At 43.1% G+C, this 72,089-nt stretch overlaps 3 protein-coding genes across 6 annotated transcripts in view; 2 read left to right on the forward strand and 1 right to left on the reverse strand.

Moving 5' to 3' along the window:
- Positions 1–31,205, forward strand: part of srgap1a (SLIT-ROBO Rho GTPase activating protein 1a) — a 167,571-nt gene extending 136,366 nt beyond the window's left edge. For 3 of the 4 annotated variants that reach the window (XM_023970963.2, XM_023970964.2, XM_023970967.2), the window contains 10 exons: positions 1,176–1,236; positions 2,349–2,426; positions 3,224–3,358; positions 6,080–6,188; positions 7,018–7,242; positions 9,074–9,153; positions 21,946–22,126; positions 23,912–24,049; positions 26,848–27,232; positions 28,226–31,205. In XM_023970963.2, coding sequence (XP_023826731.1) covers positions 1,176–1,236; positions 2,349–2,426; positions 3,224–3,358; positions 6,080–6,188; positions 7,018–7,242; positions 9,074–9,153; positions 21,946–22,126; positions 23,912–24,049; positions 26,848–27,232; positions 28,226–28,627 — 1,794 coding nt within the window. In that variant the 3' untranslated portion in view covers positions 28,628–31,205. The remainder of the gene's footprint in view (positions 1–1,175; positions 1,237–2,348; positions 2,427–3,223; positions 3,359–6,079; positions 6,189–7,017; positions 7,243–9,073; positions 9,154–21,945; positions 22,127–23,911; positions 24,050–26,847; positions 27,233–28,225) is intronic. The other variant, XM_023970968.2, reaches the window with a different exon arrangement.
- A 2,582-nt stretch (positions 31,206–33,787) lies between these two features.
- On the forward strand, positions 33,788–60,413 carry parp12a (poly (ADP-ribose) polymerase family, member 12a). The gene is made up of 12 exons (XM_023970942.3): positions 33,788–34,171; positions 35,051–35,186; positions 53,589–53,853; positions 53,929–54,066; positions 54,161–54,293; positions 56,479–56,647; positions 57,206–57,335; positions 57,505–57,601; positions 58,360–58,444; positions 58,555–58,685; positions 58,939–59,090; positions 59,195–60,413. The coding sequence occupies exons 1-12, from the start codon at positions 33,855–33,857 to the stop codon at positions 59,449–59,451; spliced, it is 2,010 nt and encodes a 669-aa protein (XP_023826710.1). The 5' UTR covers positions 33,788–33,854; the 3' UTR covers positions 59,452–60,413.
- Positions 60,414–66,174: 5,761 nt separating this feature from the next.
- Positions 66,175–72,089, reverse strand: part of LOC111952359 (thromboxane-A synthase-like) — a 113,340-nt gene continuing 107,425 nt past the window's right edge. Inside the window, 4 exon segments of the mRNA XM_023970943.3 lie at positions 66,175–67,126; positions 67,476–67,638; positions 67,931–68,068; positions 68,549–68,637. Coding sequence (XP_023826711.1) covers positions 67,010–67,126; positions 67,476–67,638; positions 67,931–68,068; positions 68,549–68,637 — 507 coding nt within the window. The 3' untranslated portion in view covers positions 66,175–67,009.

Genomic DNA, 72,089 nt, shown 5'->3' on the forward strand with positions numbered 1-72,089 from the left:
AAACCGCAGACCACGTGTAACCACGCCAGCCCAGGACCTCCACATCTGACTTCTTCACCTGCGGGCTCGTCTGAGACCAGCCACCCGGACAGCTTCGTATTTTAGAGTGGCGTTTTATTGTCCGCAGCACAAGATGCAGCTGTATAATGGTAATTCTGTTTAACGAATTATATATGGATTATCTTGGCAAAGGACACATTTTGACTAACAGGGATGTTCACATATTTGTGCAATTTTTGTTGCTGTTGAGGAATTCGCTTTTTGTGCATATGGAAAATGTCTGTTCTTTTATTTCAGCTTATGAAACATGGGACCAACGCTGTACATGTTGTGTTTTATATTTTTGTAAAATCCCCAGGAAATCAACTCAAGGTTATTTTAATTTAGAAAATCTGTTCCCAACTATTCCCACGCATAAATAAAGACTCATCCCAATGTAATTAAGGATTTAAATTATTATATTTTTGTCAAATAATAAATCTGTTTGGGATTCTTGAGGTCAATTTGCACTGTACAAATTATTTATAACTATGTTCAAGTCCCCCGACCATCCGGCCAAGGAAGAATCTGTCCACGGATGAATGTAATTGGGGACCCCTGCTGTAAAGGGACAGTTCCTCCTCTTTCCCTTTCTTACTCTCCACTCCATAGGAGTGCGTTAGTAGGGCCGTTACATAACCTCACATAACTTATCACTCCCAAGTGTGCTCAAGTGTTGACTTAACACGATAAAGAGGCCATTTTTTTGTACCACTGGAGCCCCGTAGAGTTGTATTGGGTAAGAGGAACACTTGCACAGGCTTGTCGTTGTGGTCAGTGAGTCACTACTGTAGATTTAGTGATCTATTAAAATCATGGAGACGTTGTGAGTGGCGTGAATGGTTCTGCAGCTGCAAAACTCCAGTCTGTCTCTGTAAACTTTCTATATGATCATTGGTAACACTACCGTAGTCCCTCTCATGCCTATGGCAGATGGTATAATGTCTTATATAGTTGTTATAAAGGCTTTATAAATGCATACATAAGGGGGGCTTCAGTAAAATGTTACCGATCATTATCAGTCTAATGGTGGACATGCATGTAGATAAAAATGTGTGTGTAAAGTCTGTATAATATATTGCGTTTGAGGATGATCCATCTATCACTAATGACATGCCATTCCTCTTGTTGTGAAGGACTCTGGACAAGCTATCCCCCGCGTTGTTGAGAGCTGTATTCGATTCATCAATCTGTATGGTGAGTTAATCATCCATGATTTACTAATATTTCGCAATGCAACAGCTATGGTTTTCTTTCATTTTCACACCATTTGCAGGCCAACCAAGTGTAACAGTCAAATTGCTATTTGGTGCATTTTTTTTTTTTTTTTTTTAAGCTCCTAAATTGTGTTCAACCTGTTCAATATTTGACCTTTCCAAGTTTGGTCAAATGTAACATTCCGGCAATTTCAGTGTTCATTGTTTGCGTGGGTCCATTCTTCCCGTGTCAGTGTTAGAATCCGTTTCATTTTAGTCAGTCATGGGAAAGACTACGCAGATACCATCTTGTTTACTGCAACCATCCATACAGCCAATGGGATGCAACCGTAGAGAGATCGCAACATTGTATCTGTCCCTTTTATTGGCGTCTGTGAGCACGCAGGAAGCTCCATTGAGGCCATCTCCATTATGAGATGTTTGCTCACGAGTATAATGAATTGGCTGATCCCTCCTGATGACCTGGATGGAATTGTGTGATCCTTCCTTCACCCATAGGAAGTCCCACCCAGACTACTTCAAAATGGTGAAAGTCCTCAGTGGTGCTGGCCATGCTAAAACAGGCTTTTGGGCACCTGAGTTCTCTAAACATCTCTAATGATGCAACACACACACACACACACACACTTCCTTCACACACGCTGTGAAATAGGTTAGTTAGGCTATTACTGTAATAAAACTCTTACAGAACATGTCAGCTTAATCATTTGACGCTAATGACCTCTTTCCGCGTTTTGCGGACACCGGCGACGTCTTACAGTACTGGGCGGCCGTCTTGTGACGGGGCAGACATCGGCTAATTAAGCTCTGCACTAACCTCTGACCTATCTCCTTATTAAATCCCGGCTGGAGGACACTTTAGTGAGACTTGATTGCGGTCTCTCTCGCTCATTAATTATCTTTAATTGGAAAAGTGAAGGGCTGGAGGAACGGGATGTGGCCTTTTAGTTGGGATTTAAACTGGCTTTTTGCACTGGTGTTTTTTGTAATGGCTGCCTGTCACCATGAACTAAATGTGTGTGTGTCTCTCTCTCTCTATTTCTATCTCCTCTCTTTCTTTCTCTTTCTCGCTCTGTTCTTTGTTCTCTTCAGGCCTTCAACATCAAGGAATATTCCGTGTGTCCGGGTCTCAGATGGAAATCAATGACATCAAGAACTCATTTGAGAGAGGTGGGATGTTATTAACATGTTACAGTCAATTGACACTTCACACATTTGAAATAAGTGGATATGAGTGGACTTGAATTGATTATATAATACTTTGTAGCTACAGACTTTGACTTGGTCTAGTTGCCACTTCATGTACTATTTTAAAATAATTTGTTTACACTGGTAGGAACTTATCAAATGTATTTATAAAGCCCTTCTTACATCAGCAGATGTCACAAAGTGCTTATACAGAAACCCAGCCTGAAACCCCAAACAGCAAGCAATGCAGATGTAGAAGCACGGTGGCCAGTGCTCTTCTGGCTCTGCTGGTTGGAGATTATACGAGTACATGGCCATTATTAAAGCATAATCGTTCTTCAAGATGTTCAAACATTCATAGATGACTAGCAGGGTCAAATAATAATCACAGTGTTTGTAGACGGTGCAACAGGTCAGTACCTCAGGAGTAAATGTCAGTTGGCTTTTCATAGCTGACCATTCAGAGGTTGAGACAGCAGGTGCAGTAAAGAGAGCGAGCGACGAGGGAGAGAGGGAGAGAGAGAGAGAGAGGGTTGAGAACAGCAGGTCCGGGACAAGGTAGTATGTCCGGTGAACAGGTCAGGGTTCCATAGCCGCAGGCAGAACAGTTGAAACTGGAGCAGCAGCACGACCAGGTGGACTGGGGCCAGCAAGAAGTCATCAGGCCAGGTAGTCCTGAGGCGTTGCCAGTGTGTAAGTTTAACTTCCTTCTAGTGAGGGGAAATCACATCATTGCCTGCATACAACATATCCCTCACATACACTTATCGGTCTCCCAGGTAACGACCCGTTGACAGATGACGAGAACAACCACGACATCAACTCAGTGGCCGGTGTTCTCAAACTCTACTTTCGGGGCCTGGAAAAGTCCCTCTTGCCCAAGGAAAGATTTAACGACCTCCTCTCCAGTATCAGTAAGTAGCTTTAGTTACCAGTCGTCTCCACACAGCTGGGTGTACTACAGTATAATACACACTCAAACTGAGACACACACACACACATTATGGGTATACATATGATGTTCAATGTAGTGTGTGTTGATATTCAATGGGAGTGCATTGTGACTCATTGTGTGTCAGCCAGACCAGGGGCGTTCTATGAGCCATGTAGGTCCTAAGTGGCCTTGTTCATGGCATTGATGGGACGTGTAGCAGATGAAACGGCGTCATTAGTTAGACCGTATTCACATGCTCTTTGCAGGCCAACTCGTAATGTCCCACTTTGGGGAAATCATCACAAACAGCCTTGGGACTAGACATTATAGTTACTTGCTCGTCTGGGTTGTTTTCGTCAATAGCATGCTGCTGTGTTACCCCGTCTTTGTGCCCGGGTGTGAATAGTACCACTTTGTGTTGTTCGGTCTTCTGCGCTGACTGGAGCATTCATGGGATGAGCTGGGACACGAAGCTCACCGTACAGCCTGGTGTTGGGTGATGAAATGTAGAAAGGCAGAAGTACAGTAGTGTTTACATCAAACCAAACAGTGGTGACTTCGCTTCTCTCACACAGACGGCCGTTTTGTTCTCTTACCGTAACGGCAGTGTGACACGGTCTGACGTAGTTCAGTCAGCCCTTTGTGGGATTCGCTCTGACCTTATAAGATGTCATGTGGGGGCTTTGAGGGTGGACTAGTGGAGTAGCCACTGTTGTTCAAGAACAATAAACTGGCTAGTGTGAGTCACATGTACTGTACTCGACGTGTGCTGTAATGCCTTTGGTGCGGCGGTGGGGTGTGTGTGTGTGTGTGTGTGTGTGTGTGTGTGTGTGTGTGTGTGTGTGTGTGAGCGAGATATGGCATTGGCTTACACTTGTGAGGGATGGGGATTCCCTGTTGTTTACATTCTCTAAGGCCTAACATACCAGCGCTTGGAGAGTGGGCCTCGTGCCCAGCCAGCAGTCTCCATATGAATAAAACCCTGTATCCAGCACAGTGTCAAGTTTGCTTTAAATGGATGCCTTACTGGGTTTTGGACAAACACACGTGTCTGTACATGAGGTTGTATAGTTGCAAGTTTCTGCCTTGTCTGTCTACTGTCTTCCACAGCGAGTGAGGTGGGGTGATCGTGAGGAAAGAGGGAGGGAGGGGATGTGACTTCTTTAAATAGCATCCTTCTGAAGTGTTCAGGAACCATGCAGAAGAGAACTCACGTAAGATGAATAACATCACAAGTATTCCCTAAAGCCCATCTCCCAGATGGCCCAAACTCTTTTCACGGTGACAGCGCTATTTCAGGAAGCCATCGTCGTGGCCAATGGAAAAACATGAAATGGGCTGCTTTGGAACAGAGGAGATGGGCGAGTTAAAGCGTAATTGAGCAGCGCGCAACGCTTTGTATGATCGTTCTGACACAAGACTAAAGTTTTGTGAGATGCTTTGTCATAATTATTGCAGCAGTGACAACAAATGGATCAATACGGTAGAGTTTATTTTTAAAAAAATCCTCTCGCTGACAAGAGAGAATTGAGAGGGAGATGATAACAGAGAGAGATACGAAGAGGTAGAGAAACAGTGCGAGGTACATTTGTACTTTAGTCCTTTAGTAGACACTCTTGCCCAAGCACTTACAATCAGTGCTTTTTTTAACTAAAGTAGGCACGCATGCACGTGCGCGCACGCTCCCTTTCCCATCTGTTAGAGTGTCACTTTCTTGTGATATTTAGGGCAGCAACTGAACTGGAAGCGGCAGCATTTATTCCAGTGTGATTTATAACTGTGGAATTGTCCTCAATGATATTTATAACGGTTTTAAGAACAGTGTGAGTATCCTTACTGGTATTTGGAGCTGCTCGGAGCTTCATCTATGGTTAGTAAGTCTTTGTGAGGGCCCATGAGATTGTAGCCTGATTAAACCGGAGTGAATGTGGCGCTCACCATTGAGCGTAGCATTCAATCTGGTTCAACCAGGCTATAGAGCAGGGGCCGGCAACAGGTGTGCCAAATCCAGCCCACAAGTGATTTAATTGGGGGGGGTTGTATTTTAGTTTTTGGTTTAAAAAAAGAAAAAAGACCAAGAATAATTTAGAAAATCTGTTCCCAAGTACCCCCCCCCCCCCCCCCCCCCAAATAAAGAGACATGTGATCGTGTCTCAATGTAATCAAGGTATGAAATTATTGTTATTTTCAAATACGCAGTGCACAAATGATTATAATTGTGTTCCGGCCCCCCTGCTATAGAGAGTTGGGCCTTATCCTAATGGCCTCGCCCTTAATATGCTGCTTACAGCTGCAGGCACACTGGGTATCAATGAGTGAGTGGGCACATTCAGATGGATATCCGCCATTAAATATGCAGCCCTGCAAAGTGGCATGTCAGGCACATTTTAGAGAAGATCAGGGACGACGCACAGACAGAGATTGTCCCTGAATGTCACCCGATTCACTGTGACAGGAAGACTTTAATCAGCTTAATGGCTGATACGTTAGCGTGTGTGACACACACACACACACACCACCTCGGATACATGTATTTTAAATAGCTTCATGCATACTAATAAGAAATATAGATCAAGCAAAAAATTGTTCAACCTAAATCATTGTAGCCTAAATGGCTCCGGTCTGTATTTCCAAGATTTACATGATGTGCAATAGTGAATGATTTAATACATCTCTCTCTCCCGCTCGCTCGCTCTCTCAGGAATAGAGAACCTGTATGAAAGATCCCTGTACATCCGTAAGATCCTCCTGACCGCCGTGCCCAGGTCTGTCCTCATCGTGATGCGCTACCTCTTCGCCTTTCTCAACCAGTAAGTCCTCAACAACCAGTAAGTCCTCAACAACCAGTCCAGGGTCATATTCATTAGGCATCAAATGGAAGAAAATGGACTGAAAGGGACTTGTCCAATAGGAAACTCCAAATGTTTGTTTTCCATTGTGTGCCATAATGAATAATATGACCCAGGCTTATTTGATATACCATTAGTAAGTACAAAACACACATTGACTGTACTACTGTGTGGGGGACATGTTAGTCAATCACCAAATAGCCCTAAACTTGAACCTTTTAAGATCAGTGTACAGTACACTCTGGTTTGTTACTGTATGCAGAGAGAGGGAGAGACAATGATGAGCTAGTGTTAAGTTAGACGTGTACACTAATAAGAAGTGACTGGAGAGATGTATTCCTGAGTAATTTACTCTACCTGAAAGGCTGTCATTGTTTATTTACTGTTTAGGTGATACAGAGAGGAGCATCATGACGGCGTGAACTGTGTTAGGTTATTACAAGGTTTGAGAATCGATCACTACCCAGACAGTGAGAGGATACGCAGGCTGTCTGGTGCCTCGGCTGAAAATACAGCTGTACCACGCTGAACTCATTCCTGTTTGTACACAAACTAATGAAAATACAGCTGTACCACGCTGAACTCATTCCTGTTTGTACACAAACTAATGAAAATACAGCTGTACCACGCTGAACTCATTCCTGTTTGTACACAAACTAATGAAAATGCTGTGTTTTGTGAAGGGCAAAGTTGATCCACTATTTTGTTGAAGAGATTACGCCAACTTATCTTAACGTAAAGTCGATTGTTGTGTGTAAACCCTGTATCTCTCTATTTTTCCCCCCCACAGCCTGTCACAGTACAGTGATGAGAACATGATGGACCCCTATAACCTGGCCATCTGCTTCGGCCCCACCCTCATGCCCACGCCCAACATCGAGGACCAGGTGTCGTGCCAGGCGCACGTCAACGAGATCATCAAGACCGTCATCATCCACCACGAGACCATCTTCCCCGACGCCAAGGAGCTGGACGGTCCCGTATACGAGAAGTGCATGGCCGGGGGAGACTACTGGTGAGCTGAACATAGAAATGTAATTACTAGAACATAGACCTGAGCTTCGAAATATAACTACTAGAATGGACCTGGATGAGCCCGTTTATGTGAAGTGCATAGCCGGCGGAGACTACTGGTCAGGTCCGGGTTCCCACTGTTCGACACTAAGAATTCCATGACTTTCAATGAAATGTGTTAAATTACCTGGCTTTCCCTGTCTGAAATCAACTTTTCCCTGATATTCCACAAGTTCCCTGACCTGTGGGACCCTGTGAGATGATTGAGTGAGCAGGGTCACCCGTTTATGGGGTCAGGGGTCATTCATTAGTGATTCTCGATACGGGCAACTTGCGATGATGTAATTTTGACGAGCTTCACAGATGTGCAAGGTGAGGTGTTGGCCGGGGAGCTCTTCACAAAGTCGTGGGTGTTTTTCTCATTCCCGTCCTGTGATTGTAGTCTAACTCCGGGCTCGCAGCCAAATGACCCCTTCATAAGGGACATAATGCTCCATGCTGCAGGTATGTATGCACGCGGTGTGGAGTCCGTCCAAGGGCCACAGCTGTCTCAATACATCAGGAGCGAGAGTTAATGCAGCTAATTAGGCTAACTGATGAGGTGTCTTTGGTGAGAAAATATGACAAGGGGGAGAGCTTATTTTCCTGCGTTTGAGATTTTGAATCTTTAGATATCTGCCTCGACGAGGTGAGACAGACTAAACGATCACCGTAAAGACCCTTCATCAGGGTAGAGGAAAGGAGACAAGTCACTTGGCAAGGAAACCGTCATCATTATAATGTCAAGTAGTGGAGCACGTAGAACTATGTTAAAACAGAGCAGAGTAAAGTTCCCAAGCCAACTAGCTCCACAGTTGAGCAGCGAGAGGTTATCTACCCCCGAAGAGCACTAGCCTTGTCCCAGATCTGTTAGTGCTGTATTGCCAACTCCTTAGCTTTACATATCGGCCTTGACGAGGTTAGTAAGGAAACTCTAACCTAAAGTGCAGCACATAGAAGTACAGTACATTAAAACAGACCAGAGTCAAGACTCTGGGCCAGCTAGCTCCTCAGCTGTGAGGATGACAGCCTATCACTTGCTTCCTCTGAAGAGCACGGCTCTCTCTCTGTCTCTCTCTCCGTTTCTCTGTCTCTCTCTCTCTGTTTCTCTACCTCTGTCTCTCTCTCTCTCTGTTCCTTGGCGGAGTGTTAGCGTTAGCTCCGCCAGAGCTAATCACCCGTCACAGCCGTCAGGACGCCGTCCCTGACCGAGGCACATCAAACCCGTGGAGATTTTCTGTCTTCGCTTTCTCCCTCCCTCCTACCCCAGTGGGTGATGCGAGGCGGGTGGTGGTGGTGTACCCTGGGAAATGGTGCTAAGTGCCAGCCGGGGGTAATCTGTGGAAGATGTGAGGGGCGTTAGTGCCAGGTTCATGCCCCAGGGTTCCCGGGGACAACGCCTGAAAACAGATCATTCAAACCCAGGCTGTGTCATGGGAATACTGACGATGCCCTCGATTTGTGGCTGCCTCTTAATTTGGCTGTAGATGCATCTCAGCCGTATAAAGTCCACTGCTTGCCTGCTCCCCTTCATCTACACTAAAAGTATTAGACGGACGAGATCTATATGAGGGTGTACCACTTACCAGGTATTTGCTTTCACCAATCCAGTCCAGTGTCACATCATTGCCCGAAGAAGGAAAGGAGACGAGGACGGGAATCCACTTCACACTATTAAGATACACCCATAGGCTGAAATGAAATTGAGTAGCTGGTACGGTTGTATCCATGGTAGCCGGACCCTGACCCTAACCTATAAACCCTGACCTCTGATCCCGCCCCCCCCCCCACAGTGAGAGTCCCTACAGTGAGCATGGGGCCATTGAGGAGGTGGACAACGAGGGAGGGACAGAGACACATACCAGCGAGGACGGTGAGTACCCTTCAAACAGGCACCCTCGTAAGCCTATGATGTAATGACATACCAGATGTGAACATCATGGGAAAAGCATAAACTTTCTTAAACTCAGCCTGCTAAATGGAATGACCTTAAAGGGGCAGGGAACTGGACTCCAGAGATGTGGGTGTCTATTGATATTCAAATGATTTTTGCATCACCATCTCCCCATGGGACCTGGGTCACACGCTGGCAGCAGCACCCCCCTTCCAGGCACCTGGCGGGCTCTTCTGGACCACCTCGGGTGATGTGATGAGGGCTCTATCATTTTTTGGGGTCAGAAAGAACTCGAATTCGAAAGAACTCCTAATTCTATGGGTTGGCCACTCAAGTATACCAAGAATATTTAGCTACTTTTTGGAGAGTTCTCAATCGGTTCCCTCTTGAACTCCAAACTGGAATGAGGAGGATGAATGATTGTTTCGATGTCAGATTTGGTCTATACAACTTCAGACTTTCCAGACTAGCTTAATAATACCATCTCTGGTGTCCCTGCTTTTTACATTACTTCACCATGTGTTCATATGATAGGCCTCACTCACACCAGCCTCAGACACAAGCAGGCCAGGGAACTATATACTGTACTTTTCAGACAAAGTCCACCCCCCCCCCCCCCCCCAAAAAAAATCTAGATGTCTGCCTGCTCTTCCATCTGGTCTGTTGGACCCGGTCTCAGACGGGGGGGGGGGGGTGCGATGAAGTTGCTCTGTTCCAAATCAAACACACTGACTCACCCCCTCAGTGGACTACAAAAGGTTCAGGTGGCCTGAGTAGAAGTCCAGAAACCGGTCGTTTCTCAGGCAGACAGTGCGGGCAGCAACACTTTCGACCCCCCCCACTTAAGTCCACAAGTGACATTCTCCAAACTTCCAAACCCGTTTAGTTTCCATGGTAATAATAAACAGACACATTAGTAGCCTAATCATAATAATGGCCATTTATCATCATTCTGTAGACAGAATGTATACAAGAGCTCCAGGATGGAAATGTAGGCCATAGTTCTCATTACATATCTTTACTAGCACACCATCTTTCAGTCGGACACGTTCATCCACATGTCCATTCCAACTAATGAAGACACCTGGGTCGTGTTCATTCGGCTTCTAATGGACATGTTCAATGAGAACCACTATTTTCCGCTGCAAAACGTTTCAAAAAGCGTTTTCCGTTAAATGCCTTAATGAATGAAACCGGATAGTACAGACTAGGGCACGTAGGCTACATCATAGTTTTCCATTCTAAAATGAGAACACACATTTGTAGCTATCCATTGCAAAGCTATTAATTAAGGACAAGCAAGCCTTAGAAATCATATGAACCTAACTCGGGCTACCATGGTTTTTGTCCAAATATTGTCTCCCTGTCCGTTTGAGCGGAAGGCCTTTCTGACCCCTATGTTATTGTCATTCCCGGTGGGCTCTTCAAGCCCGTTCACAGGCCTATTGTCAGTTAGTGGTTGAAAATACTTTAGGATCTTACTCAGATTTACAGCCTCATTGTGAATGGTTTGTTTCTTTAGTGTTACCGTATGAAAATGTACAGTTCTACTGTATGACGTCAATGTTAGATCCTAGCTGTGTTCAGGGATTGAACGTTTTTGTAAGCTCTTGTTGAATCAGCCACCTCTGTAACCAACCAATAAGGGAGAAGGGGGTAGCTGCAGCCCAATATGGCGACCAGAGTGTGGGTGTGTCTAAAGGAAAGTAGTGGGTGTGTCTAAAGGAAAGTAGTGGGTGTGTCTAAAGGAAAGTAGTGGGTGTGTCTAAAGGAAAGTAGTGGGTGTGTCTAAAGCACTCTGTTCTATGTTAGATGGTTTCGATTGAGCTGTGTTAAAAAAACTTCTTTTTTTAAATTATACCACGGACATCTGTTTCAAATCCAGAGGATGTCTGAATCGTATTTCACTTTTTTACACAAATAGTTGTACAATTTCAGTTTTAAAATGGACACATTTTTGTACTTTTTCGTGATATCCAATTGGTAGTTAGTCTTGTCCCACTGCTTAACCCGGAAGCCAGCCGCACCAATGTGTCGGAGGAAACACAGTACACCTGGCGACCGTGTCAGCATGCATTGCGCCCGGCCCACTACATGAGTCGCAAGAGCTCAATGGGACAAGGACATCCCGGCCAGCCAAACCCTCCCCTAACCCGGACGACGCTGGGCCAATTGTGCGCCGCCTCATGGGTCTCCCGGTCGCGACACCGTGATACAGCTGCCCAGTGGGAAGCACCTCAGGCAGGCACATCGGTACAACACTGGTGCACTAGTCATTCGCACCGGCTTATCGACCCGGTCTGCAGCCAAAAGTCTTCAGTGGCAACAAATGTGCTCAATTAGCTGATTCGCTTTCCATACACCCACTCGCCCATACTTCGTTCACCGTATTGGGCTGCAGCTACCAATACTTGAAATAAGGCCAAGCTCTCTCCTCTTCCCTCCCTCTCCCTCTTTTCCCTTCTTCCCCTCCCCCTCAATCCCTTCTCCTCTTCAACGCAAATGTGTCTGTCCTCTTTACTCAGGATAGAGAGTGAGAGAGAAACTGAATAAGAAAAATAGGGAAAGTCATTCCACGTGTTGGTCTAAGTAGCTGTCCGGAAATTCCTTTGGCTGGGAGGCTCAGCCCCCGCTGGCGTGTGTCAGAGCCCATTTATTCTGATGGACTATACCTGAAGAGGCCACATTTACAGACCTGACACCAGCAACAACCCTCTGTCTGTGTGGTCATGTAAGGCAGAAGAAAATCGTTTACAACCTACTACGTCCCAGACATAGTAGATTGTAATTTCCTCGTGTCTGGTAACTCTTTCACATGCTACAGACAGAACTCATTCTTCATGAACCGCATCCCGTCAGCTCCCGCAACACGTTTCTGGCCGGCAATGACATGCATGACAACGCTGCATAATCTTTATTTAGACGGCCATTTCTCCCTCCCTGTCAATACATTGGTGTACCCTCTTCTGGTAAAACACTATAGGGTCAAAGGTGATTTTTATCTCCGTGGGCTGTTTCATTGGGACAGCTGAATGTTGGGACAGCCGTGGTTGGAGTAGTGCATTTTCTCTACCCAGTGTATTATACACTGAAAAGGTCATTACCTTTCCCCTAAGAGAGACACACACACACACACACACACACATCTGTCTCTGATCAGCATGGTGTGTCCTGTTCTGTAGCCATGCTGTAGCCATGAATAAACAGGACCTTAGATTTATGTTTGTCTGGAGCGCGAGGGAACGAGAGAGAGTGGATTCATTGGGGCCTGCCTGGCTGCTGTTTTTCTGTCTCTTGCGTTATTGATTGTAGCCATATCTCACTCCCAAGGTTGCAGTCGCTATTCGCATGCATGGCCATGAACACTGAGCAGAGCGAGCCATGGGACTGGCTCCACCTGGGGTGTAACGGCATCCTACCCTGTACGGCTGTTCATCTCAGTGTGTAAACATATCTGGAGTACTGCTGTCAAACGATTCAAATAATTGACTTGATGGCATTAGTTAATTGCGATGAATCACCATTTTTGAATTTGCTCAAATTTGGCCCTAAAAGATTTTTCCATTTAAAAAGCAGTGCATTGAGTTACAGGCATACTATGGGACGGAAACACAATGATCTACATCAGAATGGTTTAATAGCATTTTCACCATAAACAACACAAAATTCACTAACATAGCTACAGCTATAAATGCTCCCAATGTTTCAGCAGGCCTACTCCCTCTTATCAATGTTTCAGCAGGCCTACTCCCTCTTATCAATGTTTCAGCAGGCCTACTCCCTCTTATCAATGCTTTCACAAGGCTCTCTCCTCTTATCAATGTTTCAGCAGGCTACTCCCTCTTATCAATGTTTCAGCATCCTACTCCCTCTTATCAATGTTTTCAGCAGGCCCTACCCTCTTATCAGTGTTTCAGCAGGCCTCCTCCCCTCTTATCAATGTTTTAGCAGTCCTATCTCCCCTACTTATCAATGTTTCAGCAGTCCTACTCAGTCCTAATGTTTCAGCAGGCCTTCTCCCTTTTCTCTCCCCTCCACCCCTCTTTCCTTCCCACACCCTCTTTTCTCTCCCCCACACCCTCTCTTTCTCTCCCCCACACCCTCTCTTCTCCCCCCACCCTCTCTTCTCTCCCCCACACCTCTCTTTCTCTCCCCCACACCCTCTCTTTCTCTCCCCCACACCCTCTTTCTCCTCCCCCCACCCTCTCTTCCTCCCATCCCCCCCTTTTCCCCACACCCTCTCCTTTCTTCTCACACCCTCTTTCTCCCCCACACCTACCTCTCTTTCTCCCCCCCACACCTCTTTTCTCTTCCCCCACCCATCTTTCTTCTCTTGTCTCCTCCCCACACACTCTCTTTCTCTCCCCCCATCCACCTCTCTTTCTCTCCCCCCCACATTCTTCTCTCCTCTTTCTCTCCCCCACACCTCCTCGCTTTCTCTCCCCCCACACCCTCTTCTTCTTTCTCTCCCCCACATTCTACCCTCTTCTTTCTCTCCCCCACAACCCTCTCTTTCTCTCCCCCACACCCTCTCTTTTCTCTCCCCCCCACACCCTCTCTTTCTCTCCCCCACACCCCGGCCATCTCTTTCTCTCCCCCCACACCCCTCTTTTCTCCCCACACACCCTCTCTTTCTCCCCCACCTCTCTTTCCTCCCTCCACTACCCTCTCTTTCTCCCTCCCACCCTCCTCTTTCTCCCCACCCCTCTCTTTCTCCCCCCCACACCCTCTCTTTCTCCCCCCCACACCCTCTCTCTCCCCCCAACCCCTCTCTCTCCCACACCCTCTCCTCCCCCACACTCTCTCCTCCCCCCCAACTCTCTCCCCCCACACCCTCTCCCTCCCCTCCCTTACCCTCTCCCTCTCTATCCCTCCCACACCCTCTCCCTCTATCCCTCACTCACTCCCACACCCTCCCTCCCACACCCTCTCTTATCTCTCCCTCTCTCTCTCCCTCGCACACCCTCTGTCCTCCCTCCCTCCTCGCACACCCTCCTCCTTCCCTCCTTCCACACTCCTCTTTCTCTCCTTCCACACCCTCTTTCTCTCCCCCACACCCTCCTTTTCTCCCCCACACCCTCTCTTTCTCCCCCACACCCTCTTTTCTCCCCCACACCCTCTCTCTTCTCTCCCCACACCACCCTCTTTTCTCTCCCCACACCCTTCTTTCTCCCCCCACACCCTCTCTTCTCCCCCCACACCCTCTCTTTCTTCCCCAACTCCCTTCTCTCCTCCCCCACACTCTCTCCTCCCCCCACCCTCTCTCCTCCCTCCCTTACCCTTACCCTCTCCCTCTATTCCCTCCCACACCCTCTCTCCTCACTCACTCCCACACCCTCCCTCCACACCCTCTTCTTATCTCTCCTCCTCTCTCGCCGCACACCTCTGCCTCCTCCCTCCCTCCTCCCTCCCTCCCTTACACCCTCTTTCTCGCACACCCTCTTTCTCGCACACCCTCTCTCTCCCCCCTCTCTCTTCTCGCACACCCTCTCTCTCCCAATCTCTCTCTCTCCTTCTCGCCTCTCTCTCTCTCCCACTCTCTCTCCCACTCCCATTGACTATGATATTGATTACTGCATTGTTGGGAAAGAGCAAGCAAGAAGGGCATTTCACTGTACTAGTGCTTGTGACAATAAAAACGTGAAACTTGAAACACACATCCTCTCTCACACACACACATATACCTATGGAGAAAGAGACGTCCCGTATTGATCTCAGAGCTGTCACCTTTATTAAATCCGACAGACTAAATTCCTGCTTGTCACATCTCATTGACTCCACAACACGCCTGTCATTCCCCAGGAGGGAGAGGGGGGGGGGGGGAGAAACGAGATACATGTGGAATCACTGTCCTCGCTCCACTGCTTCCCTCCCCAGGATGCTCACCAGGGAATGGTACTGAGTTGTTCCTGTTAAAAGAATATCATGGTGTCTTTTCACACATGCTCAGGTTCCTGCTATCTCAGCTCTATGGTGCTTCTCCAGTGACATTCTTCCTATTGAGGAAGCTGTGCAGAGGAGCAGCAAAAGTGAACGTCAGTGTCCAGGGACCCCCTGTCTGGTTTAATGGGTTCTGGTGGTTGGATGTTCTGGGGGGTGGATGGTGGATGGCATTACTTAATGGGGGGATAAAAGAATATGAGCTATTTTTAGCTCCGTTTGTTTCATTGCTGTGTTGTCATTGGAGAGATATTTATAACTTGTAAGAAATGTCCAGATCAAATAGGCGATGTCAGCCAACATTTTTTAGCTAGGTTTTTTAGCCCATAGATTGTTGTAATGTTTGAATCACTCAAATATGACATGAATACACATTAGACATGACAACAAGTATAGAATTGCAGGAAATGGGCTAGAAAACTCCTTTGCTATTCATAAATCATACATAAATCAAACCAATACTTTTGGTCCCGTAAAATTTTGGGGGGGCTATGTACAAAAAGTGCTGTAATTTCTAAACTGTCCACTGAATATGGATGAAAATACCCTCAATTAAAGTAGAAAGTCTGCACTTTAACCTCCTACTCATTGTTTGATTTCAAATCCAGACTTTTGGAGCAGAGAGCCAAAATAATAAAAAATGCTTCACTGTCCCAATAATTGTGGAGGGCTCTGTATATGGCATTATTAAAGATATTGAAATAGGCCTACTGATTCAATTCAATGGAGTAGTCAACTGTTGTTTTCTGTGTAGCAAAGCCCATGTTTAACACCTGCTTCGTTCTTCAATCATACCTGTATGTCTATTCATGGGAGCTTGACTTTGTATAAAAATGGTGGTGCACAATCTAGCGGGGGGTCCGGGGATCCTCCCCCTGTACATTTTAAAATACATTTTCCTGCAATTCTATATTGTTTCTCAACAGGGAATCCATGTTTACTTGTCAGAACACAACCTTTTTCTTAGGTTTTTGCCACAATAAACAAATGACAAAGTAACACATTTGTTTCCTTATAGCAGCAGAGACCATAAAATACAGAATTTGAAGAACAATTCAAATCGTGCAGTAAAACTGTAAATATGACTTGAATCTAGATCTGTCCCCGACAAAAAAAGAAAAATAATAATTGTGGTCACCCGTGAGTCGAAAATCTTTCATGTGTATTTTTCCATATATAGACAAATCCTATGTGTTTTAATCAACTACATGCACTGAACTTGTCTGATGCTTTAAGTGCACTGAATGATTAAATAAGACACACAAATGACTAGAAGGAGCCCGACTGCAATTCATTTGATTGTGCCGGGCTGTGGAAAAAGAAAAATGACAGCGAGTGACTGTGAGTAACACCCATTGTCTCTCTCTCTCCTCCCTGTTACAGCGACCACCACAGAACATCAGCAGTGTTTATCGCGCTGTCTGTGTGTTGCTGAAGCTGCAACATAATTATCCGTTTCTGACTGAAAAGTTCTGTTACCGAAATCCCTAATTAGTTCAGGAAAAACATTCCCTCTTCCCTTAACTCTTTACGTGACACATGTATGCATCGCATGTATGCATCGCATGTGACCAATAAGGCCTGACCTATAGCATATCATAAACACACCAATAAATGAGTTATAACAAACTCCAAACACCATAACACATGTGACCGCAAAATGGATGCAGAGAACGTGACAAATGAACTCGAAACGGGAACTGGTTGCTCAGGCTTTAAAGGGGAAGTCAAATCGGTGGAATAAATTTGACTGATTGTGGAAAATACTGGAGATAAAGAAGGGGTGGTAAGGACCAAGCTCTGCATGCGTATTATGTGTGCCAAACAGGTACTGTTTTTCTGACTGTTTGGAACAATGTAAACAACCCAAAATAAATGATAAGCGTACCAGAGAGTCTGTTGTAATGTTGTTTTTTTGTGTGTATTTTTTGGAACGCCTTTCTTACAGCAAACACTACAAACTGCTGCATGCATTCGTGAATACAATTGCTGAAATGGAACGATTTATTATGCTAATTTTTCAAGGGACGCTTTATTTTATTTTACAACTAAAATGCTTGATTGTTTTTTAAATTAGGAATGACTCGTATTCTGTGTGATGACATGAATGCATCGAATGAATGATACAGTAGCCTATATAAGTATTAAAACATAGGCCTAACTAAGACTAAACAGGATGCTCTCTTAAGCCTACAGCTCGACGGTGGTTAGACAAGGCTGCTATACTAAGCTGATGATGATGACATTACTTATTATTATAATGATGGTCATTATAGTAATAATAACAATAAGAAGGAGATCAATAATAATAATTTGTTATTATTATTATAAATGTAATTTTCCTGACAATTTGGAACAGTGTAAACAACACTAAATCAATTATAAGTAATACCAGAGAGGCTGTTCAAACGAAGAAAAACAAGTGTGAAGCCTTAATTACAGCATAGCAAAGATTTAAAAACAGCCTAATTTGTGAAATTGTTTATCCGACATGTTGTGGTTGCGTGAGGCTTGGTGATTTCGGAATCATTAGGCTATTAAACAAACACTTATATAGGCAACAGAAGCAGTATGTCTTATTTCTGTTTATGTGCCCGACCGGCTTGATTTGGTCTTATGTAGCAAAATTTGAAATTGTGTTTTTTACATTGGATAAAAGTAGAGACTCTAGAAAATGGTAGATCATACACTACAGTTGAGGAGTAATGGGGAAGTAATTCTGCTTTGAAAGTTAATAAACTTGTATCCTCACTTTTGAGAAAATGGCCTTTGAATGTTTTGGTATCTAGTGAAGAGCTCTTTGTCTACACTCATACACGTAACGTTAGCTAGCTAACAGTACACTTTAACTTGAAATAAACGACTTTCTGACAAAATTAGAAATGTGTAATAACTGAAAATGTAGCTAGCTAGACTATCTTATACATGGATAGACCGTATACATGGATGGACCATGCTCCCTCTGTCATGGATGCCGTGGTTGCCCTTATTTTGAAGATTTAATCCGGAGACAGGTGTTTTCTCCATCTCTTTAGCTATTATACTCTAATTCCACTGATTTAAAAACTCGGTCCACTTATGCAGTTCTACTACGCAAAAAAAAAATACCTACATATACTGATCAGCTCAAATAGACAGAAGCGACTACATGGCAGACCAATCCGAACTCATCTCTCGGCATGTCCAGCCCACTCATTATCTCAGCCAATCATGGCTAGCAGGAAGGTTGCTACCTTTTTCTGTGGCTAAATCACCTAGGCTCGTAATTTAACAATTTTATTCATATTTACAGATGGCATACACGTTTGTTTTTAAGGCACATGAAAGTTCACATGTTCCAGAAGGCATTTCTGCCAAAAAACAAATTTCGAGGTTTTTTTTCAAGTTTACGTTCAATTGGCTCTCCTGTGAAGTAGTGATGCTTGACATACGCCTAGTTTCCGGAAACGAGTCACCATATATGTATGTTTTATAAAGCCAGCCACATTTAATAGTTAGGCAATTGTTATAGACCTAATTACGTTGACGTTTCCTCACTTTTTATAGACAATTGAGGCAAGGGCTGTTTTCTCATCTCCTAACCCCGCTGCTGCCTCCGCTGTATTGTTCTCAACACCAATCTGCTGGTTAACCTCTCTAGGGTACGTGGGACGGTAGCGTCCCACCTCGTCAACAGCCAGTGAAACTGCAGGGCGCCAAATTCAAAACAAAAGAAATCCCATAATTAAAATTCCTCAAACATACATGTATTTTACACCGTTTTAAAGATACACTTGTTGTAAATCCAGCCACAGTGTCCGATTTCAAAAAGGCTTTACGACGAAAGCAAACGATTATGTTAGGTGAGTGCCTATTCACAGAATAACACAGCCATTTTTCCAGCCAAAGAGAGGATTCACAAAAAGCAGAAATATAGATAAAATGAATCACTAACCTTTGATGATTTTCATCAGATGACACTCATAGGACTTCATGTTACACAATACATGTATGTTTTGTTCGGTAAAGTTCATATTTATATCCAAAAATCTGAGTTTACATTGGCACGTTACGTTCAGAAGTTCCAAAACATCCGGTGATTTTGCAGAGAGCCACATCAATTTACAGAAATACTCATTATAAATGTTGATGAAAATACAAGGGTTATGCATGGAACTTTATATGCACTTCACCTTAATGCAACCGCTGTGTCAGATTTCAAAAAAGCTTTACGGAAAAAGCAAACCATGTAATAATCTGAGGTCGGTGCTCAGAGCTCAATCAAGACAAAAAGATATCCGCCATATTGTGCAGTCAACAGAAGTCAGAAATAACATTATAAACATTCACTTACCTTTGATGATCTTCGTCAGAATGCACTCCCAGGAATCCCAGTTCCACAATAAATGTTTGTTTTGTTCGATAATGTCCATCATTTATGTCCAAATTCCTCCTTGTTGTTCTAGCGTTCAGTACACTTTCCAAACTCACGARMSGCGTGCAAGTCCAGCGGAAAGTACGGACGAAAAGTTTAAAAAGTTATATTACAGTCCGTAGAAACATGACAAACGAAGTATTGAATCAATCTTTAGGATGTTTTAACATAATTCTTCAATKATGTTCCAACCGGAGAATTCCTTTGTCTTCAGAAGTGCGATGAAACAGAGCTCGCTCTCACATGAACGCGCATGGTCAGCTCATGGTAGACCTTACTCAATCCCCTCTCATTCGGCCCCACTTCACAGTAGAAGCATCAGACAAGGCTCTAAAGACTGTTAACATCTAGTGGAAGCCTTAGGAAGTGCAAACTGACCAATATCCCACTGTATCTTCAATAGGGAATGAGTTGAAAAACGACCAACCTCAGATTTCCCACTTCCTGGTTCGATTTTTTTCTCATGTTTTTGCCTGCCATATGAGTTCTGTTATACTCAGACATCATTCAAACAGTTTTATAAACTTCAGAGTGTTTTCTATCCAAATCTAGCTTTCATGGTTGAGTAGCAGGCAGTTTACTGTGGGCACGCTTTTCATCCGGACGTGAAAATACTGCACCCTACCCCAAAGAAGTTAACTTTGCTATTATGCGCACAGCAACATGGTCTAGGGAAAGGCACCAATTCAACAGCGCACTGATGTTTCAGAACCGCGGACAGCGACCGCTATCAAACATGGGAGGAAGCGTGTTTGTTATCAAATAATGTGTTATTAGTGTTGCACCATTGGCCTTAACCATATACAATTTCAGTAGCACATGTCTTAGTGATGGACTGTTCCATCCCCACGGCCTCCAGAATGGATGAGTCCACTCAGACAGTCGGGAATCAGACAGGTGTCTTGTGACATCATGATTTTTTTTTAAATTGCTACTGCTCAACAGCCTTTTGACCAAACAATCGACCAGTCGACTAAATGAGGTCAGCCCTACTTGAATCTCAAGAGAAGACAGGTTTAATATTAAGGGTTATCGTACTCAGAAAATAATCCCGATCATATAGGCCTAGACGATATCCAAAACATCTAACATACTGAATTGATACATTTTCTGTTATTTTATGTCTCGACTAAATTTTACCGCTAGTCAATGCCACAGCTGACTTTACCAATCTGTGAGGTAAAGTCGTTAAAGTATTCAATCATTTAGCTGTGTATTTCGGATGGAATTTACGCATTAGAATGTACCAGAGAATGCCACCAAAATAGAGCTCGTTCTGCATTTTATTTGATCAGTGTTTCTATTGGGTTGATCTTAAAATTGACATCTTGGACATCCCATGCCAAATCTCCATAGATATCTGTGATAGCTTGTAGTTTGGAAACATACTCTCTGGTGTGTAGTAGTTTAACCTCAGTACTGAGTAGAGTAGATGTCCCTGCACTAAGCACTATAAATATCCCTGTTCAGGGCCTTTAGGGCCTGTTGTCCTGGGTCCTCTGTGTTTAGCTCGGTTGTTATTGACACTGACTAAAATAGGCTAACTGATTGCTACCTTCAATCATAGATCAACAATACCATACCAATTTGTGACATAATTCAGACATACATAACCGTGACATACATACTACATAATACTGACATACACTGAGCGTACAAAACATATCTAATATTGAGTTGCACCCCCCCTTTTGCCCTCAGAACAGCCTCAATTCGTCAGAGCGTGGACTCTGAAAGGGGTGAAAAGCGTTCGACAGGGATTCTGGCCCATGTTGACTCCGATGCTTCCCACAGTTGTGACAAGTTGGCTGGATGTCCTTTGGGTGATGGACCTTTCCTGACATACACACAGAAAGCTGTTGAGCGTGAAAAACCCAGCAGCATTGCAGTTCTTCACACACTCAAAACGCTGTGCCTTGCGAGTGGCGCAGCGGTCTAAGGCACTGCATCTCAGTGCAAGAGGCGTCACTACAGTCCCTGGTTCGAATCCAGGCTGTATCACAATCGGCCGTGATTGGGAGTCCCATAGGGCGGCGCGCAATTGGCCCAGCGTCGTCCGGGTTTGGCCGGGGAAGGCCGTCATTGTAAATAAGAATTTGTTCTTAACTGACTTAGTGAAATAAAGGTTCAATAAATAAATACAAAAATACTACCATACCCCGTTCAAAGGCACTGAAGTATTTTGTCACCCATGTCTCAAGGCTTAAAAATGATTCTTTAACCTGTCTCCTCCCCTTCATTAACACTGATTTTAGGTGACATGGAAAGCGCAGCTATTCCTAAAGTTTTGTACACTCATTGTATAATTGCCAGAATGATTGACAATCTCTGTGATGACAAAGTTTCCTCATGTACTTTATCAGCCGTTAGTTTGACACACCTGATCGTGTGCTCCTCCTCCTCCTCGTCTCCTGCAGAAGGTGAGCCCATCGAAGCAATCGCCAAGTTTGACTACGTGGGACGCTCGGCCCGCGAGCTGTCCTTCAAGAAGGGCGCCTCCCTGCTGCTGTACCAGCGGGCATCAGATGACTGGTGGGAGGGACGGCACAACGGCATCGACGGCCTGGTGCCTCACCAGTACATTGTGGTGCAGGACATGTGAGTATGCAGCCCATAGAGACAAACGCACAGCTTCTAGAGCTACTATCACATACAGTGTTTTATGCTCATGTTCTTATTCCATTTCAGATATCAATGGACTGGTATTATCCATCAATCTGGTCACTTGACAATATGTTGAATTAAATCTATTATTTTTCCAAAGACGGTACAATCCAGACAAGCAGTTTTGCACAGGAATTGTTAGTGGGGCAGGATTTGTAGTTGCACAACAGTACGATATATCACCATCCTTGAAGTCTAGACTCCTACTCCCTTACCAATACGTTACACTGTCGATTAGCGACTCTTGCATGCAGTATATGTGTCTACATTCTTGAAGAGGACTCCTCAGTACAGCAGTACAACCGCTCTCCTGCGTAACTGACCAATCAGTTACAAAATGCAGTACAACGTGATTGATTTATTATTGTATTTTCACTCTTAAAACAGAGGAAACCCAACCTCCCTTAATCCCATTTAGGGTCCTTTTTCATAGTGAAAGTGCCGTCACCCGTCCATATTTAATGTTCTCCCTCTGGATTAATCACTGCGCTGTCCCCGTCAAGTCAAGTCCTCCCTGACTTGGTCAAGTCCTCCCTGACACTGACTTTGAGGGGCCTTGGCCAAGGCTCTGGGGCTGTGTAAAGCAGGGCCCTGGGCTGCAGGCTGGGGGCCTCCGTCCGTCTTTCCCAGGTGTCCTCTAGAGGTCCTTAACTACGCCGTCTGTCATCCTCATCCCCCCCCCCCCCTGGAGCACCTCTCCGCCCCGGGAACCGTCCCTCCCCCCCAGCAACAGTCGCTGGCTAATGGGATGGATCTAAATCCTCATTAAGAGGGCGAGATGGACAGAAAAACAGCTGTTTTAAAACTCCCCTCCCTCAGTGCTGTGGGTCCTTTTCCAGCTGTCCCTCTGATGGCTGTTTTCTTAGTTAATGGAACGGCCCAGAGAACTTACTGCCATGTGTCCCGTAACATAGCATAATGTACTAGAGTGGAGCGGGGGGTAGGGGGGCTCTCAGGGCTCCGAGACACACGGCCACATCTAAGGGCCCAGAATAAAGTGATGTCTGGGACATATCTCGCCCTTTCTCAGTCTCTGTTTGGCAGCCAGGGTATCCTCTTTCAGAGCTGCGCTGTGGGGCCAGGGGAACTCTTAGGCACGACTGAGCAAATTTACAGCATGGTGTGTACTGTCTGAGCACTTGGTTGAAATACAGTAAGATGTAGCTTTGCGTATCAGATGGCTGGGCCACGGTCATCCTTCTTGTGATACGTGCACTGCAGCGTGCGTGGTTTATCAGCCAGTCCATTAGTCACCGCTCCACCAGACTCTGTGGCTGGTAAGCAGGTCTGATTGCTGCCACCTGACAGGAACGGGCACCAATTGCAGTGTCTGCAGCTAGCGCTCCGCTCAGTCACACAGGCAGCCCACTGAGATAAACCAGACAGCTGGCACTGGTCAAGCTGCCTGGCAGTCCTGGACACACCATGACTAATGGCATGCTAATAGATGCAGGCCGATGAGTCAACATGAACCTGGAGGAGAGGCTAGTTAGGAATGATTGACTGAGCTCCTTTGTAGATCAGTTTGGTGGAGCATGGCACTTGTAACGCCAGGGTTAAGTCGCTTTGGATGAAAGTGTCTGCCAAATGGGTTTTATTATTATTATTATTATTAACCCAATACACTGTGGTCAAAAGCTTTACACTTCTAAGCTTTTGTTGCATTAAAAAAATATATATATTGTCTTTTTTTTTGTCTTTTGTGTGTGTGTGTTACAGGGACGATCATTTCTCGGACACACTAAGTCAGAAGGCTGACAGTGAGGCCAGCAGCGGTCATGGAGCTGAGGACGAAGGCATGTGTTCAGGCAAAGACACGGGCTCCCCTACAGACACCAGGATCTCTGATGCCTACAGGTGAGTTCCACCACACCTCACCTCTACCTCATGTTCAAAACGTTTTAAAATGTTTTATGCTGCTTGCCCGCCTGCCACACACACACTAGCCTACCGGGGACGGCAACCCTTGTGTGACCCCCAGCACACGTTGACGTCTCACTGTGGTATCCTCTCAAGCATTTAGCTAATGAAAGATGGCCAAGCCAATAACTGCCTGACTGATGGGACAGTCTGTCTGCCAGGGCTCTGGCTCGGACTACCACCAGCACCACCACACCCTCTCCTGACTCCACTGTACTGCCTGTGGGCAACTAGAGTTTAAAAGGCAAAAGTGGCACATAAAATGTAAAAATATAAACTTTCTGTGGAAAGTAAACATTTTGTATGGAGATGAATCTATGAGTTCCAATGAAGGAAAAGACATTCTGCATACCTGCCTTTACCTCTGGTTACGACTGAGGGGGTATTGGAGTAAGTCATTGCATCTAGATCAGAATGACCAGATGCTTCCACACTTCTAAACCTGGGCCCGTGTTCACAAATGGTCTAGGAAAGTAGAGCTTACCTTTTTAGAAAGATATTATGTGGACAGAGGGACCTGATTCTAGATCAGCACTCCTACTGCTCTAAGAGAATGCTTGAATACGGGCCCCGTTTCCCTGTCCTGTCCCGCTCCCACCTACTCTCTCAGCGTAATGGCCAATAGAGTTCTCGTTAATGATGAGTTGTCCCAGTCAGTGGGTCATTTCAGTTTTCAAATGAGTCGGCTTTAGGGAGTATGTTGTAAATACATTAGAAGGTTTTTTTAATAGTGGTGCTTGGTCATTCTCAGAGCAGTCCAGGGCTGATACACACTCACTCTCCTGGTGTATCTTTTTGGCAGGGACTATGTTGGCTTCTGGGAGAGCTCTAGTATTTCGTATTTGTTCTTCCATTCATTGCTGCATTCTAATTTGTGTGGCGGTGTAGGCGACCTTGGACAATCTACCACTGGCATCAGCCCAAATACAAGTTAAGATACTGTTTTATTAAAGGGCTTGCTCACTTGTCTCTCTGCTGGAGAGAATGTTGATGAATCACACTGTGTTTTGTAGTATCTTAGCTATGTGTTCCATTCTGCAGATTCAGAGCCTCAGTCACCTTCTCCAATCATGTTCCATAGTCATTTCCTGTCACTGTCCCCCCCCCCCCCCKCKCCCCCSCCCCACTCCCAATTCCCAATTCCCATGCCGTGTCCAAGTTGTTATCCCCTCTCTCGCTCCTCCTGGCAGCCCTCCATTTTCTCTCGCTCCCCTCTCTCTTTCGCTCTCTCCACTGTTCTATGCAGACATGGCTCGGCACTGTTGAATCATTCATATCTTTGGCTTTATTTAGACATCTACTCCCACTGTTCGCGATCAACAACGAGGCACTCACTAGCTAGTCAAAAGCCCTGAAGTGCCTGGTATGTTGTCAGGCGATTTACATCATTTCTGTTATACAACTGTATTAATTACAGCATAGAATTGTAGTCAGTCAGCCAGACAACATTATTGTATTATCTGGTTTGCGTTTGTATGACATCATCAAAAGCATGGTAAAGAATGCCGTGATGTCAGTGAACCGTTGTCTCTGTATTGTGTTGATAGACAGGAATGCATATCATTTACTCTAGAATCTTGGATGAATAGCTAGTGTATAATATGGTTTAAAAGTACACAATGACTGTCTATGGGTTGTACTGTAGCAGTTATCTTCCTTCCTATAAGCCTGTTCATAGATTAAGTTGTGTGATTTTACTCCCCCCTGCTGGTCATGACGAGTCCCTGCACTTGTTTACCCCCTGCAGTAACACACTCCTCTCCCAACCCCCAGTCAGTCCTCCATACTGTATCAGAACACATCATGGCCCATATTTAGCTCCATGATGAAGGTCCCTCAGGCTCTTAATGGCGGTGGCTGAGACAGTGTTCATTAGGCAGGAATTAGACTGGGACTTGAAACACTCTGAAAAGCCTGGGAGGGATGATTAAGGAATGAATAGCTGCTAGACTCATGAATGACAATTCATGGAGATAAACGTTTTGTCACAACACTGATATGAGACAGGAAGTGCTGTGCAGCTAGCCTGGTCCCACATCTGTTTTGTGCTGTCTTGCCAACTACTATGGTCTTGTAACGATACCAGTTTGGATACTACAGCAAGCCAACCTGCAGTGTTTAGTGCTGATCAGGTTGTGTGATGTAACATTATGACTCACACACACACTTGGCTGTCTCCTGCTAGGCTGGCTGGGTGTTATAAATATGCAGATCAGAGCAGTGTCTTTTTAGAGCCCCGGTAGAAATGACGTGTGTGTGTGTGCGTGCGCATGTGTGTGTATATCTATGTTCAGGAGGGTGTGTTGAGACAGACAGGTTCAGATGGAGGACAGCTCTAATGCTGAGCCAGCTGTACCTTCTCCCAGGCAGGGGGCCTGCTGTGGCTGGAGGTGCTGATAAAGACCCAGCCTGCAGGCCTCTCAGTGTTGCAGCGTGAGCCCTGCCAGCCCTCACTATACCTGGGCTCTGAACAAGCTACTAGGAGCACTTTGGGACTACCATATAGGTTTACATCTGAACACTAAATTCAGACAGAATGCTTCAACAACTCTGCCTGGTGTCTCGATCCACATAGTGACAAAGAATCTGTGAGGGACTGTAGCTACATTACCACGGCCCGTCTGCAAGACAAAGCAACATTTATAACGTATAACGCCATAGACCTGCCTAGTTTAAATAAAGGTTAAATAAAATAACCTGACCTCTGTGTCTTTGCACCACCCCTCCCACGGCAGGCACAGAAAGAGGACGGAGCCCCCATCGCGCCGCCCCCCTGTCCGCCCCAGTGACGTCCACTGCATAGTACACTCCCAACAGATCCACGGGGGCCAGGGTCACACCCCTGAGATGGGTTCCCCGGTGCTGGGTCACTCCTTCAGCCCCCGGGATCTGCTGCGGAGCCGCAACCACGGCCAGCTGCCCATGGACAGTCCAGAGCGCCGGCGGCGCACCGGCCACGGCAGCCTGACCAACATCAGCCGCCACGAGTCGCTGAAGAAGATGGAGAGCCCGCCCATCCGACGCTCCACGAGTTCTGGCCAGTACACGGCCGTGTTCCAGGAGCCCCACCCACACCCGCACGGCGGCGGCAAGCCCCTGGACCCGGAGACCATCGCACAGGTCAGCATCAGCAACGAGGGACGAGCACAGCTCACTCCAGCACCACAGCCCTGCACCGCCCTGTAAACCTAGTCAGTGCTAATTCTGTATTCTGCTCCTGAACACCTCTGTCACATCACTCCCAAACACATTCACATTGACAATCTAGTTGTCTTGTTATCAAGACGCTCCTATACAGAGTGACTTACAATAAGTGACGTCAACAAATGTAGGTGAGACGAGACAACCACATGTCACCATCATTGCAAGTAAAACTTTCTTTAAAGAATTTCTGCTAGCAGCAACCCCAGCGCTAGTAAGAATATCACAAAAAAATATGTGTTTTTGTTGCTTCATATAGCTTCTGGGACATTGACGTTGAGTTAAATCGCTTTTGAGACCCGAGTATCTATTTTTGTAATGTTCCACACCGTCACACAAGCTGTTAATTTGGTCCGAGTGCCGCGTGTCAGAACAGAAAATAGAAAGTCATTATTTCAAAGCGGCATCAGTGTCTGCATGGTAATACTTTGTGTCGTTACAGGCCACAATTACCTTATCAGAGCTCTGATAACAATGCGATGCGTCTTGGCGGTAGCAGTGTGAAGAGACTTCTAATTAGGAAGCTGATGGTCAAAAAGAGGATGATGTCTCTCTCCATTGGGTTGTCTGTCTCTGTCTAGTAGGGAGATGCTCTGATGAATGTCTTGTCATCTCTGCATCTTGTCTTTGGTATTCGAAGTCGGGCACATGCCCAGGGATTTCAGTCTCAAGCAGCACTTTTGGCCTGACTGAGCTCGCATTCATGCATGGGCTCCCGAGTGGCGCAGCGGTTTAAGGCACTGCATCTCAGTGCAAGAGGCGTCACTACAGTCCCTGTTTCGGATCCAGGCTGTATCACATCCGGCTGTGATTGGGAGTCCCATAGGGATGTCACTGTTTTTTTATTAACTTCTGTCTTTTTTCTCTCTTTTCCCTCTCTGTTTACCTACCGCTCGCTCTCTCTCCCTGCAGGACATAGAGGAGACGATGAACACGGCGCTGAACGAGCTGCGGGAGCTGGAGAGGCAGAGTTCGGCCAAGCACGCCCCCGACGTGGTGCTGGACACCCTGGAGCAGAGGCAGTCGACCGTGGGCCCCACCCCAGCTAGTTCCAGCGAGTCCCTCAGCCCCCTCCACAACATCCTGCTGAGGGCCCAGACCGGCGAGGCCGGGGGGGCGCCTATGCGCCGCAGCACCAGCTCCTCCAGCGATACCATGAGCACCTTCAAGCCGGTGGTGATGCCCCGCATGGGGGTGCAGCTCAAGCCACCTGCCCTGAGGCCTAAGCCCCTGGTGCTGCCCAAGACGGGCCCGGCCCACCTCCCCGCCGCACCCCCTCCCCAGGACCCCCTGGACAAGTCGTGCACCATGTGAACGCTGAACTCTGGGATGGGAGCAGAGGCCAATGGGACAATGGGAGAAGGGCTCTGATTCTAGATACAGTAGCAACATGTTATCGATGTCTATAGATTCTAATAATAATTATAACATTGTGAGGACAGTAGAAGAACAGTCCATTGCCTGGACATTGATTAAAGAGATCTGAGACATTCAAGTAAACAAGGATACTGTAGTTTGCTTTGTGAGATGGATTTGTTTTCTTGCAGTGTCTAGAAGTTAACCAGTGTCAAGTAAGTTAACCACATTTATTGACAATGACAACATAGGGATATTCTCGGGTCTGCTAAACAGACTGAACTACCACAAGGAAAAGGGCATGTTTCAGTGTGAATATTTTCAACAGACAAATAGTTTGTCATGATCATATAGAAAATACTGTAGAATCTGCTGAAATGCCTAGCATCGCTAGATAAGTCAACTTTTTCTTCTTGATCATTACTATATACAGTAACAAATCACAAAGGCTTTCTTCGAGGTTACAGAAACAAGAGAACTACAAAAGAATGAACGCTAAAGAAACAGTGGTGCCACGTTTTGTTTCCTACTCCGCCAGGGGAACTATGGGAAATGTAGTCCGTGTCAGCTGAGCCCGACTGGAGTTCGCTTCTCACTTAGATGTAAAACGCTTAGGTTTAGAGTACTGATCGTAAGGCCTTACTGCCACTCAGAAATATAAGCTGTCAATAGTGTTCAGACCACCAATCGAAAGCTGCTGGTAGTATGGGTGTAGCTAACTAATGTTTATAGCTGAGATTGAAACAGAGACTGAAGCAGGGAGTGGAAGAGTCCAGATATGTGTGTGATCATAAGGGTACACTCATATATATGAGTTATGAAACATTGTACAAGATTGCCTACATGTTGATTTCACATGGCTTTATTTTAACACAGCAGCATCGTTCTAAACAAAGTCTGGAGGGAGACGAGGATACAACCACTATGTGAAATATTACCCGCTATGGAAATTCTGTGAAAATTGTTATATACTCTTAAAGACCTGTGTCGAACCTTCGTTGGCCTTCTGTCTTTAGAATCAAGGGGCCGGTTGAGAATGGTTTGCTGTACTGTAGACGCCCCACAATGCATATGACCAATGGTATACACAACACACGAGCTTGTTTTACTGTACACACAATGCCTGGCTTTCTCTGTCCAAATGAATCATAGTTTTAGAGCATGGATGTTACTCTCTCTTTCTCTGCTTGTGCAAGACTCTAGAAACATGTGGAAAGACTCACGGCAGTCAACTCTCCCAACGACGGAGTGCTGCCAGTAGCCATGGACTAACTGACTGTTACTGTAAAATACTACCTTGTTCATCATACTGCTTCTTGTGTTTCTTGTCAATGTTAGTGTGTGAGGAGCTTTCTATCCCAATAGCCCCCCCTCTGACCATGTAGGCTAATCCTTGTGTTGTGGATAGGGAGATGGGCTGGTCCATTACTCTGTGGGAGAGATGTGACTGATGTTTAGATTCTCCATCAGGAATCTGTCATTACATGTAGGCGATAAACCCCCTCTTGAATGATTGATTTGGTCCTGGGGAATACATACTCGCATGTTCACTGAAGACCATGTCACATGATGTGGGTGTATGTGACAACTGACCACCAAGGGAACTGGCCTACTCATACTGGAACTGTATGTCCCCCTGTTTTCCAATTCTGTGACCGTGCCCTCTAGAAGTCTGTCTGTGTAGCTGAAGAAAGAAGACTGATAGGTGCATGTGTGGGGAAGCTTGCATCTGGTTAAAGAGCAAGGACAAAAAAAAACAGTCTCAAATTTGCAATAAGCAATGTTTTCCTTGAAATACAAACTGCAACAGGTTTATTTTTGTCTGTTGCAAAACATTTATGTATATTAAAAGTGAATATGATCTGAATTCTGGATTACAACCCTTTTTTCTGAATTCTGTAATGTTCATTTGTTTAAGATTTTAGTTTTGTTAGAATTGAATAGGATTTTTTGAACAAAGGATGTAGAAATTCAAAAGTCCAATGCAGAGTCTTGAAAGTTGCAGGTGTCCTACCCAAACCCGGATCGTATTCATTCGACACCAAATGGAAGAAAACTGACAAACGGAGGGAGTACCAAGAAGAAACACTCATTTAGTTTTCCGTTTTGCTACAGTGTCTCCTAATGAACATGAGCCTGTTGTATTCTGTGTTTTCTCTCTATGCCAATCATACACAGTTAGCAGTAGCGTCCTGCCTGTTGACTAACTTTGTGTCCTTGTACATCTGTAGTATGTACACGTGAAAGTGCCTTTGAAAATGTTTTAGAGGAACTTGAACTATGTTCTGTACTGTTGCGTTCTCATTTCAGACCCTGTGTTATGAGCAGTAGGAAGCAAGATGAATGAATTAATAATGATGATGCCATTTTAGAAAAAGTTATTAATTAATGAATAATAAAGATACTGCTTATACATTGTGACAATGCACTTTTATGTATAGAACTGTATATTTGGCATGAAATATCTTAACTTTTAGAGCTATTTGAGGGTTGTTCCTCAAAGGTTTTTCTTTCTAATAAAGGCAATTGTTCAGTCTGAAGTGGTCTTGTCCTCTTGTAATAAAATTAGCACTGCGCATGTTGTCAGCAGCACTATAAACCTCTGGTCATTGTGTTAAAGGATATACTTCACTATTTACAACTATACAACTAATTATATCTTACTCTGAAGAAAACGGGTGCAGTTGAAGTCGGAAGTTTACATACACTTAGAATACTTAGTCATTAAAACTAGTTTTTCAACCAATCCACACATTTCTTGTTAACAAGCTATAGTTTTGGCAAGTCGGTTAGGACATCTACTGTGTGCATGACACAAGTGATTTTTCCAAAAATTGTTTACAGACAAATTATTTAACTTATAATTCACTGTATCACAATTCCAGTGGGTCAGAAGTTTACATACACTAAGTTGACTGTGCCTTTAAACAGCTTGGAAAATTCCAGATAATGTCATGGCTTTAGAAACTTCTGATAGGCTAATTGACATAATTTGAGTCAATTGGAGGTGTACCTGTGGATGTATTTCAAGGCCTACCTTCAAACTCTGTGCCTCTGCTTGACATCATGGGAAAAGAAATCAGCCAAGACCTCAGAAAAAGTCTGGTTCATCCTTAGGAACAATTTCCAAACACCTGAAGGTACCATGTTCATCTATACAAACAATAGTACGCAAGTATAAACACCATGGGAACACGCAGCTGTCATACCGCTCAGGAAGGAGACGCGTTCTTTCTCCTAGAGATGAACGTACTTTGGTGCGAAAAGTGCCAATCAATCCCAGAACAACAACAAAGGACCTTGTGAAGATGCTGGAGGAAACAGGTACAAAACTATCTATATTTACAGTAAAACAAGTCCTATATTGACATAACCTGAAAGGCCGGTCAACAAGGAAGAAGTCACTGCTCCAAAACTGCCATAAAAATGCCAGATTGCGGTTTGCAACTGCACATGGGGAAAAAGTTGTACTTTTTGGAGAAATGTCCTCTGGTCTGATGAAACAAAAATAGATCTGTTTGGCCATAATGACCATCGTTATGTTTGGAGGAGAAAGGGGGAGGCTGGCAAGCCGAAGAACACCATCCCAGCAGTGAAGCACGGGGTTGTCAGCATCATGTTGTGGGGGTGCATTGCTGCAGGAGGGACTGGTGCACTTCACAAAATAGATGGCATCATGAGGCAGGAAAATTATGTGGATATATTGAAGCAACATCTCAAGACATCAGTCAGGAAGTTAAAGCTTGGTCACAAATGTGTCTTCCAAATGGACAATGACCCCAAGCATACTTCCAAAGTTGTGGCAAAATGGCTTAAGGACAACAAAGTCAAGGTATTGGAGTGGCAGCACAAAGCCTTGACCTCAATCCTATAGAAAATGTGTGGGCAGAACTGAAAAAGTGTGTGCAAGCAAGGAGGCCTACAAACATGACTCAGTTACACCAGCTCTGTCAGGAGGAATGGGCAAAAATTCACCCAACTTATTGTGGGAAGCTTGTGGAAGGCCACCGGAAACGTTTGAACCAAGTTTAACAATTTAAAGGCAATGCTACCAAATACTAATTGAGTGTATGTAAACTTCGGACCCACTGGGAATGTGATGAAAGAAATAAAAGCTGAAATAAATCATTCTCTCTACTATTATACTGACATTTCACATTCTTAAAATAAAGTGGTGATCCTAACTGGGAATTTTTACTAGGATTAAATGTTAGGAATTGTGAAACTGAGTTTAAATGTATTTGCATAAGGTGTATGTAAACTTCCGACTTCAACTGTATAAGACCTAAACTGATATGTTTGAAAGTCCATAAGAATAAACCGCACCATTCAATTCACACAAATTAAGGGGTTACATATAGTAAATGCCATTGAGTTCCTTATTCTCTAGCGGCTAGCCCATATTTAAGTCTGACGTAGAGTTAGTGCTGCTGCATATGGTGCCTTCAGAAAGTGTTCATGCCCCTTGACTTATTCCATTTTTCTGTATTACAGCTTGAATTCAAAATGGATTAAATATGTATTTTTTTCTCCACCACCTACACACGATACCCCATATTGACAAAGTGAAAACATGTTTTTACAAATGTTTAGTAATTTATTAGAGATTTCTCATTTACATAAGTATTCACACCCCTGAGTCAATACTTTGTAGAAGCAACTTGACAGGTAACAAAAGTTGCCTGCGAGTTCTATTGTTCATTGCTATACTGTAATGCCATCGTGTGACCATTAGGTATTATTACATGAATTTATGTATTTCATGTTTTACATAACACAGTGGAATAAAAAGCAGAGGTTATGCAAAATCCTATGTTGGTCATATAAACAGAGGACCTGGTGGTGTGAATTTTCAACAACTACCAAATTGTCCATGTTGAAAGCAGCACTAGCTTCCACAGCCACAGTCATAAACCCCGACCATTTCTACTTTAAATGTTAAACCTAACCTTAACCTCACTGCTAACCTTGTGCCTAACCAAAAATACAAAATTATATATTTTTTCATGAATTTTTACAATATTATAGAACCTTTTCACGTTATGGCTGTGAAATCTAGTGGAACCCGGTTTAAAGGGCACGACTCGAGCTTTGACTTTCAGTTTCGTTTCTCCGGAAGTGTGACTGACGACCAATTGCAAATTGGGTGAGGTTCATAAAATATAATTTCTCCGACCGAAACACGATGTCGTCTGTCGTGTCTCAATATGTAACAAAAATTCTGTGTGGAAATCAAGGATGCTTGGACTTCAAGCAGCTTGACCAGATCGTTGGTCAAAAGTTCACTGTTGCAGATGAGGTCCTACTTGGAATACTTTGTGACAGAGGAAAATATGCCATCAGTAAAGGCGAAGGAAAGGCCTCGCGTCTCGCTATGAGCCAGAACAGTGTTATTGTTGCAAAGACTTCACTGCGAGTCTGTCAAAGCCCTCCTGGCGATTGTCTTCATTGCGAGAACTTACACCTGTGCAGATACTTTGTATGCGGTAACTGCAGGTTCGGGTAGGTGTCATGTTCTGTCAGACTATATAAACATGATTTGTTTTATCTCATAGTGGAACTACAGATGTTTCATATCATAGGTAAATATTCTGAGGTAAAATTAGTTTCATATTGGATATTCGGTTCTCTCCTCAATAGCAATTGAACAAGGCATGCTATGGCTATACAACTGGTATATTTTGAATCGGGTGAATGGAGAACAATCCGCTACTTTTATTTATAATAACAAAGATTGAATAGTTCTTAAACAAATCATGTCATGACTATGAAAATGATATCTGAATCAAGGGAAGATGGAGAACAATCCATGTATTTTTTTAAAAAGTAAATTGAAATCCAGAAAAATCTTCAATAGCTCTTAGATTTCAATCTTCTATAGCTCTTAAACAAAGCGTGCAGTGACTATGAAAATTATGTATTCTGAATCAAGGGAGATGGAGGCCCCCCGCCCAAAAAAGGTATGGATTTTTCTCCATCTTCCCATGATCCAGAATATATAATTTTCATAGTCACGGCACGATTTGTTTAAGAGCTATTGACAGAGAGAACTGAATATCCAATATTTAGTAATGTTGATAATTCGGGTGTAGAATCTGCTATTGTTACACTTTGACCACAAACACACCTGTTGAAACTGGCCCTGTGACTCATTCATTTGATATCTCATGCAATGAGTATTGGATATCATAAGCTTTGATTGGACTAGTTAGTGAATAGATATAGTAGCTAACAACAACATATTTTTGCTGAGGAGCCAACAGCATTGTTGACCTGACTAATGCTTGAAAGTTAGTCATGTGACTCTTTTGTTGTCTTGGTTTAAGTTGCTCATCTTTTGTCAATGTACTTACATTGTTTGCATTTCTCTTTAAACTCTAGGAACAAGTGCAAAAATGCCCACAGTCTAGATTCCACACACAACACAGCTCTTATAAGGAGTGTGGGTCACCATGATCTGGGGGAGGCAGAGCTGTTTCCACTACTGCTGCAGAACGACCCCTACCTGATGCCTGAGGTGGGTGGCTCCCAAAATTACCTCTACCAATTAGTGGATCTAAACAGATTGGATAGGTTACTGGGAAGGTTAGCAATAAGGTAATACTGTAAGGTCACCTCCTTACTCTGTAATAGCTGGAATTTCTGCCATACTGTTTATTAAAACTTCTTAAGTATAGGGGGCAGTATTTTCGTTTTTGGCTAAAAAACGTACCCATTTGAAACTGCCTATTTCTCAGCCCCTGAAACTAGAATATGCATATAATTGTCAGATTAGGATAGAAAACACTCTAAAGTTTCCAAAACGGTCAAAATATTGTCTGTGAGTTTAACAGAACTGATATTGCAGGCGAAAACCTGAGGAAAATCCAATCAGGAAGTGCCTCTTTTTTTGAAACCTCTCTGTTCTTATGCATGCCTATCATCAATTTAAAGGGATATCAACCAGATTCCTTTTTCTATGGCTTCCCTAAGGTGTCAACAGTCTTTAGACATAGTTTCAGGCTTTTATTGAGCGAGAACGATCACATTGCGTAAGTGGATAGGTGGGGGCTCTCAGAGTGAGTTTTGCGCAACAGAGAAAGGCGGCCATTGTTTCTCCCGGTCCTATTGAAAAACCAACACTCCCGGTTGATATATTATCGAATATATATTTGAAAAACAACCTGAGGATTGATTATAAAAAAAACGTTTGACATGTTTCTGTGGACATTATGGATATTATTTGGAATTTTCGTCTGCGTTGTCGTCACCTCTCTTTCCTGTGGATTTCTGAGGATAACGCGCCAAACGAACGGAGGTATTTGGATATAAAAATTATATTTATGGAACAAAAGGAACATTTGTTATCTAACTGGGAGTCTCGTGAGTGAAAACATCCGAAGATCATCAAAGGTAAACGATTCATTTGATTGCTTTTCTGATTTTTGTGACCAAGTTACCTGATGCTAAGTGTACTTAATGTTTTGTCGAGCGATCGATAAACCTACACAAACGCTTGTATTGCTTTCGCTGTAAAGCATAATTTCAAAATCTGAGACGACAGGTGGATTAACAAAAGGCTAAGCTGTGTTTTGCAATATTGCACTTGTGATTTCATGAATATGAATACTTTTTAGTAATATTATTTGACTGTGGTGCTATGCTATTCAGCGTTGCTGATGACAATTATCCCGATACCGGGATGGGTAGATCAGAAAGGTTAAAGGTCAACTGGCCCTTAGGCCATTTAAAACCAGAGAAGTTGATTCTATGTGGCATCGATATGAGTAAAACATTAATTATAGTGTCAAAATTCTGAGTTCATCGCGTGGGTATGGACTAGTCACGTGCCCACTTTTACCAATGATGCCCCCAGCTGCCATGTGGACATTTTGTTGTCAAGTCTGCATATGAGTGCAATGCACGCACATTTCGCTCTGCAAATAGGAGTGAAAATGGGCTTCCATAAAGCTGATGCCAACTTCCATGCATTTCAACAATATTGCCAGATGGCCAGGAATGGATTACAAATGACAGTCATTTCTGATGCCTATCAACTGTCAAACCACTGATGTTGGTGAGTATATTAGCTAAGTAAATCGCTGTTATTAGCTAGTATCTACTTTTGGTTATACATTATTTGATCATGCTAGCGAGCCAGCTTAGCTATGATACCACAGATGAAATGGGAATGATACTGTAGCTAGCTAAATACACCAAGCTAACGTGTAATGTGATGTAGCATGTCACAGGAAGATGTGCATAGCTCATGCTAGCTAGCTATCTTGTTAACAACACCTAACTGTAGGCCATTGGCATTCAGGGTCAATACAGGGCCAATACAGGGCAGGCACTTGGAGGCTAGCTAATCATAGGATGTAGCCAGCTTGCTTTCAATAATATTTCAACTTGAACTGGCTAGCTAACATTAACTAACGTTAGCTAGCTAGCCAACTCATTTCAACTCAGGCAAAGTTACAGTATGATAACTAACCTGAATTTGCTAGCATTCGGGTGCTTCGTCTGCTAACCGAAAACAACATGCCTGCTCTCATAAACGTTTATCATGTAAAAATAAATGACGGATGGTACTTGTCTACGACAAATATAGCTATGGCTCTGGCAGCAAATAGCAAAATGTATCAGCAAGCATCAATTCTGTAGTTGCAGGCCCTCTATTAGCATATACAGTACCTGTCAAAAGTTTGGACACACCTACTAATTCAAGAGTTTTTCTTTATTTTTACTATTTTCTACATTGTAGAATAACAGTGAAGACATCACAACTATGAAATAACACACATGGAATAATGTAGTAACCAAAAAATTGTAGCCACCCTTTGCCTTGATGACAGCTTTCCACACTCTTGGCATTCTCTCAACCAGCTTCACCTGGAATGCTTTTCCAACAGTCTTGAAGGAGTTCCCACATATGCTAGGCACTTGTTGGCTGCTTTTCCTTCACTCTGCGGTCCAACTCATTCTAAACCATCTCAATTGGGTTGAGATTGGGTGATTGTGGAGGCCATGTCATCTGAAGCAGAACTCCATCACTCTCCTTCTTGGTCAAATAGTCCTTACACAGCCTGGAGGTGTGTTGGGTCATAGTCCTGTTGAAAAACAAGTGATAGTCCCACTAAGCGCAAACCAGGTGGGATGGCCGTATTGCTGCAGAATGCTGTGGTAGCCATGCTGGTTAAGTGTGCCTTGAATTTAAATAAATCACAGACAGTGTCGCCAGCAAAGCACCATCACACCTCCTCCTCCATGTTTCCACGGTGGGAACCACACATGCAGAGATCATCCATTCACCTACTCTGCGTCACAAAGACACAGCGGTTGGAACCCAAAATCTCAAATTTGGACTCATCAGACCAAAGGACAGATTTCCACCGGTCTAATATCCATTGCTCGTGTTTCTTGGCCCAAGCAAGTCTCTTCTTATTGGTGTCCTTTAGTAGTGGTTTCTTTGCAGCATTTCGACCACAAAGGCCTGATTCACGAAGTCTCCTCTGAACAGTTGATGGTGTGTCTGTTACTTGAACTCTGTGAAGCATTTATTTGGGCTGCAATCTGAGATGCAACTCTAATGAACTTATCCTCTGCAGCAGAGGTACCTCTGGGTCTTCTTTTCCTGTGGCGGTCCTCATGAGAGCCAGTTTCATCATAGCGCTTGATGGTTTTTGCGACTGCACTTGAAGAAACTTTTAAAGTTCTTGAAATTTCAGGGATTGACTGACCTTCATGTCATAAAGTAATGATGGACTGTCGTTTTTGTGCTTATTTTAGCTGTTCTTGCTATAATATGGACTTGGTCAATTACCAAATAGGGCTATCTTCTGTATACCGAACACTACCTTGTCACAACACAACTGATTGGCTCAAACGCGTTAAGAAGAAAAGACAAATATTTACTTTTAACAAGGCACACCTGTTAATTGAAATGCATTCCAGGTGATTACCTCATGATGCTGGTTGAGATAATGCCAAGAGGGTGCAAAGCTGTGAAGGCAAAGGGTGTAAATGTAAAAAATATATTGATGTTTAACACTTTTTTTTTGGTTACTACACAATTCCATATTTGTTATTTCATTGTTTTGATGTCTTCACTATTATTCTACAATGTAAAAAAAATAAAGAAAAACCCTGGAATGAGTAGGTGTGTCCAAACTTTGACTGGTACTGTACATTACTTCCAAACTAGATTTATTTTCTCACTATATGTTTGAGTGATGATATTTAATTCACAGGCCACATACAAAACCTGGTGGATTTGTTGTTCAGCAGCATCGTGGTCCGTCCTGGAATTCACCTAAACACCATTGATAATGTAATCAGTGCTGTGTGTCTTGTATGTTGTCCACTTCCACTGTGCCAATGGACTACTATTGGGCAATGCCCCCCCCCCCACCAAAGAAATTCCGCACTAAGCAAATTTCAGGTCTGCTGAGCACAAACTTGACTGTTGTGCGCGTTTACTGTGAACACTGAGGCGGTATCCTCTTTTTAAGTTACAGTTTTAACATTGGCCAAGTAGTCTACTGTGGCAATTTGATCATAATGTAGACCTACCAGAGTGGCCTACCTGTCACGTTCCTGACCTTATTTTTCCTTTGTTTAACTTTGTTTAGTTGATCAGGACGTGAGCTGGGTGGGTAGTCTATGTTTTGTGTTTCTATGTTGGGGTTAATGTGTTGCCTGATATGGTTCTCAATTAGAGGCAGGTGTTTGACGTTTCCTCTGATTGAGAACCATATTAAGGTAGGGTGTTCTCACTGTTTTTTTGTGGGTGGTTGTCTCCTGTGTCTGTATGTTCGTACCACACGGGACTGTATCGTTTGTTTGTAGTCTATACCTGTTCGTGCGTTCTTCGTTATATGTAAGTTCTSAAMTCCAGGTCTGTCTACATCGTTTATTTGTTTTGTATTTCTCTAGTGTTATTCGTGTTTCGTCYTTTTCATTTAATAAATTATGTCTACCTTCAACGCTGCGCTTTGGTCCAATCCCTACTCCTCCTCTTCAGACGAAGAGGAGGAGAACGACCGTTACACTACCATCAGAAACAATGGAGAAAATGCATCCCGTAACATTTTAACATGGAAATAGCTGTTCTATCATTCAGCCTACAGTAGCAACCAATGTGTGGTATTCAATGTAGAGACCTTTGGGAAAAAAACATGCAGGCTTGACATTAACCTGCTTATCCACTTGTCTTTCAGACAAGGACATGACTGAAAATGTTGTTTGATGCAAGAAACCACTTTTAAAATAAAGATCATTATTATTCCGATACCATTATTGCAGAGAATCAGAGAAATTATGCTACGTTCTGCATGTTGGCTACTAAGCATTCAAAAAGTCTCAAAATTCAACACTGCCCATTTTAAGACATAAAAAAAGCTCTTTACCTGACTGGCTTTTCAAAGATGGCTAGAAATGCACACATTTTGTGCTCTTGTAGGAAGCAATCACCCCCATTATTGACTAGAAATTAGCTATAACTGGGCTAATAACTCACCTACTATTTTAGAATATGAAAAAATGTGCACTTGGCTACATGCAGCTCTCGCTTTCGTCTCAAAACAAGCGCATCTACTCACCACCGCTCATGCTGTAGCCTAAACACAGTCCAGTTTAAAGTGAATGGCACAGATCCATATATGGGTGGGGCTAAAGCTTAAGAGGGTGTGAACGTTGCTGAATGGGTGAGAAAGAAGAGCTCTCCAGTAGGTGTAACAAAACATTCATTCAAAGGCCATTTTCTCAAAAGTGAGGTTACAAGTTTATCAACTTTCAAAGACAAAATTATTTTCCCATTGTTCCTCAACTGTAGTGTGTGTGATCCAATGTAAAAAAAATAAAATAAAACACAATTTCAAATTTTGACAGAATTGAGCCGGTCGGTCACATATGTTAGCATATCATGCCTACATTTGCTAATCTTGCCAATATTTTTATTTTTTAAGTAGTTGGACTATATCAGTGGGTTTTGTGTTGAATGAGACATCTGATTCAATGAATGATGTAGTTTTTTTGTTTAAAATTTAATTTTATGGCTTTACTATTATTCATTATATAATTGTACATTATTTCATAGTACAGTTTTTTTGTCTTTTTGTTCAGTGTAGTCACATGATTTCTCAATTTACAGTACACGCTCTCCGTAGCCGATGTTAGCAAGACTTTTAAACAGGTCAACATTCACAAGGCCGCAGGGCCAGACGGATTACTAGGACGTGTACTCGGAGCATGCGCAGACCAACTGGCATGTCTTCACTGATATTTTCAACCTCTCCCTGATCGAGTCTGTAATACCTGCATGTTTCAAGCAGACCACCATAGTCCATGTGCCCAAGAAAGCAAAGGTAACCAACCAAAATGAGTACCGCCGCATAGCACTCACGTCAGTAGCCATGAAGTGCTTTGAAAGGCTGGTCATGGCTCACATCAACACCATTATCCCAGGAACCCTAGACCCACTCCAATTTGTATACCACCCCAACAGGTACACAGATGATGCAATCCCAATCACACTCCCTTTCTCAGCTGGACAAAAGGAACACCTATCTGAGAATGCTGTTCATTGACTACAGCTCAACGTTCAACACCATAGTGCCCACAAAGCTCATCACTAAACTAAGGACCCTGAGAATAAACACCTCCCTCTGCCACTGTATCCTGGACTTCCTGACGGGCCGCCCCCAGGTGGTAAGGTGAGGTAACAACACATCCACCACGCTGATCCTCAACACGAGGGCCCCTCAGGGGTGCATGCTTAATCCCCTCCTGTACTCCCTGTTCACCCACAACTGTGTGGCCAAGCACGACTCCAACATCAAGTTTGCTGACGACACAACGGTGGTAGGCCTGATCACCGACAACGATGAGACAGCCTATAGGGAGGAGATCAGAGACCTGACAGTGTGGTGCCAGAACAACAACCTCTCCCTCAACATGAGCAAGACAAAGGAGATGATCGTGGACTACAGGAAAAAGAGGTCCTAGCACACCCCCATTCACATCGACGGGGGTGTAGTGGAGCGAGTAGAGAGTTTCAAGTTCCTTGGTGTCCACATCACCAACAAACTATCATGGTCCAAACACAACAAGGCAGTTGTGAAGAGGGCACGACAATGCCTTTTCCCCCTCAGGAAACTGAAAAGATTTGACATGGTTCCCCAGATCCTCAAAGTTCTACAGCTGCACCATCGAGAGCATCCTGACCGGTTGCATCACCGCCTGGTATGGCAACTGCTCGGCATCTGACCATAAGGCGCTACAGAGGGTAGTGCGTACAGCCCAGTACATCACTGGGGCCAAGCTTCCTGCCATCCAGGACCTACATTTGTATACTAGGCAGTGTCAGAGGAAGGCCCAAAAAATTGTCAGACTCCAGTCACCCAAGTCCAAGACTGTTCTCTCTGCTACTGCACGGCAAGCGATACCAGAGCGCCAAGTCTAGGTCCAAAAGGCTCCTTAAAACTTCTTATGGCTGCAATCCCGGTAACGGGATCGATATGACAACAGCCAGTGAAAGTGCAGGGCGCCAAATTCAAACAGAAATCTCATAATTAAAATTCCTCAAACATACATGTGTTTTATACCATTTTAAAGGTAATCTTGTTAATCCCACCAAGTGTCCGATTTCAAATAGGCTTTTCAGTAAAAGCACCACAAACGATTTATGTTAAGTCACCACCAACTCAAAGAAAAATTCAGCCATTTTCCAGCCAAAGAGAGGAGTCACAAATGGCACAAATAGAGATTTTACATTTTTAGTCATTTAGCAGACGCTCTTATCCAGAGCGACTTACAGTAGAGTGCATACATTTTATTACATTTTTACATACTGAGACAAGGATATCCCTACCGGCCAAACCCTCCCTACCGGCCAAACCCTCCCTAACCCGGACGACGCTATGCCAATTGTGCGTCGCCCCACGGATCTCCCGGTTGCGGCCGGCTGCGACAGAGCCTGGGCGCGAACCCAGAGACTCTGGTGGCGCAGCTAGCACTGCGATGAGATAAAATGAATCACTAACCTTTTGATGATCTTCATCAGATGACACTCATAGGACTTCATATTACACAATACATATATGTCTTGTTCGATTAAGTTCATATTTATATCCAAAAACCTCCGTTTACATTGGCGCCATGTTCAGAAATGCCTCCAAAATATCCGGAGAAATTGCAGAGAGCCACGTCAAATAACATAAATACTCATCATAAACTTTGATGAAAGATGCATGTTTTCCATAGAATTAAAGATACACTTGTTCTTAATGCAACCGCTGTGTCAGATTTCAAAAAAGGTTTACGGCAAAACACAATATTCAATCATCTGAAAACAGCGTTCAGCCACAAAAGCAAGCCATACAGTTACCCGCCCAAATTGTGCAGTCAACAAAACTCATAAAAAGCATTATAAATCTTCACTTACCTTTGCTGATCTTCGTCGGAATGCACTCCCAGGACTCCCACTTCCACAAGAAATGTAATTTTTTTTCGGTAATGTCCATCATCTATGTCCATAATAGCTATTTTTGTCGCGTGTTTGGTAAACAAATCCAACGTCAGGAAAGCGCGTTCACTAAAACCTGACGAAATGTCCAAAAGTTCCGTAACAGTCCGTAGAAACATGTCAAACGATGTATTGAATCAATCTTTAGAATGTTTTTAACATAAATCTTGAATAACGTTCCAACCGGAGAATTACATTGACTTCAGATGAGCGATGGATCGGAGCTCCCTCTTATGTGAACGCGCATGGTGAAAAAATGGTCACCTCATGGCAGTGGTGACTCATTCCTGTCTCCTTCGGCCCCCCTTCACAGTAGAGTCATCAGACAAAGTTCTATTGACTGTTGACATCTAGTGGAAGCCGTAGGAAGTGAAAACTCATCCATATCTCGCTGTAATTTCAATGGGAGCTTGGTTGAAAAGCTACCAGCCTCAGAAAAAAATCCAAACAGGAAGTGGAACTTCTCAGGTTTTTGCCTGCCATATGAGTTCTGTTATACTCACAGACATAATTCAAACAGTTTTAGAAACTTCAGAGTGTTTTCTATCCAATACTAATAATAATATGCATATATTAGCAACTATGACTGAGTAGCAGGCCATTTACTCTGGGCACCTCTGTGCACCTTTCATCCAAGCTACTCAATACTGCCCCTGCAGCCATAAGAAGTTAACAGCTTCTACCCCCAAGCCATAAGACTGCTGAACAATTAATCAAATGGCCACCTGGACTATTACATTGATACCCTCCCCCTTTTTGTTTTCTACACTGCTGCTACTTGCTGTTTTATCTACACATAGTCATGTTACCCCTACCTACATGTACAAATTACCTTGACCAACCTGTACCCTGTACATTGACTCGTACCAGTACTTCCTGTATATAGCCTCATTGTTATTTTATTTAAACTTTTTTTAAATTATTATAGTTTTTTTACTTAAAATATTTACTGAATAAATGTAACTCTATTTTCTTAACTGCATTGTTGGTTAAGGGCTTGTAAGTAAGCATTTCACGGCAAGTTCTACAACTGTTGTATTCGGCGCATGTGACAAATAAAATGTTGATTTTATTTCTACTAGGGCAAACCACCTCAGTGCTAACAGTATAACTCCGGGTTCATGATTACAGCATACAATAGCTGTAGACTTGACAGAGGCATTCAGGGGGGTAAGAGGGACAAAAATTAGGTTACTTACATTATGACTGCCAACGCCCCAGGACAATGTACATTTGCAGCAGCATTACGACCACTCAGCAACACAATGGTAGGGATTATCTGAGCAGGGTTTGGGCCACTGATAAGTCATTGTCTCAACGCAGCCTTGACTATGTACATAGGGCAGAAGTCTCTAAGGTGCAGGGTAGAGTACTGGGTGGTAGCCGGCTAATAACAGTGACTAAGTTCAGGGAAGGCTATATACATTTTGTTGGAAAGGTGGCATCCTATGACAGTGCCATGTTGAAAGTCACTGAGCTCTTCAGTAAGGCCATTCTACTGCCAATGTTAGTCTGTGAAAATTGCATGGATGTGTGCTCGATTTTTATACACCTTTCAGCAATGGGTGTGGCTGAAATAATTGCCAAATCCACTCATTTGAAGGGGTGTCCACATACACTATAAAAGTGTTTTTTTTAATCTAGTGATCATGAGAAGTTGTGATCTCGACATAACGAGGGCATTCTTTTTTTTATTGTGTCGTGGAAATATTCAGTCAGTAATATTTCTCAAATACTGGAGCCTGTGAGTTCAAATATACTTTATTACAAAGTAACAAATGCCAAGCTGATCATAAAGCAACTGATCTTTACAGTCTCAGCACTCTCTTTTTATACAGTTTTACCCTTACATAACATAGTCACTCCACTTTATGGAAATGATTAATAGCCTTTAGCTTTGGCCACCCTTTTTGGCTTGCTTAGTTTCCATTCTCTTATTGGCTCAGACATTAGGGCATAGATTATAATGGTAGTGTGACCGTTGCAATGACACAAAAATAAACAGACATGAACACTCCTACTGCAAGTGTATGTCTAATGGTGCCATTAACTGATTAACCAATGTTCCTGTCTAAAGGCCTTCATAAGACCAAGCCTGACCCAAAATGACTAGGCCTTTGTTGATCCAGTTTTGCACAATCACATGGATTCTGCTTACATTCTGTTTACACATGTCTAATGGTTAACCCTATATTAATTATACTTACTACTTCTAAGAAAACAGCATAGGTACTGGAAAATTCTCAAGGTCCTGGAAAATTCCCACATATCCCCCCTCTGGGACTTTCAAAGTACCACACCTTAAAATGTTCCAATATAAGTGAGAAGGGGAGACCTTCCGTAATGCTATGGAGGCAATCTACCTCAATTTCACCTTAATAACCTTTGCTCAACTTTCTCATTCTAACCGGGGAGTCAGGATCAAACATCTCCTTTCACATATAACTAAAAAGGAGTAAAAGATCCATTGTCAAGCCAAGTGTCCTTTAACATACTGTGTATAAGCATGTGCATGCATGTCTTTGCCTTGCCTGAGGTTCTCTAAGTTATGTAGAATATAAGAAGAATAAAAACAATAAACTAAACATCATAAACCCTAATGTCATTCTCAATATGACACCTCAACATATTATTTTCCTCCTTCGCAGACACCTCTCTAACAACTATTTTTGATATAAGTGCAAAACCTGTTAGAAGATTAAGGGCATGGTCCGTGGACTCTTGTAACTGGGAAAACCCTATGTCACACATGTCTAGGCGAACAGATATTCAGAAGGTCTAACATCATTTATCATCCAGCAACTGTTACATTGAGTACATGGTTATATTCTGTTATACTATGTGTATATCCCAAAATAAGGGTCAGTCACGCCTTTGACACACAGCACAGAAAATTGGGTCAGCATGATGAAAATGTCCAAGTTTCACATCATCTAGTTTACACCATTTACACAAACCTCAAACGTCGCAGGTTCAAGTACTATTAAGTTTTCAATCGTCCATTCTATGTTTTTGGGCCGTATACTGAGCCTACTTATACCAGCCATTTATTTTGTTGCTTTTCTCAATTTGGGGTCAATGTTTGTTTCTGGGGTAGTTTCTTCATTGTGGCTACCCCAGTGGGTAACAGATGTCCAGATTTTCTGCGGCAACCCACTTTCTTGTGGTTTTGCCATTGTCTTAGTTGGTGTGCTAGTGGGAGGTGATTTTTACCATTTCTTTTAGGTTTGCCGCTGTTGCTGTCAAGGCCAATCTACCGTTCTTCATCTGTCCTGGTTTCCACTGTCTGTAAGGAAGACCATGTGAGGGCAGAGAAGTCGATTGTAGGGAAGTCTCCTTCCCATTCTCCTGTCGTTGTTTCTCCTTCCCGTTGGACAGCGCCTCCGTCAAGGGTATCTGCCAGAGTAGGTATTTCATCAGGAGCAACGTGCATGTCACTCCTCCCCATCCCTGGACTCTCTGGATATTCAGGAGAGGGTGTCTGTTGGCTATTGGGAGTTGCACCTTGGTCCTCTTCTCCTTCTGTTTCCTTCAGGCTCCTGCCTGGTGTATCAGTATCCTCTCCTTCCTCATGGCTCGATGGTCGCTCGCCGATCCCCTCCGGAACTCTGGTCCAGTGGTTTAGATGGTACCACGTAGTGCTTCCTGTCACGACTGTTGGTGTTGCTAGGACCACCTTGTAAGGACCCTCTCGCCTTGGCACATTCCACTTCCTCCGGAACACTCGGATGTAGACCTGAGTCCCCTGGGATCATCGGACAGGGAACCTCTGGTCCTGGTACAGGTTTTCGCCTTTTTTCTCTGAGGTTTTCACACTGACATTCCTAAGAGAGTGATAGCAGAAGACTTGCTAAGCAATGAGAAACACAAAACATAACAGTATTAACAATGTGATAAGCTATGCATAATTATATGTGCATGAAAACCAAAGTCTGAGACCATGACAATTCCCACTCTCTCTTCACCTGACCCTATTCCTTCAGGATACTTTTCTGCTGGATTCCACAAAAATGAAAGCCTTAAAAAGCCTCCTCGTGCTTTCGCCCAGTCTTCCCCTTTCCGGCCCCAGGCTCCGAGAGGTGTTCCCAAGCCATGACATTATCACTTTGTTCCCCATCTCCTTCATTGCCACCTGATAGGTACATCACCTGATAGGCAAGTGTGTATCCCTAATACATCCTCTTGAGATAACGCAGCACTGTATATGCTTTCACATCGATGCCTTCAAAATGTTGTTTAGAGTACAATTACCCCAAAACATCTATCCTCTTTCTTATGATGCGTTAACCAATAAAACAGCTAACCCAACCCAACTATGATGTTTAAGGTAGCTCCCAGACCCAACACATCTGCATGTCTACAGTGGAGTCTCTCTCTCTCTTTAGCTCCACTTCCTCTGTCATGGTGTCTTCATGATGCTGGACCTCACTTCCCGTGAGAACTATGCACCCACCAAGGAGAGACGATAACAATCTTTACCGCTGCAGGTGCTGTAAGGATTACTGTGTGTGGACCAGACCCTTGATAATGACCAGACCCATTATCTCTCTGTCCACGCTCACACAACACGCGCTCTCAAGACTCCTGCCACCCACAACCCGGTCTATGGCTCGGACTCAGATAGAAGTGTTTAAAGTCACTGTCGCATTGCACGCCTTTCTTCAGCCGTTTAGGGAGGATTTTGAGGTTCACACACATTGTTTGTGGTCAAATTATTTTGACTATACATAAAGACACGATCTGACGTCACGTTCCATGATAACCTTAAAAAAAGCATAGTCGAAATTCATTTCTGTTTCAGGAAATCCAGACAAGCATTGACTATATAAGAAATTATTACATTAATCTTTTCTTATTAGCGTTATCTCTACTACACATGTCAAAGAGCATAACATACTGTTAGTGCTAAAACCATTTTCAAAATTAGTTTATACTCCCTTATTCTACTGGCGACCTCTCTGAAGAGTTACCAGATAATGAAGTTAGCACCCTAACCCCTCCGGAAATCCCACACTCCATAAATCCAAATCTGGTGAAATCTGTATTGGGAAAAAAATTCTATCATCAATGCATATATCACAATCCATTTGGAGTAACTGTCATCCCTTATTAACATATATTTTCCCTTCTATATGCAGACAGAACAAAGTACATTTGTATATTTACCCAAAGACCAGGACCCCAGGGAACTGGTCATTTTTCCTTCGAACACGTGATTCAAAAACAACATGTTAAATCAAAAGTAAACAGATTCGAATAACTAATCAACTTAGAATTACAACTCTTTGTAACTCCCTAAGGAAATAATAGTGTCTCATAAAGTAATGGTACAATTTGAATAGAGACTGGTGTTTTTCTCATTCATCTTCTAGTTAAATGCCACCTGTTTTGATGATAATTTCTAGTGAGATTGATCAGGCCTTACCAGAAAGTCAGGATACAGGGCATCATGACACCATTAAATATTTCCTCTCCCTTTTCTTTCCCTGTCCTTCAGAACCCCTTCCAAAAATGTCCATCCTTCTGCATGCCCAATTTAAAACGGAACTGAAAAGAACCCATCCAAAAGAAATCCCACAATATCAACACCACTAACGCATATTCATAACCGGGAAATGGTGTGTGCGTACTGGTGAACCGTTGGTCAAAAACACACATGAACCGGCCTTACTTATCTGGACCTCTGTTTATGGCCTAATCCAGATACTTTTATACTTAACTACCAAATATCACTAACTGCTCTCCCCAATACCACAGTCTCCGGGGACATTTCAACGAGAGATAATGAAACACCCCTCTTCTGAAAAGAAAGTGTACGTTTCGTTAGCGTTCACGATGCTACATTTTAATCAGCAAGCCAGAAGTATTACTTATAAACCAAACATGATAGTTGTAAATCCACTGTCCTTACTCCAATCATGAAATGAAATGTTTGTTTCAATCCACCAACGTTTTTATGTATCTTTTATTTAGCATGTACTATTCTCCATAACCACCACACCACAATGTTCATGAAGTAAACATTTTTTTTTTTTAAGTTCATATAATCTTTCATAACAGTTAAACTCTTCTGGGTTCCTTCCTGCACCTTGCTCAGTCTCCCCTTTCCTTTACATTTACATTTTTTTACATTTTAGTCATTTAGCAGACGCTCTTATCCAGAGCGACTTACAGTAGAGTGCATACATTTTATAAAATTTTTACATACTGAGACAAGGATATCCCTACCGGCCAAGAGCAGATGCTCTTATCCAGAGCGACTTACAGTTGAGTGCATACATTTTATAACTTTTTTTATTTTATTTATTTTTTTACATACTGAGACAAGGATATCCCTACCGGCCAAACCCTCCCTACCGGCCAAACCCTCCCTAACCCGGACGACGCTATGCCAATTGTGCGTCGCCCCACGGATCTCCCGGTTGCGGCCGGCTGCGACAGAGCCTGGGCGCGAACCCAGCCCAGCCTGGGCGCGAACCCAGAGACTCTGGTGGCGCAGCTAGCACTGCGATGCAGTGCCCTAAGACCACTGCCCACCCGGGAGATCGGGGTACCCAGCAGTAAGTTGCTACCGGGAGAGGCACGACATAGGCTTCAGTAGGACAGAAGTGCTAGCGTTGTCCTGTACATAAAGAGGGGACACAGACACATATCATTATTGGCTGATGTCACTGTTGTCATGAAGTGCGTTACAAAAACCCAGCCCAGACCCAAATAGAGCAAGCTGTATGCTAGACCAGACCAAGCTGTACATCTGGTGTTCTATCTGGAAAGACTTTTTTCTCTGATTGTCAGGCATCAGGATGTTGTTGAGGCTCCCAGAGGATCCACAATAGTCATGTCTCTCTCTGGTGGTAATCGGAAATTCCCTCTCCTCCTCTTTTATTGAGATAGCCTCCTCTTCCTCTTTTACTACAAAATGTTCTTCCTCTTCTTTCCAGGTCATTTTCTTTTACCTGAGAGGGCACAGAGGGAGTCTCCTTATCATCTTCCACCTCTATTTCTCTCTTTATTTCCACCACTCCCGATATGGTGGAGATTTGTAAACCATTCCACCTCTTTCCTGTCTGACTTTCATTGTCCTTTCTTCAACAATTCCTCTAGCTTTATTTATACTTTTCACATTCCTGTCTAGCTTTTTTATACTTTTCAAACAATCCTCTCGCTTTATTTATACTTTTCAACAACCTCTAGCTTATATTTATACTTTTCAACAAATCTCTAGCTTTATTTATAACTTTTCAACATTCTCTAGCTTTATTTATACTTTTCAACAATCCTCTAGCTTTATTTATCTTTTCACAATCTCTAGCTTTATTTAACTTTTCAACATTCCTCTAGCTTTATTTATACTTTTCAACAATCCCTCTAGCTTTATTTTATACTTTTCAACATTCCTCTAGCTTTATTTATACTTTTCAACATTCCTCTAGCTTTATTTATACTTTTCAACATCCTCTAGCTTTATTTTATACTTTTCAACATTCCTAGCTTTATTTATACTTTTCAACAATCCTCTAGCTTTATTTAAACTTTTTCAACAATCTAGCTTTATTTATACTTTTCAACATTCCTCTAGCTTTATTTATACTTTTCAACAATTCCTCTAGCTTTATTTATACTTTTCAACATCCTCTAGCTTTAATTTATACTTTTCAACATTCCTCTAGCTTTATTTATCTTTTTCAAACATTCCTCTAGCTTTATTTATACTTTTCAACAATCCTCTAGCTTTATTTATACTTTTCAACAATCCTCTAGCTTTATTTATACTTTTCAACAATCCTCCTTCTGCTTTGAACATTTTTAGCACCTCGTTTTCTCTTCCTCTTTTATTTTTCCTTTTCTTTCCTGTGTCACTTGTTTTATGTTTTTTTTATTAGAGTTTCCATTTCCTCACATACTAAGACATCACATTTCCCCCCTCTGGCCATTTAGTACCCATTGTTTTGACATTTCTATTAGTTCTTCCTTGCATAGGGGATGCCTAGCGCCCAGAATTTCTACTGCCGTTACTCATTTTCCCAGCCTCTATTTTTGGTCTTCCTACCGTCAGTCTCTTTTATTCCTTTTTCTGTGTTAGGTCTGCTAGTTATTAGTATTTTCTTTAATATTAGTCTGACAGTTTTTTTTTTATTGCTGCTTTTTCATTTGTTATCTGTTCTAACGCTACTGATATTCTTGTTTCTGGGTTTATTTTCTATTTATTCCTTTAGCTTCCTGTGATATTCATATTTATTCTTTGCTCCCTAGTTTCGTTTTAATGTGCTATTCACTTTATTAAAGCCACTCTCTTTCTTTTGTTCTTAGATTTCTCCGTACTGGTCCAGAGCTAAATCTTCCTAACGGTCTGTTAATTAAGCCCTGGGTGGCTTGACCACACCCTATTCCCTCCTATTGATATCCGTGTTATTTTTCTGTCTCTGATTATTGCACTCGGTCTATTGGTTATTACACCTGTTTCTAGGTTTTTATAATCGTTCTTTCTTTCCTAGTGTATGCTTACTTCAAATGTTATTCATTCTATGTTCCTCTGTACTGTATAGTCTTCTACCTTGCAGCTCAGTATGCAATTTTTAATGGCCTTACCCGGCAATCGCTGATATTGTTTTGACATTTATCTACTATTTTATTTAAAATGTTCATATTTTTTATTTCTCCTGACTTGTTCAAACTTCAACTATTTAAATTACTTCAACAGTCTCTCTCATACCATTTACATTCCCCTCTCTCAGTGCAGAACCAGATGCGTCCACTCCGCCAGGTCACACTCAAGTTACTGTTCAGGAGAAGCACGCAACTCTTCCCCCGCCAAGGACAGAAAGCTTTCACACTCACTTTCACAAGCGACCTGCAAATTCATCCCTTTTTTTCTGATTCACTTCCTCGATACAGAAAAGCGGTATTATACAGGGTTTTTTGCCTACCCGAGCAAACTTTATATTTTATTTAACTAGGCAAGTCAGTTAAGAACAAATTCGTATTTTCAATGACAGTCTAGGAACAGTGGGTTAACTGCCTTGTTCAGGGGCAGAATGACAGATTTTTACCTTGTCGGCTCAGGGATTCGATCTTGCAACCTTTCGGTTACTAGTCCAACGCTCTAACCACTAGGCTACCTGCCAATACACTTGATACACTTCCTCAGCACAATAGGCGGTAACCATAGGATTTTTTCCTGTCTGAGCAGTCCTCTGTCGACTATAGAGTGGTAACCTCAGGTCTTTTTGCCTGTCTGAGCATTCCTCTATCGACTATAGAGTGGTAACCTCAGGTCTTTTTGCCTGTCTGAGCAGTCCTCTGTCGACTATAGAGTGGTAACCTCAGGTCTTTTTGCCTGTCTGAGCAGTCCTCTGTCGACTATAGAGTGGTAACCTCAGGTCTTTTTGCCTGTCTGAGCAGTCCTCTGTCGACTTAAGAGTGGTAACCTCAGGTCTTTTTGCCTGTCTGAGCAGTCCTCGTCGACTATAGAGTGGTAACCTCAGGTCTTTTTTCCTGTCTGAGCAGTCCTCTGTCGACTATAGAGTGGTAACCTCAGGTCTTTTTGCCTGTCTGAGCATTCCTCTATCAATAAATATTATAATACTATCGAGCGGTAACCACAAGTCTTCTATTTCATTTCATTCGACCATACAGATGGACAGTTGCCACTCAAGCGTCGTCCGGGTTAGGGAGGGTTTGGCCGGCAGGGATATCCTTGTCTCATCGCGCACTAGCGACTCCTGTGGCGGGCCGAGCGCAGTGCACGCTGACCTGGTCGCCAGGTGTACGGTGTTCCCTCCGACACATTGGTGCGGCTGGCTTCCGGGTTGGATGTGCATTGTGTCAAGAAGCTGTGCGGCTTGMTTGGGTTGTGTTTCGGAGGACGCATGGCTCTCGACCTTCGCCTCTCRCGAGTCCGTACGGGAGTTGCAGCGATGAGACAAGACTGTAACTACTACCAATTGGATACCACGAAATTGGGGTGAAAAAAATTTGTATATTCAACCTCATGGAACATGCAGATACATGTGTAAACTATAGGCTGATCTGCTTCTACTTATGTATTCTCTGTAAATATTTCAATGAAGTGTTTTGCATCGTACTGGATGCCTAATTGTTTCCTATCTTGGATTACCTGCCATTTTAAGGGTATACCTTCCATTGTCCTCATTTCACCTGTCGTATTGTTACACATATCAATCTTATTTAAGGTCAGGACATGTACCAATCGGTTGACTGGGTGACTGGCTTTTGCAAGTTTCACATTCACAGTTAGTCCTGTTTTTCGACTTCAATAGATATGCGTGCATTCATGTAGGCCTACTTGTATGAGGGAAAACGAGTATGCCTTGCCAAATGCCTTGCCAAATGTTAATTGCATGTAGTCTACAGTAGTATCTGGATGTTTTACCATCTCCTTTCAACTCTTTCCAGATCTGCTCACATTACAACAAGGGCGTTGGTGAGCATGGCTCCTGCAAGTTTAAAACCAGTTGCACCAGCCTCCACCTCTGCCTGCACTTCCTCCAGGGAGACTGTAAGTTTGGTGCTGGATGTAAGAGGGCCCACACATTTGATGCCACCACCTTGAAGATCCTAAATGGCAGAGGATTCAGCCAAGAGAACATCAGGATCCTCGACAAGATCTACAATAACAAATTCATCATCATCGGTCAGGGTCACGAAGAAAAGCCATCTGGTACGGAAATGACAAGGTAGAATCCATGGAAATATCATTGTAATATAATGTAGTAACTGTTTGTCCTGTGTCTAGTTGTAGTACCCTCCCCTGCTCCAGCCATAGAGCCAGTTGGGAAAGAGCGTTCTCGTAAGCCTTCGTCCCGCTCCATCAGTGAGACCGACAGGAATGAAATCTGCCTCTTCTTCATCCGCAGGCACTGCAGCTTCAAAGGTAACATGAACTAAACCTACTTTATCAACATTTTAGGTTACAGTACTGTGTTTGAAGTGTTTACATGTGTTTCTGTGTCTGTGTGTTCTGTCAGAGAAGTGTGTCCGTATCCACTACCACCTGCCTTACAAATGGCAGATCTTAGAGAGAGATGGAGTGACTTGGAGAGACCTGCCCAATGTGGAGGAGATTGAAAAGGCCTACTGTATCCCAGGAAAAGATACAAGGTACAGTTGTCATCATATCAGATTTATTTTTATTTTTTATTTTTTGAAATACATTAAGTCCTATTTAATGTACTACACTCGACTAGTGACACACTCAATATGGAAGTGGTCTGATGAAGCGGATGCTAAGATACAGGAATGTTTCGCTAGCACAGATTGGAATATGTTCCGGGATTCATCCGATGGCATTGAGGGGTTTACCACGTCAGTCACCGGCTTCATTAATAAGTGCATCGACGATGTCATCCCCACAGTGACCATACCTACATATACCAACCAGAAGCCATGGATTAAGGGAAACATCCTTACTGAGCTAAAGGCTAGAGCTGCCGCTTTCTTGGAGTGGGACACTAATCCAGATGCTTATAAGAAATCCCGCTACACCCTCAGACGAACCATCAAACAAGCAGTGTCAATACAAGACTAAGATATAATCCTACTACACCGTTTCTGACACTCGTCGGATGTGGTAGGGCTTGTAAACTATCACGGATTACAAAGGGAAACCCAACCCAGTGACGCAAGCCTACCAGACAAGCGAAATGCTTTCTATGCTTGCTTTGAGGCTAGCAACATTGAACCATGCATGAGAGCACCAGCTGTTCCGGACAACTGTGTGATCATGTTCTCTGTAGCCAATGTAAGACCGTTAAACAGGTTAACATTCACAGACGGATTACCAAGACACGTACTTGGAGCATACACTGACCAGCTGGCATGTGTCTTCACTGATATTTTCAACCTCTCCCTGAACCTTGTCAGCTCGGGGGATRCAATCTTGCAACCTTACAGTTAACTAGTCCAACGCTATAACCACCTGCCACTCGTTGCACTCCACAAGGAACTGCCTGTTACGCGAATGCGGTCAGCCAAGGTTAGTTGCTAGCTAGCATTAAACTTATCTTATAAAAAACAATCAATCAATCAATCATAATCACTAGTTAACTACACATGGTTGATGATATTACTAGTTTATCTAGGGTGTCCTGCGTTGCATATAATCTGACTGAGCATACAAGCATACAAGTATCTGACTGAGCGGTGGTAGGCAGCAGCAGGCTCGTAAGCATTCATTCAAACAGCACTTTCGTGCATTTTGCCAGCAGCTCTTCGTTGTGCGTCAAGCATTGCACTGTTTATGACTTCAAGCCTATCAACTCCCGAGTTGAGGCTGGTGTAACCGATGTGAAATGGCTAGCTAGTTAGCGGGGTGCGCGCTAATAGCGTTTCAAACATCACTTGCTCTGAGACTTGGAGTGGTTGTTCCCCTTGCTCTGCATGGGTAACGTTGCTTCGAGGGTGGCTGTTGTCGATGTGTTCCTGGTTCGAGCCCAGGTAGGAGCGAGGAGAGGGATCGAAGCTATACTGTTACACTGGCAATACTAAAGTGCCTATAAGAACATCCAATTGTCAAAGGTTAATGAAATACAAATGGTATAGAGGGAAATAGTCCTATAATTCCTATAATAACTACAACCTAAAACTTCTTACCTGGGAATATTGAAGACTCATGTTAAAAGGAACAACAAGCTTTCATATGCTCTCATGTTCTGAGCAAGGAACTTAAACGTTAGCCTTCTTACATGGCACATATTGCACTTTTACTTTCTTCTACAACAGTTTGTTTTTGCATTATTTAAACCAAATTGAACATGTTTCATTATTTATTTGAGGCTAAATTGATTTTATTGATGTATTATATTAAGTTAAAATAAGTGTTCATTCAGTATTGTTGTAATTGTCATTATTACAAATAAATAAAAAAAAATAGTCAGATTACTCGGGATCGGCTTTTCTGGTCCTCCAATAATCGGTATCGGCATTGAAAAATCATAATCGGTCAACCTCTAACTCCAACACACACACTACATATGCTCACACACACAAAACATACATACACACACACATGCATATTGACACCACACAGACACTTACACACACACACACACTTTCGCACTTTTTAACTCTTCACATACGCTGCTGCAACTAGTCACTTTACCCCTACCTACATGTACATATTACCTTTTTGTCTTATTTTTTATCTCTGCATTGTTGGGAAAGGGCTCGTCAGTAAGTCTTTCCCGTTTTAAAGTCTACACCTGTTGTGTAGACTTTCGCATGTGACAAAATGTTATTTTATTTGACTGTTCGATATAGTACAGCATTCTCTCTGTGTTGCCCCTAGTGGAGGTATCCAGCCAGTGAACTTCCTCACCATGACATGTGGAAGCTCTCCAGTGCGTCGTCTGTCCACTGTGTCGTCCGTCACCAAACCTCCTCACTTCATCCTTACCACAGAATGGCTGTGGTACTGGTCGGGTGAGCTGGGACAGTGGATAGAGTATGGCCAGGAGGTCGGTCCAATTAATACTTCTAATTCCTGTCCTTCAGAGAACAACACAAACAATTGTACTAACATGTTGTTACGTGGTACTGTAGTAACTGCATTACAACTGGTGGCAGGTAGCCCAGTGGTTAGAGAAGCGGCGTGTGAATCCCAGCTCAGACGGGAAAATCTGGTGCGGAATGAGCCTGCAACCGGAGGGTTGTTAGTATTAACCTAGATACCATCACCTGCCGTTGTGCCGTTGCAAGGCACTTCACCACCTATAATTGCTCCATTGGCGCTGTGCTGCGGCTGACCTATTTTGCTTCCAGCCCTTCGGGGGTGATGGGGGGGTGATGTGTGTGTCTCTGGGGGTTGGGTTGTGCATAAAGTCAAGTTTCAGTTCTCTGTTAAGTTAATGGACAATGAAGTACATCTTATACTTGCATAGTAATGGAGTTGAGCAATGCTGTTACTATAGTAACCAGTGTTACTACACAGGAATATGTGCAAGTTGTACTGTTTTAATGTGTTAGGGAATGTTTTCATTGTGGGTTTATCTAAGCCTTGTTCGTGTTCTATGTAGATGTATGATGATAGTAAGGAGAAAGTGGCCTCTGTCACCTCCAAGACCCTGGAGAATGTATACCAAGCTGACTCGGACAGCGAGATTCCATTTGGATCTGGCCATAACCAGTACATTCTCTATTTCAAAGGTACTGTAAACAGTTTGGGACAACTATGTAGCCTTTCAGCAGCTATTTGCCATTGTTACGAAATATAATTTGTTTTCAATAACTTACCTGGTTAAATGTTCGTCAGCAAACAACCCCGTAAACTGTGTTTTGTCATACTAGATGCATTTTGATAAATTCTCTATTTCAGAGATGTATCAGCAGAATGTTAGATTCAAAACCAAAAGAGAGGTTCGTAGGAGACCCTGCTTTCTCTCTGGACTGGATGTGGAGGCCAAGCTTAAGAGGTACAATATGCCTATTGTGACTGTCCTTCATGACTACTGTAGGCCTATGTAATGTTAATGTCCTCCCACACCTTAACTCATGTTCCTCATCTGGGCCTGGTATAGCTCTTCGTTTAGAGCGAAATCCTTCATTGAGATTAGTATTTCATGTTTTCCTTCAAAACATCAGGATATTTACTGACCGTAATACTACTAAAGATTGTACAAGTGTGAGGGGATTTCTGTTGTCTGAAGAGAGAGCCTTGAACTGTACATCTTGTCTCATAAAATCATGAGTTCCTGTAGGTGCTGGGTACAGGTATTTCGGGGAGACGGTCATGACTCCCTCCTCAGACATTTTGGCAGAACCCCCAGAATATGTTCTATAAGTTAAGATAGGAGACGGTGCCAGACACATGCAGGAACCATGCCTATGTAGCTTGTCTGTGTAAGCAGTATATAAGAGAACTAACGGGACTGCCCCGGTAGAGCTCACTTCAGACCTGTACTTTATGCATCTAAGTTTGACTGTGACCTCTCCAGCTTGCTGTTAATAAAGAATGATTCATTTAAGATTGACTACAGGTGTCCATGGTGGTAATTTCCACGACATAAGTTTACTAGTTTGTTATCTAAAATGTTATCCCTTTCAAAAGGGGCAGTGATTTTGAAATGGAAATGTTGTAGTTTGTAGAGGAAGCCCTGTTGGATATATTTCTGAATCCATCAAAACAGAAAGCTTCCCTTTTGAATTTCCTGTGTTTCTGTCTCCATGGTAGTGGATCTCCAGAGAGCACAAGCTCTTCTACTGTGTCTGTCCCTCCACACTGGGACAAGGGAGCCCTGCCTGACTTCACATACAAGGTACTCCCAGTCATAATATGATGATACGGTTAAACACACACACACACACACACACACACACACACACACACACACACACACACTCCAAATGATTCAACTGTTTTCTTCAGCTGGTTCCACTTGTAGGCCTGATGACAGAGTACCAAATGGTGCAGAGTCTGTTCAAACGTACCATGTCCACCAGCACCATCCACAAAATCAACAGGATCCAGAACCCCTCACTCTGGAGGGTCTTCCAGTGGTATGTACACTACACTATGTTAGTGTAGTAGTGAGACAGTTGTAGGTTAGTTGTAGCTGTCTCAGTATGACGCACTGAGGCCATCTTTATAAGACCTGAAATTCTACCACCCCTTGTGGTTTAGTTGTTTTAGTTTTTCTGTGGTTTAGTGGTAAAGACGGTAACATTGGAGTGCAGAGGGAATATTTAGGTTTTAAACTGTCCACTTATAGTAGTGCCTCATGGATGTGTTGGTTGGTGTGTTTGTGGCCAGGCAGAAGGAACAGATGAAGGTGAAGAATGGAGGGAAACTTGTGGATGAGAGACACTTGTTCCACGGCACAAAACTGTCTATCGTAGATGCCATCTGTGAACAGAACTTTGACTGGAGGGTCTGTGGCATCCATGGATCAAATTATGGCAAAGGTGAATGTTTATACAGCTATATCAATGACTAATATCCACTGCTTCTGAGAAACTTTTTGTGCATGTTATTGTTTTACTCTAACGTGTTTACGATTATTTTCCAGGAAGCTATTTTGCCAAAGATGCCTTGTACTCTAATAGATTCTCCAAGTCTTCGGTCTCTGGCAAGAAGATCATGTTTGTGGCTCTGGTGCTGGTCGGGGAGTTCACTAAGGGAAACAAGGACTACCTTCGCCCCCCTCAGAAAGGCACCAGCAAGGGGCACTACGACAGCTGTGTCGACTCCGAAAGCAACCCAGGCATTTTTGTTGTGTTTGAGAAACAGCAGATTTACCCAGAATTCATCATTGAGTACTCCTAGAATCCACGGTAGTGCGTAGCTTCATGTTTTTCTGAAAACAAGTAATTGTGTGGTCATCAAGTATTTTTTTAGACACGTTGCAAAACGCATCCATTATTGTGGTGGGAGAAAATTATTTGAAAATCATTCTTCAGAATATAAAAACGGTTTAGGGGTTTCTCTTTTACTGGGTTCAAAACTGCTGTTTTGGTGACTTATACCAAGGTCATAGGATTTAGTGCCAATGAATGTGTAATGTTACGGGATTTTTGTGTTTAATTACTAAAATATGTATACATTTGACTTAACATTCAACATTTATGAGTTATAATTCTATGTGTTCCTTGTTAGAAAGAATGGGTTTATCTTCAGACAGGCTAGAATGATGTCTCTACCCAGGGAGGGGAAAGACCTTGAGTTGGTTGTAGATAGTTGAACAGGTGGCAGACAGTAATGAGAACTCGAACTGTATTGCCATTGTATCCGAGAGGAGGTTGGACATTAAAACCTATGACATCATCTTTATTATATAACCTGATGTAAAATGTATTATGATCAGTACTCTCGAGAATAAACGCTATAAATTGATTGATTTTAAGACTGGTTTTCTGTCCATTTGGCTGATAATTATCTTACAAATTCTTATTTATGGGCAGAATGTTTTAATTGAATTGGTTAATAAACAGGAATCGAAATTCCTTTAACAGTAAAGGCCCTATGTAACCAGATGTGTACGATGATTGTTATTATGACGACTTGTTGTTTTTCTACAATATGTGGTGTACCTTACACAAAACATTACTCAACTACTTTAGCTAAAATTTGACAAAAAGTAATTTCTTCAAAGTTTTAAATATGTCTTGTCAGTAAAAAAAAGAGGCTTTTTTTAATCACATGGCATAACTGTAGCATACTGTTAACTTGATATGTATTTTTCCAAAGTTATACAGTGTGCACATACTGGAATAAAACTTTATTCATGATGTGTCCCATTTCAACATTTATTTCACCATTGCATGTACTCTTCCATAGCATGTCATTTTCCCTTTCAATCAAAAAAAAGATTTTCTGAAATTATACTGGTTACACATATTCTTTCCCTGATTTTTTGTTGTTGATCACATCTCATATGCAACATAAAATAGCAGCGCAACACTCCAAATCAACAGAAGTTACACCATCCCATGAGTAAGAAAGGTATACAGTCGAGCTTAAATCATACACAGTGACATGCAAGCTTTTCAACTGAAGAGGCCATGAAAAATGGTAGGTGCAGATATTAACATAATGGAAACGGTAGGTTATACAAGATTTCAAAAATTCACATTTTGGGGATGTGTTGGAGATATTTTGCCTGATACATCATGGAAATGGTAGGATGCAGGATATAGTTAAAACATCATGGAAATGGTAGGTGCAGATATTAACTCAATCATGGAAACGGTAGTGCAGGTATTACTACATGGAAATGGTGAGGTGCAGATATTCAATACATGGGTAAAAAGAGGCTTAGGCGGGCGATCACATTGGCTATTCGGATTTTGTTTAGCGGCTGGCCGTGAGAGTATATTAACATCTGGAATCGCGTCACGAGATGCTAATGCAATTAGGCAGATTATATACACATCATTGATAATCGGTTAGGGGCAGATACTCTGAGAAGGCAATATAGAAAGAAAACGCGCTATGGTGCAGTTATTGATCATTAGGAAAATGTGAATAAGTGCAGATATTTAACATCATGGAAATGGTAGGCAAGTAATGATGTTATTTTGTAATCTTGGAGGAACATAGCAGACTTTAAGGATTTGGGCAAGTGCAGAATATATACACCATCATAGTCGACAACGGTAGGTTTATGGCCGATATTAAGCCATCAATGAAAAAAGGCTTAGGGCTTGCAGATTTAAACATTACATGGAAATTGGTAGGATGCACGATATTAAAGCAATCATGGAAACGGATAAGGCCTGGCGGACGAAATGTATTCCCAAGGCGAGGTTTAACTTGCTCAAATAACATCCATATAGAAAAACGGTAGATGCAGATATTAAAATCATCATCGGAAATCGGTAGGTAATGCAATATATAACATCATCGAAATACGTAGGTGTTGGATATTTACATATACATGGAAACCGGTAGGTGCAGATATTAACATCATGGAAATGGTAGGTGTCAGATATTAACATCATGGAAATGGTAGGTGCAGATATTAACATCAATGGAAACGGTGGATGTGCAGATATTAACATCATGAAAAACGGTAGGGTCATTGCTGTAGAATAATTAAGCATCAATGGAAATGGAGGTTGGCACGCATATATGTTAAAATCTATGGTCGATAATGGTAGGGGTCCAAATGCAGATTACAGCACTATAAAGATCATGCCAAACTAGGTCAAGGGTCATTTGCATGCAGGAATATGTAGACCATCATGACGAGAACGAAATCCGGTATGGTTTTGCCCATGCGCCGTAATAGATGTAACGTCATGGAAACGGTCTAAGAATGCAAAGATAGTTAATTTGGCAACATCTATGGAAACGGGTAGGCGGGTGCATCCGATATTGCAAGAATTCATACGGATAACACTAAGGTAATAAGGGTTCGCGTACAGACTATATCAACATCATGGGAATATCGGTAGGTGGGCGGAGCCAATGATATGAGATGAGCATCTACAACGATCATGGACAATTGGTATGGCGCGTGCAGATATGGTAAGATCATTTGTGACAAACTGGTACGCCGGCTGGTCTATGACAACTTGGCGATATTGCTCCGAGACATCATGAAAACGGTAGGGCATTGCACGATATTCGAACATCAATGGAAACGGTATGGGTAGAGGTGGGGGCGCACAACCAGAGGGTACAGGACCCAGTTACATCAACTGGGCCGAAGTTTGCCTGTGGATAGAGGACGGCCGCCAAATTGTGATGCAGATATTACCTACATCATGAAAACGGTAGGTGGCAGATATTAAATTCATGAAACGGTAGGCGAGTACCCATAGATCTAGTGGAGACTATACATCATAAATGTATAGGTGAGATATGAACGTCATGGCGAAATGGTAAGGTGCAGATATTAACATCATGGGAACGGTAGTGGCAGATATTAACATCGATGAAAGATGTCGGTGGCAGCGACTATTAACATCATCGGAAACGGTAGGTGGCAGGGTATCAATGAGTAACATCATATGAAAACGGCTCAGGGATGCAGATATGTTAACATCAGGCCAAACAGGTTGGCGATTTAAACATCAGGAATGCTTCATTATCTACATCATGGATAAATGGTAGGCGTGCAGATATTAACATCATAATTACGATCATGGAAAAGGTAGGAGACTGCTATGCAAAGAATATTAACATCATGGAAAACGGTAGGTGCAGATATTAACATCATGGAAACGGTAGGTGCAGATATCTTAATCGACATCATGGAAACGTAGTGGTGCAGATATTAACATCATGAAAAACAGGATAGTGTCAGATATTAACATCATGGAAACGGTAGGTGCACATATTAACATCATGAAAACAGTAGGTGCCAGATATTACACATCATGGAAAGGCGGTAAGGCATCGTGCAGATATTACACCATGAATCATGGAAACGTAGTGCAGATATTAATCATGATGGAACGTGTAAGGTGCAGATATTACTATCGACTTGAAAACGGTAAAGTTGCAGATATTAACATCATGGAAACGGTAGGTGCAGCATATTAAATCATGAAACAGTAGGTGCAGATATTAACATCATGAAACGGTAGGTGCAGATATTTAACATCATGGAAAAACACGGTAGGTGCAGATATTAAAATCATGGAAACGTGTAGGCATCAGATATTAACATCATGGAAATGGTAGGTGCAGATATTAAACATATGGAAATGGTAGCGGCCACTGGCAAGATAATTCACATCATGGAAAGCGTGAGTGCAGCATATTAAGACCCCATCAATGAAAAATATCGGCTAGGACTAAGCTCAATGACGATTAAGCATCATTGGAACCGTAAGGGCGGGTGCAGATATTAACATCAATGAAAAACGGTAGGTGCAGATATTCACATCATGGAACGGTAGGTGAGATGAATATGAACATCATTGAAAAACAGGTACAGTTGCAGATATTAAGCATCATGGATAACATCATGGAAACGGTAGCAGCATTTTAAAGGTGGAAGATTAGCAAATCAATGTGAGGCAAAGATGGAGAAGTCATTAACTTCTTATGGCTGCAGGGGCAGTATTGAGTAGCTTGGATGAAAAGGTGCCCAGAGTAAACTGCCTGCTCCTCAGTCCCAGTTGCTAATATATGCATATTATTATTAGTATTCGATAGAAAACACGCTGAAGTTTCTAAAACTGTTTGAATGATGTCTGTGAGTATAACATAACTCATATGGCAGGCAAAAAAAATCCAACCAGGAAGTGGGAAATGTGAGGTTTGTAGGTTTTCAACTCATCGCCTATCGAATACACAGTGGGATATGGGTCAGTTTGCACTTCCTACGGCTTCCACTAGATGTCTGTAGAACCTTGTCTGATGCTTCTACTGTGAAGTGGGGCCGAAGGAGACGGGAATGAGTAAGGTCTGCCATGAGCTGACCATGCTCTGACCATGCGCGTTCACATGAGAGGGAGCTATGTTCCATCACACTTCTGAAGTGGAATTCTCCGGTTGGAACATTATTGAAGATTTATGTTAAAAACATCCTAAAGATTGATTCAATAGATCGTTTGACATGTTTCTACTGACTGTTACGGAACTTTTTGACATTTCGTCTGCTTTTAGTGAACGCGCTTCGTGACTTTGGATTTGTTTACCAAAAACGCTAACAAAAGTAGCTATTTGCACATAAATGATGGACATTACCGAACAAAAATGTATTGTGGAAGTGGGAGTCCTGGGAGTGCATTCCGACGAAGATCAGCAAAGGTAAGTGAAGATTTCGAATGCTATTTATGACTTTTGTTGACTCCACAATTTGGCGGGTAACTGTGTGGCTTCCTTTTGTGGCTGAACGCTGTTCTTAGATTATTGAATATTGTGCTTTTGCCGTAAAGCTTTTTTGAAATCTGACACAGCGGTTGCATTAAGAACAAGTTTATCTTTAATTCTAAAAAACATGTATCTTTCATCAAAGATTATGATGAGTATTTCTGTTATTTGACGTGGCTCTCTGCAATTTCTCCGGATATTTTGGAGGCATTTCTGAACATGGCGCCAATGTAAACGGAGGTTTTTGGATAGAAATATGAACTTTATCGGGGAAAAAAACATATATGTATTGTGTAACATGAAGTCCTATGAGTGTCATCTGATGAAGATCATCAAAGGTTAGTGATTCATTTTATCTCTATTTCTGCTTTTTGTGACTCCTCTCTTTGGCTGGAAAAATGATTGTGTTTTTCTGTGATTTTGCGATGACCTAACATAAACAATTAAAATAACGAGGCAATATACAGGGGGTACCGGTACTGAGTCAATGTGCGGGGGTGCAGGTTAGTTGAGGTAATTTGTACAGTAGGTGGGGGTAAAATGACTAGATAATAAACAGTGAGTAGCAGCAGTGTAAAACCAAAGTGGTGGTGGTGGTGGMGGGGGGGGGGGGGTCAGTGTAAATAGTCTGGGTAGCCATTTCATTAATTGTTTAGCAGTCTTATGGCTTGGGGATAGAAGCTGTTAAGGAGCCTTTTGGACCTAGACTTGGTGCTCCGGTTACGCTTGCCGTGCAGTAGCAGAGAGAACAGTCTATGACTTGGGTGACTGGAGTCTGACAATTTTTGGGGGGCCTTCCTCTGATGACAGGAAACTTGGCCCCAGTGATGTACTGGGCCGTACCCTCTGTTGTGCCTTACGGTCGGATGCCGAGCAGTTGTCATACCAGGCGGTGATGCAACCGGTCGAGATGCTCTCGATGGTGCAGCTGTAGAACTTTTTGAGGATCTGGGGACCCATGCCAAATCTTTTCAGTCTCCTTAGGTGGAAAAGGTGTTGTCGTGTCCTCTTCATGACTATCTTGGTGTGTTTGGACCATGACATAACATTGAGTCAATGCCTGACCTGTTACAATACAATATTATGATTGATTGGATGGATGATTGTGAGGAAGATTAAACTCGCTTGCTTGCCATAGAGCAGTTGGTAGAGACTTTGCAAATCCTTAAAGTGCTAGTTCCTCCAAATTACAAAATAACATTCATTACTTTATCCTGTAAACAGTCTTTGGACAAGGTTATTGCATAGCATTTGGAGACTGGCCAGGTAAACAAAACCAAAGCATGGATCGCAGTCTTACCTTGTCCATAGACTACTTACAGGAAATCCAAAATGTTATTTTGAAATTTGGATGAATTATCCCTTTAACGGGGCAGTGCGGTCAAAAATTTGATTTTCCAGTTCTTGTAATGATATTTCCACGCTATGAGGTCGAAATAACACGGAAATTGTGAAAATGGGGCTGAGTTTTTGGCCCACAGCATGACGTCACAATCTTATCTGATTATTCTGACCAATGACCATTCATCTTTTATTTACTTATGTGTCCTACTTTGAAGGGGTAAGCAGGGTAGACTCTAGAGTAGACGATCCTATCCGCCAATCAGGGCTGAGTATGTAAATATATTTACATTTGTATCAAACCGCCCACACGATCAGACAGCATTTCGATGGCAAAATGATAGAAAACTGTTATTTTCATTAAATAAACAAACACAGTGATTTATTAGACATACAATGATGATTTAATAGTTCACGGGCATGTTAACATCAATAGTCCAATATGAATTTATACAGAGGTCAAAGTGTGTTGTTGTTCTATTGTACTCAGAACAGCCTTTTCCACAGTCTTCCCCTCCCCCCAACCAGAGAGGAAGAGGCGAAGCGAGAGGTTTCACTCTCGCCAAAATAAGCCCGTTTCTATGGCAAAATAAGCCCGTTTCTATGGACTTATTTTGGACTTAAGCTTGTCGCCTGCCTTCCCGCCTTCGGGACAACGACTCCCATTGTTAGGGCGGAGACATGAGCAATGTGATTTCCCCCAGCCTGCTTCTTTCTCTCTTTCTCTCTCTCGCTAGTCCTGCAGAATCACACTGGCGATCGATGTGCCATTGGCAGGGGCCTCGGGGGCCTTAATGATGTGTTGACCTCTGTCCAGCACACTGCCTGATTAAAAAGGTGAGTCGCCCATGGCCCAACCTCACTTTTCATGTGCTAATGGTCATTTACCATAGTAATGCTGCTGCTCCTCTGTACACTTCCCTCAGCCCGGTCCATCGGGGATCAAGACACAGGGATAGGCACGTGAATTTAGATCTTCTAGTTAAAGAAGAGGTTAATGCTAGCCCGGTCCTAGATCTGTTTGTGCTGTCTTGCCAACTATCTAAAGGGACAGCACCAAACCGGTGAGAATGACCATAGAAGTTAGCAAAACAGCAAAAACAGATCTGGGACCAGGCTAGGTTAGTGATACTTTATGTTTATCCTTAAAATAAGCTCATTCATTGGATGGATGGTGTATCAGTTTCATAAGAGCCGATAAAGGAGAACAGAGCTTCTATTCTTCTTGTGCAGGGGGAGTCACTGGTTCTCCCTCTGTCTCTCTTTTAGTGATTTTCACATAGATGCCATTCTTAGGACCGAGCGTGGTGTGAGACTTCAACTCCAGAGGAACCTGGAACATAAAGAACAATATAGGGCAGAGGTTAGAGAGAGCAAGGTCACAGCATAGACCGAGCTGTCTACATGTGACTCAAACTGGGACTCAAGCAAACAAACGGCATCAACGCTGCACTGCACTTGACTTTTAAAGTCCATTTCCCTGACATTCTCAAAGATCGCATCTGCACTAAACGTCTCGGATGTCTGCTCAAGCGTAAATTACCTTTAAACGTCAAGTGAAGTACGGTTTGTTGGAATCTTAGCCTCTGTATTTCAATATTTTAATGAAATCAACTAAATGACCTTTAAACACTTAGGTTGAGATAAGTGCCAAAAGAAGGGCCATCGCAGGTTGAACCCACCTTAGTGTCTGTGCTGGCCACGATGTTGAACTTCCTGAAGACGCGCACCAGGGCCATCTTGATCTCCAGCTGGGCCAGCCTCATGCCCACACAGCTGCGGGGCCCTGCCCCAAACGGCAGGTACACAAAAGGGTGTCTGCTGGCCTTGGCCTCCGCTGTGAATCTGCATGGGAGAGAGTAGAGGCCTTTAGTGGTCAGTCTGGAGTACACTCTGATAGCGTGCTAGTCAAATACACTTGAACGTGCATTCTGCATTGTATCATTACTTGTGTCAATGTAAAAGCACTCCCCGTTGTACAGAACACCCACAGTGGGACATAACGTGAGGCAATGACTGAGTGTAGCTGTGCTGTGTAACGATGTAACTGTGCTGGGACTTGTCTACTGTATCTCTATGCTAGACCCATAGTAATGGAACAAGAATACTGAGCTACAGTAGACTGACTGTCTCCTACCTGTCAGGGATGAACTTTTCTGGCTCGGGCCAGTACTCTGGATCATAATGCAGATAGCCTGCAGGGATCTCCAGAGTGGCTCCCTTCGGTAGGAACTGTCCGTTGACCATGCAGTCCTCGTCTACGTCCCGGGCAAACCTGAAACAAAATGGCTGCTCAGTTTCAACAATGCAAATAAGAAATGGTGAACTGTGGAAACATGGGGGACATGGCCATGTACAGTACATAAGATAAGTTTATTGGTCGCATCCATAGTTTAGCAGGTGTTATAGTGGTGCAGTGAAATGTTATGTTACTAGCTCCTAACAATGTAAATGTCAAACAGCTACAATTTTAAGAATTTTTTTTAATAAAAAAGAAAGAAATCAAGAACAGGGGGATGAATCCAATTAGTATCAAAATGCAATCTACGCACATGTACACCAGGGGAATTTACACAAGCTAAACTAAGAATGATATGTACGGCAGCAACTATATTACAGAGAGCTATAACCCAGTTTATAAATACAACTATGCGGTGTGTATGAACAGTGTAACTAAAATACAATGTCCAGTAGGAGAAATATTAGAATAAGCTATGTCGGGATTGGGAATCATTCTAAACATACATAAACAGACCTGAAACCAGGAGGATAGAGACGCAGAGCCTCGGATATGACCATGTCTAGATATTTCAGATCCTGCACATTGGTATAATCTGGTGAATCCTACAAGATAAAAGGAACACAAAAGCATTTATGTAAGTTACATTGTATTTACTTTGGTACCAAACAATCCCTATAACATCAATACTGAAAGCAAGCAAATCCAAGGAAGAACAGGAGCTAAGTGCAATTTAAACTTGTGCCAGCAGAGAGCAGCAAAACACCACGTTCTTCAGGTTACGGCTATGAGGTTATTTGGAGAGCATGGCTAAGAATAGAAGAGTTTGGCATAGGCTGCACCAAACAAATCACAAAGAAGAACTAGAGCATGGTTGTATGAATGATGAGAGTGACTGAGTGGACATTAAACCTGTCTAGCACTGTTAAACACTGACTATGTGTAGTGCAGCTGAACGACCCTCTGTCCCTAAAACAATTTGCTAACGTGTGTGTGTGGTTGTGTTGTGTGTGTGTTGTTGTGTGTGTGTGTGTGTGTGTGTGTGTGTGTTGTGTGTGTGTGTGTGTGTGTGTGTGTGTGTGTGTGTGTGTGTGTGTGTGTGTGTGTGTGTGTGTGTGTGAGGGTTGGAAGGCCAGTCACTGCCAATGCAGAGAGAGTGTGTGTGTGTGTGGGGGCCGGTGAAGAGGCTGTGCAAGACGGCTCCATTGTCTAGCCTTGCTGTCGCTTCTCATTGGGCGCCACACAGATCCCAAGGGGAATGACATGTCCCTAATGAGCACTAAGAGTTAACGCAGCTCTCTGCTCCACTGATAAAGCCTAGCAGCCGCCAGACCTGTTGTGTAAGATGGGCATCTTACCACGAGAGAGGGAGAGAGAGAGACATATAGAGAGAGGGAGGGAGAGAGACATATAGAGAGAGGGAGAGAGAGAGACATATAGAGAGAGGGAGAGAGAGAGACATTTAGAGAGAGGGAGGAAAACAACGAGAGGTGTGAGAGAGAGAGAAAAAGACCTTCAGAACAGAAAGACAGTGAGTTCTAGCGAGGTCTGCCTGCAGTGCCCTTTCTGCCTGCAGTGCCGGGTGTAGCTAATGATTATTCAAGAGATTCTCCGGTCATTTTTATACTTTTTAGCCAGAAGTTCTGAAAGTAGCGCGCACGAGCCAGAAGTTGTCCCCTAAAAGTGCGTACTGCGTCACAATATGTGCAGATATGTGCTACACGTCATTACTCTCTCTCTCGCTCTGCTGTGTGTGCATCTGACTAGCTATCACTCAAATGACGGGGAGCTGAAGCTCATTGGTTGAAATCAAATTGCTAGGGGGCTGGCCCACATGGAGGGAAATGTAGGGAAAATGGCACAGCACAGCTTTGAGAAAAACAGATGCTTTCAAACTAGGTATTCCGTGGCTAATTGAGGTAAGACAGTAATTCTGCTCATAGATTATACACGTATGAACTACACATTGACACATCCAGCCCAAAGTGGGAGGTTTAACAAATACTTACACTACATGACCAAAAGTATGTGAACACCTGCTCATCAGACATCTCATTCCAAAATCATGGGCATTAATATGGAGTTTGTCCTCCACTCTTCTGGGAAGGCTTTCCGCTAGATGTTGAAACATTTCTGCGGGGACTGATGTTGGGTGATTAGGCCTGGCTCACAGTTGACATTCCAATTCACCCCAAAGGTGTTTGATTTGGTTGAGGTCAGGGCTCTGTTCAGGCCAATCAAGTTCTTCCACACCGATCTCGACAAACCATTTCTATATGGACCTCGCTTTGTGCACGGGGGATTGCCATGCTTAAACAGGAAAGGACCTTCCCCAAACTGTTGCCACAAAGTTGAAAGCACAGAATCATCTACAATGTAATTGTAAGCTGTAGCGTTAAGATTTCCCTTCACTGGAACTAAGGGGCCTAGCCTGAACCATGAAAAACAGCCCCAGACCATTATTCCTCCTCCACCAAACTTTACAGTTGGCACTTTACATTGAGGCAGGTAGCGTTCTTCTGGCAACCGCCAAACCCAGATTCGTCCGTCAGACTGCCAGATGGTGAAGCATGATTCATCACTCTAGAGAAGGTATTTCCACTGCTCCAGAATCAAATGGCGACGAGCTTTACACCACTCCAGCCAACGCTTGGCATTGAGCATGGTGATCTTAGGGTGTTGTGAGGCTGGTCGGCCATAGAAACCCATTTCATGAAGCTCCCAACGAACAGTTCTTGTGCTGAGGTTTCTTCCAGAAGCAGTTTGGAACTCGGTTGTGAGTGTTGCAACTGAGCACAGAAGCTTTTAACGAACTACGCGCTTCAGCACTCGGCGGTCCTGTTCTGTGAGCTTGTGTGGCCTACCACTTCGCAGCTGAGCCGTTGTTGCTTCTAGATGTTTCCACTTCACAATAACAGCACTTACAGTTGACCGGGGCAGCTCTAGCAGGGCAGAAATTTGACGAACTGACTTGTTGGAAAGGTGGCATCCTATGACGGTGCCACGTTGAAAGTCACTGAGCTCTCCAGTAAGGCCATTCTACTGCCAATGTTTGTCTATGGAGATTGCGTGGCTGTGTGCTCAGCAACAGGTGTGGCTGAAATAGCCGAATCCACTAATTTGAAGAGGTGTCCACATACTTTTGTATATGTAGTTTATTAGTCGTCAAAGTTCCAGAGCGTGTTTTTACTGCAAGACCAGGGGAGGGGGAGCGGGAGCGTTGTGCTTTTCTACTTATGGAGATTCAATGACAATAACTTATCCGAATCCTGCGGGCCGGAATAACAAAGCTAACTCAACAAGTTGATCGGGAACACATTGGCCCCAGCGTGTTTGGTTTGGTTTTACTATCCTTGTGGGGACCATAAAGGTGCATCAGACATCCTGGTTCTGCACCACAGGGCCTGACACAGAGCATAGTGGTGGGAGGTGCATCAGACATCATGTCTCAGCTCTTTAGCCATCAAATTCAGCCCATTGAATGTTCCAACAGCACACAGAAACGTCGAGAAAACATACTCCCTTGCAATGAGGGCATGTTTTGCAACGGAAAATGAAAACAAGCATTTGTTATTGGTCAAGTTCATGTTTTCTCCCTGTTTCTCCCATTTGGTGCCTAATGAATATGACCCAGGTATCACACACAGGAAAGCTGCTGATGAGCAGTGTTCTATAACAAAAGGGTCAGGGTTGACTGATCTGACCACCCTGACCTTTCTCCTTACAGGGATCACAGACAGACAGAGAGGGAGAGAGAGATAAAGAGAGAGGGAGATGTTTTATTTATTTATTTAACCTTTAACTAACTAGACAAGTCAGTTAAGAACAAATTGTTATTAAAATGACGGCCTACCAAAAGGGAAAAGGCCTCCTGCGGGGACGGGGGGCCTGGGATTAAAAATAAAAATATAGGACAAAACACACATCACAACATGATACAGAGAGAGAGAGAGAGATATGGGAGGAAGGGAGACAGAGAGAGAGAGTGAGAGAGAGGGGGTAGAGGGAGGGAAGGAGGAGAGAGTAATTGTTATTAAAATGACGGCCTACCAAAAGG

The sequence above is a fragment of the Salvelinus sp. IW2-2015 genome, linkage group LG26 (assembly GCF_002910315.2).
Source record: "Salvelinus sp. IW2-2015 linkage group LG26, ASM291031v2, whole genome shotgun sequence".
NCBI lineage: Eukaryota > Metazoa > Chordata > Actinopteri > Salmoniformes > Salmonidae > Salvelinus > Salvelinus sp. IW2-2015.

What these genes read in the sequence shown, in the direction of transcription:
- parp12a (XM_023970942.3), top strand. Translation starts at nt 33,855, where the DNA reads ATGTCGTCTGTCGTGTCTCAATATGTAACAAAAATTCTGTGTGGAAAT. An exon ending in TCACGAAGAAAAGCCATCTG is followed by an intron (nt 53,854 to 53,928) that starts GTACGGAAATGA and finishes TCCTGTGTCTAG; the next exon opens with TTGTAGTACCCTCCCCTGCT. An exon ending in TGCCTGACTTCACATACAAG is followed by an intron (nt 58,445 to 58,554) that starts GTACTCCCAGTC and finishes TGTTTTCTTCAG; the next exon opens with CTGGTTCCACTTGTAGGCCT.